Raw genomic sequence first — 67148 nt, forward strand, 5'->3', positions numbered from 1 at the left:
CTAAACTCAACCCAAACAAGTAAGGATTGGAATTTGTAGAGAGAGATTCAAAGTATTTCCCCTCGCTTCTTTTCTGTCCCATCTCTTCATTCTCCTTTGCTTGAGTTGGTCTATCCAATTAGGACAGAATAGTTTTAGGGCCTCTTTTATTCTTGCTTGAAAAGCAAGTAATGCTTTCATTTCCATGTTATCTTTTACTTGGACATTTCTCTTTCTTAAGCACATAGACCACAACAAAGGAAAGCATAAAGAGATATCAAGGATCTGCCATTTCTTAGTCAGAAGGTATAAAGTTATCAGCTAGAAAGTGGACAAGAGCAGCATCTTCATGCTTGTTATTCTTCTTCTTGAAACATAGCACAAGTGGACATTTAAGACTGTGGTTGCAAGAGTTAAAAAGACTACCATGCATCCCTCCTCCACTTTGTTAATTACCATACTAAATAGTAGTGCAACATACACTAAATAGTTAGGTATATATACCAAACTAGCCAATAAGTAGCAAGCAGTCAGGAGAGATGAGATCAACAATGAGCCCTCTTTCTAATGACATCAAATCCCATCTCTGAAGGATCTGTGGCTTGCACCTCATAGTGGACCCCATCAAGCACTCTCCTCAACCCTTGCTTTGAGGTGGCGTACAGTATCTTTGCCCTTATCCTTGATGCACTCGGAGACCTGGATGTAGAAAGAAAGAAAGAAAAAAAAGCTATCCACTTTATTAAGTTGGACCATTACTTTCTTTAAAGTGGAGTTAGTAGATAATTTCAAATGGGGTACTAAAGACAATAGCAAGAATGATTAAAGTTTGGCTCACATACATTATGATCAAAGTTTCTTTTTCATTTTCTTATCACTACTCCATTGAAAATGTTTATTTGTGATAAGGATCAAGACGTGATCATGCCTAGCTACCTCCACCAAGACTTTCTTTCTCAAATTTGCCACTGTTTTTCTTTTTTCACTTTTGGAAATCAGTTGGCTTTTGTTGAGTTTTTGACCAAAGTAACCCTCTTCCAAGACTTTTTTATAAACTTATTTATCAAATATGATCTAATTTATTATAGTCATAACAAAAACGTTAAACTGATCAGCATTTTTTTCTTCGACAAAAACGCTGATTAGTTCAGTATTTTTATCTAATCCTAAAACTCTGATTAGTTCAGCTTTTTTATTAATGTTACAGTGAATTAGACCTCATAAATAAATTTAAGGATAGTTCATTATGGTAAAAAATTTAAAAATGTGGCTATTTTGGTCAAAAACTGGGCTTTTCTCTTCCAAATTGTTGGACCAAATGGTTAGATATTTATTTATTAGGATTGCTAGATCCAAGAAGAAATGATAGAAATTTGAATTGATTTATCCAATCAGTCAGATCTAAGATTATCGTACTTGTTTACACGAAGTAAAAGTGGGTATGACATGCATGTAGAAAACTAAAGCCAATTCATCTGCAGAATGGCTTTACCTAATAAATTTTACATTCTTCTTTTCTGATGATAACTTTTAATCAAAATCAAAACCTTGGTTTCAAATTGCTCTCGACTAAAACTGATATGTTTCTTTCTGCCCAAACATTTCTTAACTCGGATCAAAATCAATAATCGAAACTTGATAACAAGTGTATAAAAAGTGTCTCTAATATAATATGAGATCTAAGGAGAGAGAGTGAGAGAGAATTAACCATGTAATGAAGAAGATCTTGCTCTTCTGGCAATTGTCTGCAGTGACGAAATCGAAGTCAAATACAGCGTAGCGGCAGTCATCATTCGGCAAGGAAGCAGCGAGTTCTTCGTATCCTTCACCTGGCCCTCCGACTTTATCCACCATCACAGCTTTGGATCGCTCGTCGATCTTGTAAACCACAAACCTATGCACCCGCTTCCACTTCATCTCCGTGAACCATTTCCTGCATTCTTCTCGTACACACATCCCCTCTGTCGCCTGCTCTCAACAGGAGAAAGGAAAACTCAAACGTATGGAAAGAGAAAACTCTCAAGTGTTCGATATCTTGCATTCGGTCTTACCATCTTGTATGCCATGGCCATGGTTGCAGTTTACTGGCCTTCGTGTTCTTCTTGGGCTTCTCTTGGGTTTGTGGCGATGGAGGGTGGTGTATTTGTTTATAAGAATGAGCTCTACAAATGCCCTTGTGCTTCCTCTAAATATAATCTTGCATTGGAGAGGGGGTAAGTGGGTTAAGACAGATATGATTGATATATCAATAGGGTCAACATTGGATGGTAGGATGGTTGTCTTGTATTCTTTTTTTTTTTCTCTCTATCTCTCTCTCTTGTCTTTATGATGGGACAAATGGATCTCTCTCAGATTAAAAAGAAAAGAAAACGAGCTGTGGTTTGGGTATAGTGATCAATTGCGGTACCAGGAAAACCCTTTGAGGGGTCTACTGGAAAGGGATCAAGATTGTTTTGTTGACATGCTAACTAAAATAGAGATTAAAGGGAAAGAGGAAAAGAGAGTACAAACCTATCGGCTTTGCAGCATCGACGTGCTAAAGCAAGGAACATAGTTATCCGTTAGGCTTTTAGACATTATAATTCAAGGGGATTTTTTTGCTTGTGTACACTTAAGAATTTCTAGTTTGCTTGTATTTTTCAATAAATATAAGGTTAAGTCTTAACAATGTAATAAAAAAGATAAAAATATCCTTAACTAAGAGATATGTATGAAAACTATAATGACATTTTTAGTTTTTTATGTCTAAGTTGTTCGTATTATAATGATTAATTAACTCTAAGGAAATATCACGGGCAACCACAAATCCGTTGTGCAAAATATAACATACACAAACTCTAAAACATTTTAAATAAGACTAATCCTAGAAAACATACCCACTTGTATATAATTAGTTAGAATAAAAAATTTATATATAACAGATCACAAAAGACTCTCTCACTGCAAATTTCTGTTGTTAATATACTAGCTCCATATGAGCCTTTTATAAGATAGCTCATCATCGGTTCTGCGCTCATCTTGCATTTTATGTGTGTCGAGCGCACTTTGCACCTCCTCGTCTCTGTATGGCTTATGCATTATCGCACATCTACTGTAGACTCTTAATATGCCCACTATGACCTTTGTTCACCATTTGAAAGACTAACCTTATATTTTTTATATGGATATTCAAAGTTTATATCATTCTACTAGTTAAATTAGGGTACACTCCTAATCCTATTAGGAGGCCTCTCACAATCTCCTAATTTAATTAAAAAAAAATTTCACTAGTTAAAACAAGCTTCCTACTCCATTGAAGAATTAAACACAGTTGAAATAGTATTCATTGTCAGACTAGAACATCTCATGAGGAAGCCTAATCCAATAATCTCTCCCTCCAACTCATGAGAAGGACTGCCCCTTGCTTAGTGATCTCTTGCCAAGTCAACATCATCTTTTGCATCGCGTACCTACTTTGACGAATCATCTTTTATCTAACAACATTATTTTTTTTACACTTGGCCTCTTCACGATCACCACATGATCTCAGTATTGACTCTCATATGTCATTGTCAACTAAGCTTTGTGCTCCAATTTCTTTACCTATCACCTTTTGGTCTCAAGAATTCGGTTATTTCATCACTTTAACTGCTCTTCATGAGTCACTGTGAATCTACTCGTCTAAACTCATATCAAATCCACACAGTATTTTCTTAAACCAGGACCCTTGCTCCCTCGAATGTAATCGAAGTTGAACACCAATACTATATGTCCAAGCTCAATAGTGTTACCATGCCTCCTCTAGAAAAGCTTGCATATCTTTCAGTCTCTGAATTGTTGCACCATACTCCGTCAAAGAATATTGTATGATTATTTGTGCGTGATCTTCCAAATAGAAAAGAAATAAAAAGCAAGACGCAAAGAATTACATAAAAAACCCTCTCAATAAGAAAAAAGAATAAATATAAAACAATAAATTTACTATACAAGATATAAAGTACACAAACTTTAAAGTATCCCGAGTAAATCTAATCTAAGAACACTCACTTGTACATAACCAACTAGTGTAAAAAACACTTATGCACGAGAGACTACGAGAGATTTTCTCTTTCTATATTTTTGTAGGCATTCAAAGTCTGTCTTTTTTCTAGTTAAATTAGGATACACTCTTAATCTCGTTGGGAGACATTTCACAATCTCCTAATTTAATATAAAAAGCTCTCAATGTCTCCTATTCCATCAAGAAAACCGATATAATGGAATTAGTATTTCTACTCAGACTAGAACTTTAAAGAAACCTTTTTTTTCACTCTATATCACGTTAACGATAATTATTACACTTTAGTTTTAGAATATAAGTAAACATAAAAATATTTATTCTTAAAATAACGACTTTATTTTAGGAATTAAAATATAGAAATACCTATTTCAGGATTGCCCTTATTTCTAAAATGAAATCCATTTTCCTATAAATTTCTTCTTTTACAATGTCTCCTTTTAAAATTTTTTTTTTCTAGTATCAAAAAAAGGAATATCGATCCAAATTGCTCATATAAGGATTAAGAAAAGTTAAAGAGTATCCAGTACTCAAACAGATGTGCATATAAGATAGAGATGATTAGAATGTGATGATTAAGAGGTCCCATGCAGTCTCGGATCCAACACCTTCACCCTCGTGCTCTCTCCTTCATTCTTTGCTTCAAAGGAAAGGGAGGTCGACCATTGATTTGAGGGAGAAAGAGAGCATGGGAAGGGACATATGTCCCCCATTCGCTGACAGTAAAATCTCAGCAAAAAAGAAAGAGGGTACCTTTTGAGAAGACGATCCAAACCACCATGGGTTTTATTATTATTATTATTATTATTATTATTATTATTATTATTATTATTATTATTATTCTCAATCCAATATCATTCTTTAGTTTAGCAGTGATATTTTTTTTTTCTAGTTTATTCTTTGCAACATGATCTCTCTCTAGTTTATCGAATTACAATATGTTAATCACTAATTCAGTTAACATATTATGCATGGATTAAGATGCCAACCCAGTTTTACTATTGTGTTAACAGTTTTTATTGTTGGGTCAATGAGATGACAAGGTGGCAATTTACCCGTAGAAAATAAGACTATTTAGATAGGGCCGTAGAAAAAGCTCACCTAGCTAAGTTTTTAGCTCAAAATTTTAATCAAGTTGAGCCGGCTCGATATATCATATATGAGATTTATATATAGCACATCTTGTTATATCATATGCTATAACCTAAACTGATTCGAACTAGCTCGATATTTCAGCAAGTCAGCCTGAACTTGTATTATTAAGCTCGTCTCGAGCTTGAGCTCGAGCTAAGCCAAGTTAAATTTATATTAATTTTGAGCCAAGTTTACACTCCTTTATTTAAGGTATTAAGTTTGATGGTTATCTATTCAATAATTCAAGTGTTCTGAGTTTCTAAAAGAGACCTAGTTTGGTCAAATACTCTAAATTATGCAGTGGCACTAAAGCCCAAAGAGAAGAGGAAGCAAATTCCAAGAAAGAAAAGCATTCATTTTCTTCATGGTGCTCTAATTCTTTACTTGTAATTATCCACATATTCCTATGCAATTGCTTGTGGCAAAGGTAGCATCTCACATGCAGTAGGGCTCGAAGTTAGTAATATATTATATAGAATTGATCAATAGATCAAATATATTATGGCTCATATCTTTTCCCAATTTCAAGCTTAATTCAATTGAAGTTTTTTTAAGGCTTAAATTAGACTAGTTTTATGGCTGAGTTTGACTTAGGTTTGAATAGAGCTAAGAACCGCTCGAGCTCAAATTAGGCTTAATTGGTTCAAGTTAGGCTTAGCCGAGTGCTTTTCTATTGAAAGAAGTAGGAGCTTAATAATATCCTAGTTAAATCGGTACCGTTAGAATTTAAACTTAGAAAATACTCACATAATATGATTCCTTTTAGTCATCTATGTATGATCCGATTAGCGATTACGGTAATCGCAATATTAGCCTTTGCCACTTCCAAGTGAAGCAAATTTAGATTATTACATTTGGAAGAAAGGTTGAAATATTGAAAATATCTATTACCAACCTACACAAAGTGATAGTTTTCATTTTAGTTGAGATAGTGCTCCACTGCACATAATATTTGCCATTATTTCCATGTAAAAAGTTAAGCAAGCATTAATTCCTTTATTATGGTCTAAGAACTTATTATAATAATATTTTTTAAATATCAAATATGGTACTAAATTCATTATTTTTTTATTTTTTATTATCATGATACTCACTTTAGAGCTAATTTTTATTCACTTTTCTTTATGAATTTGAATAAGTGAATACATAAAAATAAAGCACTCTTTGAGTTTTTTCAATTTCACCATTAATCTATCATTAATAACGTGTGAATTCCACTTAAATTTAGCTTAAATATAATAAAATATTCAAATGTCAAAATACATGATATTTTCTCAGTTGTCTTTTATCTTATCTTTAATAAATCCATTTCCTGTGAAAAGCTTGAATAAATTGAGTACTATGTCGTTATCCTACATAATAATAATAATAATAATAATAATAATAATAATTAAAGATGTATGTTTCAGCTTAGTGCGACGCTAGATGAGCTCTCAAGTCTCATGCCAACCGCAAGACAGATGGCACTCCACTCGAACTTGTGGCAGAGCAATGAACTGTATACGAGCGTACAGGAGGCCCAGCACTGCAGCAGCACGTCAATTGTTTGACAAAATGCCAAGGCGGACAAGTCTTTGCTGCCCCAACCAATGACACGCTGCCCTGTTGACGGAAAAAGAATCAAAAGGCGAGCATTAGCTAACAACAAGCAGTAGAAGCCTAAATCTAGCTATTGCTGATAGGAAATAAGGGGTGACAAGAAAACATGAGGACTTGCACGGCCCCTACGTTCCGTGTTCTTTATCGACGTTTGGACACATCGGTGGAGGAGAAAAAGTATCAAAGGGACTCGTAAAAGGTTACCCATTTCTGCTTGTCTGTACTGCCATATCTGCTTTGGAGATTTGAGCATCATCTTTGAGGTTTGCTTTATTCAGTTGTCTCTATGTGCCTAATGCAACTGTGTTTCACCGCGTCTCACAAGGCTTCAAGGTTTAGGCTAATCTTTTGTTTGCTTCTGTTGGCTTAGATGTGAATCTATGAAATATACTCCAGTAATTTAGTACATCCAATAGGTTATTCATATTGATATTTATCAGAGATGATTTAAAGTGATTATAGATGCAAAATAATCTTAGTACTCCTGAACAACATTGAGTAATTTAATTTTTTTGAGGAATTAAAAGCGAAATGCATTAGTCGAATAATAAATATATGAACGATAATAAAAGTAAAAGATTAGGGTATTTTGATAAACTTTTCTAGGTTAAATTGAACTCATTCATATAAACAAAATACTAGTGGAGATTTATTAATTTTTTTTCCAAACAATTATACGTAACCATATACATCTCCAATTATGTTTAGATACCCAGACAATGGATTAGATTAATTTTGGGCTCAATCCTCACCAAACTCGAATTGACATTCCATCCACATTTCTTCGACATATCATGACCTAACCTAAAAGTTTTTAGTAGTAACCCTACCAAATATTATAGACCAAATCATCACTCAACTTTGGTTGCTTTCCAGTTCTTGGATTTGGGTCCCTAATCCTCTGTAAGTAGTCCATATAATATAATATCTGGTTGGTGAAGGCGAATCTTCTTTCTGTCTTAACAAAAGGGCGTACTCCTATTCTTATTATATACATTTACTTATTTATTTATTTTGTGAGACACCTTATTTTAAACGTAGACATTGGTCGAGGGTTTTGAAAAAGATAGAAATGGTGTGAATATTAATTAATGATGAATTAGAGGGCAAAACGTGAATGTGCATATTATTTTTACATTTGCAAAACATTCCTAAGTTCAGGCCAATCAATGGACCCATATAGGTCTGCATGCTAAACAATGTATTCAAAGTAAGTTTGAAAATTATTAAGATGAGTAAGTGTATTTTATTGAAGGTCCAGGGACAAAGTTCATTGTTCAATCATTATTAAAAGTTTGATCTAGATAAGAGTCCACCCAAACCGTTGATTTATTACAGCGGATTGCATGGTGGGCTAGGAGGTGTGCATACAGATTGTTGGATCAATATGTGTAGACTATTCTAATTGAAGGGGGACAGGAAGATTAGCTCCCTGCATTCACATAGGAGCGGTTGAGCTTGTCCAGTCGATCGTTGTATCATGATCGTTAATTACAAGGATTGCTGCCTAATAGTCAGAAAAGATCCACTTTATCACATCCTCATGAGTCTTAGATAAGAGTTTATAATTTCTAGTATGATCTGCCCAAATTTGACCTTGTGATTGTGTCCAAAAACGAATAGGCCCAGCTTGCCCTCAGGACCACCATCCCACGCAATATTTGTCCAACAAATGAGGGCTTTCTCATCTAGGTTGGCGCTCGAAAAGTTAGGGCTAACGTTGGATTATCGGCTAGGATCTTTAAACTGCTGCTTCACCACGGCTACCTTAACGGTGGCTTTGGTAGTGACCTCAGTAGGGTTTGCCTAGATACCATTGAAGGCTTTCCAAACTTTCCAAAAGGATTGAGAAGCAAAGCACAAACTCTGACATAGAAAGACAGCAGCTAAGCTTAAGGAACTAGTCATCGAATTTTCTTGGAAGGTTTTTAATCCTAAAGCCAAACTGGTAGCTAAACTAGATAGCTCAAGCAAAGTTGCATTTTAGAAATAGGTGTTCAAGTGTTTTGACATGACAAGTGCAAAGGAGGTAGGTACCGCCCAAGCCGATAATCCTTCGGTTGAGGGTGGATATGATAGGTCCCCAATGAAACACTTCTAGAGAAAGATCTTGACCTGGGGAGCAGTGAAAGGGTTCTTCCGAATTGCCTTCTAGATCTTAACCAAGCCTGAGCTTGAGGAGCTACACTCCCAAAGATTGCACAAGACAGTCTTGTATACAGAGTTAGTAGTGAAAGTGCCAGTTCTTGTGGGATTCCAAACAAGGGTGTTTGATGACGATAGGAGTCTAAGCTTAAGAACACATTTGCGATATGAGCTGCTGTGACGGGAAGGAATATAGAACTGACTAGAGGCTATTCTGGCAGTTGTTTATGTAGTAAATCCTTGACAAGAGAGACCTCGAGAGGAAGGATGATCAATTCCCTAAAGATAGGTGGCAACCAAGGATCTTCCCTGATAGAGGTGGACGCCCCATTTGCAATAACCACCTTATAATTATAAGAGAAGACGCCTTTCAGATTTAGGATAGCATCTCATGTCCTAGTGGCTTTGGCTTTGGCTTTTGCTTTGGTTTGCCAGAAGGAATCATGTTGAAAATATATGGCCTTAATCCGTGGCTGACATGGAGTTGAGGTTTATATTGATCAGCATTCCTGAATGGTGTTCTTGAAGAGGAGGTCTATATTAATCAACCTCCAGGCTATGTGAAGAAAGGTGAAGCGCATAAAGTATGCAAGTTGAAGAAAATCTTGTATGGCTTAAAGCAAGCACCAAGGGCATGGTATAGTCGCATAGTTGGATATTTCTTGAAAAATGGATTCAAGAGGTGTCCATTTGAGCATACTCTTTGCATCAAAGAAGGTACACATGGTGAGTTTTTAATTACATGCATTTATGTTGATGATTTGATCTTCACTGGCACTTTGTTAGGAGAAGGTGATGGTTTCCAAGTGCACACCCTTCACATACTTGATTATGTTGATGAATATTTGGCATGCCTCGTACCATATGTTTTTTGCACATGTGAGAAAGATAGTTAAAACTCAAATAACCATACCGAAGATGCCAAAGCCATGACTCATCCTTTATGATGGTGTTGAAGCATGGAAAAACTTTACTTTGTATTTTCAAGGGAAACATATTGTTTGGTGTCATCTTCACTTTGGCTATAAGAATATTGTTCTTGTCTTTGATTTCGCATGAGTCTTCCTTGAAGAGAACATTATGACCCTTGGAAAGGAGTTATCTAACACTTAAAAGATTTTGCTTAAGATTTAGAACATAGAAGATATTAGTAATGCATTTGACACATTTCTTTGTTTTAACAAGAATGTCACCACTCCCTTGGACTGGTAGCTTGTTGTTATCACCAATGCGAACCTCACTTTTGATAGATTTATCTAAAGTGACAAAAGCATATCTGTTCCCTATCATGTGGTTACTACAACCACTATCAAAGTACCAAATATCATTAATAATATCTTCTTGTACATTACAAATAAGAAAGAGAGAACCATCATCCTTTTTTTGATCATTTTCTTGAGCATAGTTCGCATCTTTATTTTCCTCTTTAGCAATTTTTTTTCTACACATTCTTTTTATGTGGCCATATTTGCCACAATGATAACATTGGACGTCTGCATATCGTCTTCATCCTCTACCTCTACCTCTAGTTGAAGTAGATGAGAATGTATTATCATTTTTATTTTCTTAGTCTTTTCCTCCATTGTTTTTACCTCTCCCACGGCCAAAATGCCGCCCTCCTCTCCTTCTAGAACCTCCTCTCAATAAAACTTGAGATTGAAAGGCTTACTCTAAGGAAGGGGAATCAAATTGATTCATGCAATGTTCATGGGATTGGAGTGATCTCAATAAACTTTCAATGGAGATAGTAGATAAATCTTTAGATTCTTCAATAGCAACAACAATATGCTCATATTTTTTAGTTAAACTTCTAAGAATTTTTTCAACTACTCTTTGGTCTAAAATTTTCTCACCATTAGTCCTCAATAGATTAACAATAGAGATTACCCAATTGAAGTAGTCTTCAACTACTTCGGAGTCCTTCATGTGAAGCGTGTCAAATTCGACTCGAAGAGTTTGAAGCCACACCATCTTCACCTTCTCCTCTCCTTTGTAAAACACATTGAGTATATCCTACGCTTCTTTTGCCGTCGACACGGTGGGGATTCGTTTAAAGATTGCCTCGTCCAACGCTTGATAAATGAAAAACAATACCTTCTTGTCATTCTTGCAAGTCTCCTTTAACTCATTGAGTTATTGTAGGGTGAGTGTTTTCACGTTCTCTGGCTCAACATAGCCTTTCTCTACGATATCCCATAGATCTTGGGATCCATAGAGAACCTTTATTTGGACACTCCATTGATTGAAATTCTTTTCGGTGAAGCGAAAAAGTTGGGGTTGCAACAAGCTATTGGAAGCCATTGTATTGTAAGGAAAGCTAGCTTTGATATCACTTTGTTAGGAGAAGGTGATGGTAAACTCAAGAGAAGAAGATTATTCTCTTAACACAAGATGAAGTAGATAGAAAACTTTAAACTTTTTTTCATGTCCTTGCACAAGATAAGACCACATATATATAGTGGTTTACATAACTCTTAGATATACTATATGACTCTTAGTTATCATATATAACTCTTTGATTTCTATCATCTAGAGAATCCAAAGATTACTATTATTTAAAGATATAAAAAACACTAAGAGTCACCTCAAAACCAAAGCATTTTTCTTGAATTCTATACTAGCCAATTAATCTAATTGACTAGTCAAATGGGCTAGCTTAATATTCTAACAAGAGCTAGTAGTGAAAGCGCCAGTTCTTGTCGGCTTTTAAATAAGGGTGTTTGATGGCGATGGGAGTCCGAGCTTAAGAACATGTTCGTGATATGAGTTGCTGTGACAGGAGGGAATATAGAACTGACTAGGGGCTATTCTAGTAGTTGTTATATAGTAAATCCTTGATGAAAGAGATCCCAAGAGGAAGGATGATCGATTCTCTAAGATAGGTGGCAACCAAGGATCTTCCATGATAGAGGTGGACACCCCACTTGCAATAACCACCTTTAGTTACCAGAGAAGATGCCTTTCAGATTTAGGAAAGCATCCCATCTCCTAGTGGCTTTGGCTTTGGCTTGTTAGAAGGAATCGTGTTGAAAATACATGGCCTTAATTCATGGCTGCCATGGAGTTGAGGTTTGCAAAGGGTCTGCCAATTACAAAGATGCATTTTCCGTATCCCATCGTTAGCTCCCCACCATAAGTTGCTAGTGATCGATGCGACGAGGTTGAGCACTTGAGTTGGTAGTAGGAATGTCGCCATGAAGTAGTCTGAAATTTAACTAAAGGCAACCTTGATTAAGACCAATCGACCTGTTTGCAAAAGAAACTTTCCTTTTTAAAGAGAAAGCTTTTTCTAAAGCTTGTTTGTGATGAATTGGAACTCGTGCACTCTCTTCCTAGACATGAGGAGAGGGTTGTTGAGATAAAGGTCACCTTTGTCGAGGTTCTTGGCATGGAGCATGTCTTTGACCGCCAAGATGTTGGCTAAATTGACAAGTTTGTTCAAGTGAATGGCAGACTTGCTTAGGTTGATCTCCTAACTTGAGATTTTGCTATATGCCGTCAGAACAATGTTGATGCTATTTGCTTTTTTTTGCAGATGTGGCTTTGAAGATGAGGAGAACATTTGCAAACAATAGATGTGTGAAAGTTGGACTTTTAAGGGCTGGTCTTATGCCTTGGAGGTTTTCGCAAAGAGCTGCATTTTTGAATAACTGAGAGGATATTAGCTCTAAGGATGAAAGATAGGATGAGAGAGGGTATCTTTGCTTGAGCCCTCTTGTCGATTTGAAGAAACTTTCAACCCGTTTATTCACCTTCACAGCTAGCGTTGACATAGTGATGCATTCTTTGATAAGTTGTACAAAAGCATTCAGGAAGCCATGGAAGTTGGAGACAATCCATGACAAAGGGCCACTCCATCATGTCAAAGGCTTTCGAGAGATCATCTTTTAAAAGGAAAACATCTTCGTGGTTTTTAGAAACCTTAAGATATTGTAATGATGTATCAGATTCTCTAAATAAATGTCTTATTTGTTTAAACCATCATTTTTGCCCGAATTTGCTAATATGACGCATCTTTTGTTAGTTTTCATACAGTTCCTTTTGCTGTGAATAGCAATACTATTACTATTGAGATTCTAACTGGTTCAGATTATAAAAGATGGAATTAAGATGTTAAGTGTTTGCCTTGGTAATTACAAACATAGATTTGGCTTTGCGTGAAAGAAAGCCTTTTAAACATACTACTGATAGTTCTCATGAACAAATTGAATATTATGCAATATGAGAGAAATCAAATAGGTTAAGCATGATTACAATAAAAAGATCCATCTCTGAACATCGTATGAATGGTTTGCTTGTGACCAATAATGTCAAAGAATTATTTACCACTGTAGGAAATAAATACCTTATATCTGATAAAGCTAAAGCTAGGAAACTACTGAACGATTTGACAAGTATGAAATATGTAGATACCAATGGGGTTAAGGAGTATATTCTTAAGATGGTTCATGTTCAAACCAAACTTAGAGACTTTGCTATTGACATACATGATAACTTCTTAGTACATCATATCCTTATTTGTTTGCCTTCTGAATTTAGTCAAATTAAGAAAGCCTACAATACCCAAAATGAATCCTGGAGTGTGAATAAACTTATATCCAAATGTGTTTCAGAGGGAGAAAAATTAAAGAAAGAAAGAGTGAGACGGCTCCTTATGGGTATTACAATAGATATAAATATCATGCTCCTAAAAATACGAGAGACTTTAAGAAACATGGTACCGGTTTGACTCAAAATATGGGAGGTCCTAAAGTTGCCATTCGAAAAGAAATTAAGTTCTTTTGCAAGAAGAAAGGTCGTAAGAGAACTGGTTGTACTAAGTTCAAATCTTGGTTAGAGAAAAAAACAAACAAGAAGATAATTCTATTGTTTGTGTTTGCTTTGAATCCAATTTGATTGATGTACAATCAAATTGTTGGTGGATTGATAGTGGTGCTTCGTTCATGTTCCCATGACTTTATAAGGGTTCACAAGCAAATGGAAGTGAATTAGAACTTAGAGTTGCAAATAATGAAGAAGTCCATGCTGAGTTCATGGGAGATGTTAGTTTGAATTTAGATATAGGTTTTGTACTTGTTTTAAAGGACACATTCAATATCTCTTCTTTTCATAAGAATTTGATTTCCATCTTTCTGCTTGATAAAATTGGATATGGCTTTAATTTGGTAATGGTAAAGTTCAGTTGTCTTTAAATTCTCAAGTTATTGGAAACTGTATTTTATATGATGGTTTATATAAGATATTTTTTGCTTCCCTAGATGAATTTGATTCTCGAAAGATAGATAATTTTGTCTCAGAAAGATCTCTAATTAAAGAAAAGTCTTTCAACTTATGACATAAAAGTTTAGGTCATATCTCTAAAGAAAGAATTGAAACATTAATAAGAGATAATATTCTTCCAGCTCTTGAGTTTGAAGATTTAGACACTTGTGTTGATTGTATTAGAGGTAAGCTAGCCAAGATTAAAAAGAAAAAAGCTACTCGCAGTCACGACCTTTTAGAGATTATTTATACTGATATAAGTAGACCTTACTCACGTACTTTATGTGGTAATAAATATTTTATTGCATTTATTGATGACCTCTCTCATTATAGATATATTTATTTAATTGATGAAAATACTGAAGCTCTCGATAAATTTAAAATTTTTAAGAGAAACAACATGGGTAAGTCATCAAAATTGTTAGATCTGACCGTAGAGGTGAATATTATGGTAGACATTGTGATGTAGGGCATCATTCGGGATTGTTTGCCAAATACTTACAACTGTCTTTACTTTTGAGTTTAGGGCCCCCCTCCTAAACTCATTTAGGGACCCCTAAGTGGTTCACTAACCAAACATCTTTCTATCCTTTTTTTTATATTTAATTAAACTTTTTAAAAAATTAAGACTAAGAAATAAGACTAATTAATTTTGGGGCTTAGTCTCAAACCAAACAAGGCTTACAGGTTATGAGATTATTGCCTAATATATCATGCTAGGAAGTCTTGAACAGAATGGAGTGGCCAAAAAGCATAATTACACTCTTAAAGATATGATGAGGAGCATGATGTGTAGATCTAATTCACCCGTGTATTTTTGGGGTGAAGCTATGAAGACAACCTCATACATCCTAAATTGAGTTCTCAACAAATCTGTCCCTAAAACACTCTTTGAATTGTGGATGGCTAGAAAGCATAGTTTAAACCATTTTAGGGTTTGAAGTTTTCCTTTTGAGATAAGAATTTATAATCCTTCCGAGAAAAAGATTGATCCTAAAACTACTTGTTGCTATTTCATTGGTTACTCGAATCATTCGGAGAATATAGTTCTTATTGTCCTACACGTGGTACTAGAATTGTTGAATGTAAAATTATTGGAGCTTGATGTTGCTGATATAAATAACTCAATTTGCAAAAGAGAATCAAAGAGATAATTCTGTTATTATTCCACTGCCGAGACCTCATGATATTTATATTTGTTCTTCTGTGATTGATTCTCCTACTCATATGGTTAATCCTCATGTTCTTACTCCTATTCATATTCCTATTTCAAATGAGTTACCTAGACCATATGAGCTAATACTACAAGAAAATGTTAGAAGATGTAGTAGGCAAAGGAGATATGCAATTTTTTATGACTTCTATTCTAACCTTGATGAACATGATTATAATATGGGTTATGATATTGCTGATATAATTGATCCTTTTACATATCATGTTGTAGTCTCTAGTTATGAATCTAATTACTGGTTAGAAGCCATGCAAGATGAAAATATAGATTATGTCACAAAATGATGTGTGCGAGTTGGTAGAACTTCGTGATGGTTGTAAGCCTATTAGTTGCAAATAGATGTTATAACAAAACAAGATTCTAAAGGAAAAACTGAACGTTTTAAAGCTTGATTGGTTACTACAGGTGATAACCAAGTAGAAGACATTGATTATAACGAAACATTTTCATCTGTTTCTACCAAAGATTCCGTCAGAAGTATTATGGCCCTTATAACTCATTTTGACTTAGAATTTCATCAAATGGATATGTGAACAGCTTTTCTAAATGGTGATTTAACTGAGCAAGTTTATAAGTTGCAACTTGAGGGTTTTAAGGAGAAAGGAAAAGAGTATTTTGTATGCAAGCTTAAAAAGTCTATATATAGTCTCAAACAAGCATCTCGTCAATGATACTTTACCTTAAATTTGATACAGTAATCAACTCTTTGGGTTTTGTTGAAAATATAGTCAATCAATATATATATATCTAAGTCAATGAGAGCACATTTATTTTCCTTATTCTTTATATTAATGATATTTTACTTGCCAACAATGACTTAGTATTACTTTATGAGATTAAACATTTACTGTCGAAGACCTCTGATATGAATGACCTTAGAGATGCATCCTTTGTATCGGGTATTAAAATTCAAAGGAATATAACTCATGGATTGTTGGGTCTATCTCAAAAGGCATACATTAATTGTGTGATTAATAGATTTAATATGAAAAACTATTAGCTGAAGAAGTTCCTACTTCGAAAGGTGAAAATTTTGTAAAAGTCAATGTCTAAAGAATGAACTTGGGAAACAATCAATGAAGAGTGTACCTTATTCAAGTGCAATTGGTAGTCTAATCTATGCACAAGTTCGTACTACGCCTAGTATATCTTTTGTGGTGAATGTTCTTGGTAGATATCTCTTTAATCTAGGGTTGTAGCCAAGAAAATAATGAGATACTTATAGTGAACAAAAGATCACATTCTTATTTATAGGAGGGTTGAAAAAAAAAATCTTCAAGTGATTGGTTATTCATATTTGAATTTTGTTGGTTGTTTAGATGATTTACTTCAAAGTATATTTTCATGTTAGCTAGAGGAGTCATTTCATAGAGAAGTGCTAAACAAAATCTCAAGTTCATGAGGATATTGTGCTTGATGGATTAAATTTATTTATCTTTTAATTGATTCATACTTATCCTTTATGTAAACCTTAAGGCAAGTTTAGTTATGTCATATAAGTCCTTTAGACAAGTCTAGTTAAGTCGTGTAAGGCATTAAGGCAAGTCCAATTAAGTTATATAAATCTCTAAGACAAGTCCAATTAAGTTATGTAACCCTATAAGATAAGTCCTAGTTCGAGTAGTATAAGACTTCAAAGCTAATCCTAATATGACTTATAATACCCGATCTCTCTATATATTAAGGGTTAGCCTTCTTTGTTTAATCATCCAAGTATTGAGAAATTATAGAGTTTAGCTAAATTATTATCATATTTATTATTTCATCGTAGTCATTAGACTGTCTTTATTTTCGTAGGAGTACATCGTATCTCTAAAGCCATCTAAAGCACCCAAACCTTAGTCATCATCTTCCTCCACGAGCAACCCTGCCTTACGGCTATCCACCACCGCCTTTGGCTGACCACCACTCTCCGATGACCGACGCCACGTCGGATATATTTATTTTTGTTGCATTCTGACCTTCCCTCACTATTTTTATTTTTATAGATCTAACTTGTGGTAAACTCACAAGTTATTTTTTATTTCGAGGTGGGAATAAAAAGATAAAATATCATCTAATTTGTTATCCTTTTGTTCTAATGTGGGAATAAAGAGATAAACTCACAAGTTATCTTTTCATCTAACTTGTGGTACACTCACAAGTTCTGAGTTTACCACAAGTTAGATAAAGCCAAAGCCATTAGATCTATAACTTGTGAGTTTACCACCCATTAAGTTTTCTTATGTTCAAATCGGTCCATATCTAGTTTGTAACATTGATATTAGAGCTAACGTTCCTCAGATGAAGGTAAGCATGCGATCTAAAGCCAACCTAGGGGAGATCGCTGCTATAGAGGACCAAGAACTCATCTCCACACCAACTAAGTCTTCTTCAATGCTGCCACCACCATCACCACCACGAACAACCGATGATAAAGCCACCAGTGTGGGCGATGGCGATACGCAAATCCATAAAGAAGATACCCAAATACAAGAAGAGAGGGACGAAGAGCTACAAGAGAATCAAAAAGTTTCTCAAAGTCGTGACAACATCTATCCTAGCTAGACAGCATCACCTCGCACTACTAGCACTGCGGGCCATGCCAGAATTGACCCTTCCACGACCATTATCTTCAACTTGTGAGAGTAGAGAAGAGCTGGCCTAAACCCCAGCCAAAGCACCACTTCTACCCGTGAAGGAGTCCTTACCACCTCTACAACCTCCTGCCACTACCGTTGGCCACTATAGAATAGGCACCATCTCCACCTTCAACTAACAAAACTATGGTAACCACTCCTTAGCCCATGGTGGAGCTCCCTTTACTTAGGTAGACCTAGCTCACTGCAGTCACGATGCTGAAGAAGCCGCTAGCTATGACCCCGACGTCGTCTTCCCCACCCGTAGTCTAGGGCCGAAAACTTTAGTTTTCTATTAGGGGTGATTCAAACACTTTCAGTCCAAGTCACCATCTTCAGCACCTTCCATGGACCACCCACACCCAAACCGTGGCCTAAACTATATTCACTAAGACCTTTTCTCAAACTACCTAAGCCACCTATGACTAGAGCAAACTATGACTATGGCTTGAATAAGTGGGCTATAGAGCAGAATCTACCATGGGCCCTTATCCACGTGGCAGATGAAACCTACAAGGAGATCGATGATATGCAGTTTGAGAGCACCACCATGGACACCTTGAGGACAAGTTGGTAGGAAGTAAGGTAAATTGATGCGTACTAGATCACATCATGAGGATATTGTGTTTCATTGATCGAGTCTATTTATCTTTTAATTGATTCATGCTTATCTCTTATGTAAGCCTTTAAGATAAGTCTAGTTATGTCATGTAAGTCTTTAATAAAAATCTAGTTAAGTCATATAAGTCACTAAGGTAAGTCTAATTAAGTCATGTAAACCTCTAAAATATCCAATGACTGCTATTTCTGTCCTATTCTAACCTTCTTGCACTATTTTATTTTTATATTTTCACTTTTAACTTTAGAATCAATTGAAACTAAGCTATTAAATCTATAAGCTGTAAGGCTACACCAAAAAAATTTCATAATTTTTTTACGTCCAAATCGATCCAAATATGGTTTATAACATTCTTCTATTATGCATGCTAAAGTTATGATTTGTTATGAAGCTACAATAATGCTATTTGATTAAAAAAATTTATTTCAAGGCTTATGATAGTTGATTCTAAAAGAGATCATTTTGAAAACCGACAACGAAAGTAGTATAATTAGATATCACAATTTCAAATGCTATTTTCTTGCTACACTACCACATCTTGATCCATGTCGATAAAAGTTATTATCTTCATTAATCATGGATTATCCTATGTCAATTTGGATATAAAGATTGTCATGGTTTGCAAATAATAACTATATTTGATCAGATTATGACTAAAGTGTTGTCTCTTGATCCTGTTTTCTTATTGTGGCCATACTCATTTTTCTTTTGATGTTTAGCCGAAGATTTTATTTTATTTTATTCTTCTTTTTCAAATCAATACTAATACTACTACTATTATTTTTATAACTATAATTAACATCACCCCCAAGTGGGATAATGTTAGAATTTCATAAATTTAGATTTTTATTAATTAATTTACATATAGATTTGGAAAAAACAAATTTGATTTTTGAGAAATACGATTTAGCCATATGTCAATTAGGATATAAAGACTATCCTTGAGACTAAGAAATTATTATTAGACACAAATAGAGATCTATTTGAAGTTAAGGATCACCATTTTCTACCTAAACAAAAATAAATTGTCCACACCAATCGAATCTTCTTCAACGCTACCATCACCACCACGAACCACCAATGATAAGCCACTAGTGTGGGTGACAGCGATACATGAATCCATAAAGGAGATACGCGGATACAGGAAGAGAGCGATGAAGAGCTACAAGAGGATCAAAAAGTTTCTCAAAGCTGTGACAGCATCTATTCTAGCTAGACAGCATCACCTCGCACTGCCAGCAGTGCGGGCCACTCTAGAATTGACCCTCCCAGGACTATTATCTTTAACTTGCGAGAGCAAAGAAGAGCTAGCCTAAACCCCAGCCAAAGCACTACCTCTTGCCGTGAAGGAATCCTTACCACATCTATAACACCCCACCCCCCACCACCACTACCGTCAGCCACCGTAGAACAAGCACCACATCTCCACCTTCAACCATCCAAACTGCGACAACCACTCCTCGAGCCATGGTGGAGCTCCCTTCACCCATGTAGACCTAGTTCACCATAGTCGTGATGCTGGAGAAGCCACCAACTATGACTCCAGCGTTATTTTCGCCACTCGTAGTGGAAGCTAGGGCCGAAAACCCTAGTTTTCCATTAGGGGTTATTTAAACACTTCTAGTCCAAGCCACCACCTTTAGCACCTTACTTGGACCACCCGCACCCAAACCATGGCCTAAACTATATTCACTAAGACCTTGGCTCGAACTACTTAAGCCACCTATGACTAGGGCAAACTATGGCTATGGCTATGGTTTGAATAAGTGGGCCATAGAGCAAAACCCACTGTGGGCCATTTTCCACGTGGCAGACGAGACCTACATGAAGATCGATGACATGCAATTTAAGAACAACGAAAAGTATGGAAACCACTATGGAAATATTAAGGATAAGTTGGTCAGAAGCGTGGTAAGTTGATGTGAGCCGAATTACATCATGAGGACATTGTGCTTCATGGATTGAGTCTATTTATCTTTTGATTGATTTATGCTTATCTCTTATGTAAACTCTTAAGATAAGTTTAGTTATGACATATAAGTTCTTAATAAAAATATAGTTAAGTCATATAAGTTACTAAGGCAAGTTTAATTAAGTTATGTAAACCTCTAAGATATCCAAGAACTGCTCCAATATCGGATATTTCCATTTCTATCATATTTAAACCTTTTTGTATTATATTATTTTTATATTTTTACTCCAACCTCAGAATCACATGAAACTAAGGTTATCAGATCCATAAGTTGTAAGGCTACACCAAAAAAATATCATAATATTTTTACGTCCAGATCGATCCAAATATGGTGTAACACCCTAATAATTTTATTAAAAAGTGGGGGTGGGGAGGGGAGGGGGGAGGTACCCGCACATGCGCCGAGCTTGTACGTGCGTCCCAATACCCCTGCCACCTTGTCCTCTTCTTCTCCTTTTTCTTCTTCCTGTTCTCTTGCCATCCACGCAACATCCCCCAGCCTCCTCTATTTCTTCCCCTCACCGCAACCATCCAGCCCCCTATTTTCTTCTCCACCCCGCCATCTCTCTCTCCCTCTCCTCTCTCTCGTGTTGTTGACGCTGGAGACGAACCCCTAGAGTCGACGGCTGACGAAGCCAACCGCGCGACCCCTCGGTAAATCTTCCTTTTCTTTTTGTTCTCTTTCCTTCTTTCGTTGTGCCTTACCCCTCTTGGCCGTGTGGCTGCATAGTCAATGTTGTTGACCTCGATGGTGGCTGCGTCTCTCTCTCTCTCCCCTCGATTCCCTCATCTCTTTTCCTTCCCCTTCCCTCCGGCAAGCCACACCCCCCCCCCCCCCCCCCCCCCCCCCACTAAGGTGAGGGCCGCGAGCCGCCAACATCAATGGCTGGCTGCCGGCAGCGTGGGCCACCGGCAGCGCCGGCCCCTTCTCTCTCCCCCTTCTATCTCCTTCCCTCGGAAGGAGATGGTGTGGGGAAAGGGGGTGGGGGTTTGTTTAACCCCCACCCATCCCTTAGCCCACTAAGCCTGACTTTGGTGGGCTGCAGACCGTAGCCCACCAACCAAATCTTGGTGGGCTACGATTGGATTATAGCCCACAGCTAGCCTTGGTGGGCCGTGATTGGACCCCAGCCCACCTTAGCCAACCTTATGGGCTGTAGTCCAACTGCAGCCCACCAAGGCCCCCCTTGCCTATTGGGTTAAGCTTGAGCCCAACCCAATACCCAGCCTAGGCCCATTTGGGGTCATTTGGGCCCTATAACCCTATTTCTTTATTCCACCTGATTTATTAGCTTAACCACTCCCCTAAAATAATTTATTATTATCTAAGTAGTGTGAATTTTAGGATGACATAGAACTCACCCTAAAGGACCCTTGACTCATGTATATGCCTAAACATAAATTTTTTAATAAAAAAATTTATTCAATAAATCTGCTAACCTTACGTATGGTTTTACTTGTATGAATTAATAGGATCGACAGGAGGATTTTGGGATTCCAAAGGAGCCGGCTAGCTGAGGAAAACTAGAGTATTGTGGAGACCCATCCAGGTGAGTAGAGTTTATATAAGTTTAGAATAATGTAGTTACAGTTATTATACCTTCCATGACATTGTAGGAATGTTAGTATTAGTACGTGCATCTAGTGTACTATGATATATGTTTGACATGTGCAGTTATTGATAGTTTACTTATCATGATATAATGAGAATGTTAATGTTAGCATATGCATTAGTGTAACGACGCTCTACATGTATCATGTATAATAAACTCTTATATAAATATCTATTGTGAATATAGAATGTAACGATCATGATGATTATGACATGCCTTATACACTCACAGACATTGCACCACTTCTACCTATCATTAGTAGTCAGATTCTGGCAAGGCAATACCCCTAGGATTTAGGGTAAAATGTATCTTATATGACTATACTATTAGGGGTCTAAACCTAAGGTCGGGAGCCTGTGTGGCATTTAGGTTAGATAGTCAGAACTAGATTATAATGATAGAAAAACATGATTGTGAGGTGAGGATATATATCTAGCGGTATCCGACGACGCAGGGTTAGGACGTTTATTGATGAGTCGAGGGCTCCCGATTCTCCCGTAGAGGGCAATGATGATTTAGAGAGAGTGAGTTATGGGCTCACGACTAGGGTCCTTAGTCTAATGGCCACAAACAATCGGTCATATGTAGTGTCGCCATACATGTGTGGGTGGCATTACCGTTAGATGTGTATATATCCCCCTCAATGTATGAGATGATGGATGATTATGTGATAGATGATTTTCTTGAGAATATCTACCCTGTGTGGTGAATGGGTCGGTGAGCTATGATAAAACATGATTAATGTCTTGGTGAGCATGAGATAACTAAACTACTCATTTATTGCTATGCATGATATGTTAACACTATGATTGAGATTTGTATGAAGAAAAGATTTTATCAAGTTTTATATCTATGTGGACTTATCTTGATATGATTAGAAATTTGCATATTCTAGGATAGTGACGGGTAGTCTTTATTGGTTACATTGATTTAGTAACTCATGGTAAGTCATTTAAACAAGTGTATTGTTATTGCTAGCAACTATAGGCATGCATTGGATATGCACTGTGATTTCATTGTTTTAGATTGTATGGATTCTACTCGTTGTGCTGTGTGCTCACCACCTTTTAGTGACATCATTTCAGAGCTAGGGGACGCAGCTGCGGGTAGCGACGAGTAGCTGCCTTTTTATTTTAGTTATGTCTATGTCTATTAGTTATATTGAATCCCTATGAGGGCATTATGATTGATGTTGTATTTTAGACTTTAGAGTTGCATTTTGGATGTGTATCATGAAGGCTTGTTGTGGCATGTGGAACTTGTATCCAAACTCTTATTGTTGAGTTTATTTATGGTATGGACCTATATTGCTATGTGCCTTGTGAATACCTATTACTGATAGGTCATGTGATGCACCGCGTGGGAGAATTTACTCACGCGGTTTACACGTGTATTTGGAGGTTTGGATGTTTCATATGGTTTATAACATTTTTTTACTATGCATGCTGAAGTTATGATTTGTTTTGAAGCTGTGACACATACTATTTGATTAAAAATTTTATTTTAGGGCTTATGATAGTTGATTCTATCTCTAAATCATTTACAATTTATTATGATAATAAATCTACTATATTCTTCTTAAAGAACAAGAAGAACTGTCATGCATCAAAACACATTGGAGTGAAGTATCTATCAATTAGAGATTGGATAAAAGTAACAATATAACAATTGAACAAGTTGGCAAAGAATCAATGTTAGCTGATTCTTTGACGAAAAGAATTAGACCCATGACTTTTAAGATCCTGGTTAATAATATGGGTATTTTAGGATTTTTGATGTACTTAATTAAGTGAGAGGTTATTTTATTACTGACTTAGTATTAACATAGTTTCATTTTATCATTACTATATTTGTGAAATATTTATTTTGGATGTTTCATGTTAGTAATATTGTTGATATCATTTAGTATTATATGTGCACATCAAATTATGGCATTAGATATGAAAAATCGTAAGATATGATGTCTAACTTAAGTATGGCTTTATTGTCAATGGTGTATGCCTTAACTGACATTATTATAAAAATCGCAATATATGTTTAGAGTCATACTAGCTTATTAGTGAAACTGATAATTTCTCAAGTTTATTGTTGTAGTATGTTGTGAAAAAGATCATCTTGAAAACCGACAATGAAAGTAGTATAATTAAATATCACAATTTCAAATGTTATTTTCTTGCTACACTACACATCTTAATCCATGTCAATAAAACTTACTATCTTCATAATCATAGATTATCCTATGTCAATTAGGATATAAAGACTGTTATGGTTTGTGGATAATAACTATATTTAATCAGATTGTGACTAAAGTGCTGTCTCTTGATCATGTTTTCTTATTATGGCTACACTTTTTGTTTTTCTTTTGATGTTCAGCCAAAGATTTTATTTTATTTTATTCTTCTTTTTCAAATCAATACTAATACTAATGTTATTATTTTCATAAGTATAATTAACGTCACCCAAGTGGGAGATGTTAGAATTTCATAAATTTAGGTTTTCATTAATTAATTTAAATATAGATTTGAAAAACCGGGCTAAACAAATTTGATTTTTGAGATATACGATTTAGCCATATTATTAAGTGATATCTAATTAAGCTTATGTGCACTTATTATTCTATGATGTGGTTGGGCAGCCTAATGTAGATTTTATTAGATCCAATGCAAGTTTATTATGAGTGGGCTCGTTGGTTTATTATATATATAAAGACTAGCTCCCATATCCACTCCATAATTCTAATTTGCTTTCCCCATTTAATCCCTTAGTCAAAGAAAACAGAGATGAACCATATATGTATGATTCTTATTTTAATCTATATTCTAGATTTTGTACATAAATCAGTCCAGATTTTATTCAACACTAATTTGTTAAGCGTATAAAAAAAATGTTCACCATATTAGCAATTCTTAGTTAATAAATGATTCTATTATATATATCTGCATAACATCTATGTGAACTAGAAGCCATCTAGTCAGATCTTTTACAATTTAATTGTATTTAATTTTTTAATTTAGTATATAAAATTAAGTACATATATTTTTAATAGTCAATATATATTTTATTATAATAGAGCACATATAATTCCATATGCAATGCACACTAGAATCTACTCGTATAAATAAGTTTGCACCTCACTTCTCAGGCATGTGTTTTTTTGTAACGTAAAAAAAAGGAAAATTGCACCGTTTAAAGACTCTCTCTCTCTCTCTCTCTCTCTCTCTCTCTCTCTCTCTCTCTCTCATCTAAGATGTTTGTAACTCACTTTTCAGTGTGTAGATGGATAGAAGAGGTATGAGCACCACAAACCCTTAAGTGGACTGCAAATCCCCTGCTTCCTCCAAAGAAACCCCATGGTCCTAACCTCTAAGATGGAGTAAATCCTGAGCCACAACCTCCGGGATCTGGTGATCCCTTGGAAGGATTCGCAGTTAATCTCCTATCTTAATTAACTGCGAATCCTTTTGGGAACGCTGTTACGAAGGGCTTGGCTCCCACTCACTCCCCTCTAGTTCTTCTGGGGCTAAGCAAAGCATAACTATTGCTTCCTAGGCCCAACTATTTAAGTTTCAAAATCCACTTTGGGTCGAGACTCCAGTTTCCACAGCATCTGAAGCTCCATCTTGCAACAACTCTTGCCGTCTTCCTCGAGCTTGGTTGAACGTGACCCCGAGCGACTCAGGATCAGTCAAACCGAACGATGATTTAGTTGAGGCAAATCAATGGAAGAGCAGGGTGACTTTTGTGAACTCCGGCACCACTAAAAACCGTTGGTAGGTTCTATTTTCTATCAAACAGAAAAGGGAAATAATATATGAACAGCTTAAATACTTGTACGTTGGACATACAAGGTTTTTATTTAGAGAAAAAGTAACAACTCGATAGTGTCTTAGTTAAATTGATGCAGCTAAAATTCAAACTAAGAGATACTCATATAATATAAGCCTCTTTAACTATTTGAATACTATCCCACTGGCCAGGATAAATAAAAAACCTTTATATTGGTTGCATATTCATATAGCGTGACAGAATGGCAGTGACACAGTCAATAATGTCTTCGTTTTTTTTCCTTTTTTTCTTTCAGAAAAGTGAAGAAGAACCCTAGCTAGAATTTCATTAAGCACATGAAATTAAGTACAAAGAAAAACGAGTCAATTACAAAAAGCAAATTTGTGAAATTGCACATTTATCCATGCGATAAGATACTTTGGTTTGTCAAGATAGAATTGCAGCCATCTGTGCTATAATGTTGCGATGTCCAATTTGAAGCCCAAAGTAGCTGTAGCAGTTCACTTGGAAGACTTCATTATTTCTCTCCTATATTTTCCACGAAATTAGAGCAAAAAGCATATCAAAGCCCAGCCATATTGCTTTCTTACATTGCATTTTAGCCGATCACCCTAGAAATCTTTAACACGCACAGGTCTCTCCAGAATATCAGGTCTCCTGAAACAAGATGATATGATCTGTCTGGTGTATGGGCAATCATTAAATATATACTATATCGTGAAGGATAATCCTTTTGCCAATGTACTGGAATAACTAATAGTCAACCTGGCCAACCATAGAAGAATAGACTCAGAGAGGCACATTTTGAGTTCCCATGACTTGGGAAAATCTGGGCCGTGCTTCCCCATGCACATGTCACAAAGAAACCAACTAGGAAAGGCAGACAGAAAAGAACATCACAGCATCTAGTTTCCAAAGGGTGTCTTTAAGAATTGTTCAAATATGCTATTGTCTAGACATGAAGAACTGCTCAGGAAATGCAAGCAGAACAGCCAAAACAATGGCAGAGTCAAAAGGAACATAAAACTTCTGGTAATGATCTCACTATGGCCAGTCATAGAATCCTTATAGTATGATACATAGAGGAACTTATCGTCCATCATAGTCAAAGTTGTTGATGCAATGAATAACAATAATATCTGCATTATGGACCTGCAAGAACAGAAGTGGTGTTGTCACTGATTGCTTAAAGCCAATAATGACATAATTGAGTATTCGGCTGTATAATAGCTGAGAATCAAATAGAACAAAAATGTTTAATGTGAAGCTTGAAATGATGGCAAAGAATAAAACGTAGCTGGCTCGCTACTACAACACTGAGAAAAACAATATAAATAGACTACAGAGAAAAAGAAAAGAAAAGAAAGCTGTTATCCCTTAACTCAAGTTAGGATTTCAGTTAGAGAGAAAAATAATACTGATAGATTTCTCCACTGAGTGTTACAAGGATTGCCAAGTAATTCAATCAACACAATCCACAATCATTGTGCATTCGTTGTTAAAAGACAAGATATATGCAGCCTTATCCTCCTCAATAACAAATAGGTTGTTCGCATTGCCTGAAACCATGTCACTACAGCACATAGTGGCAAACATTAAGTGAAGCCTCTATGATGCAAATTTACAGTTGTTAACAAGACAAAAGACCTCACTTCCATTTTTTTACCCTCTGGGTCATGAATACAGCAGGATCAAGATTTCTCGATGATACAATGAAAACTGAGCTGCTTCTGTTTCTAACTCTTTCCTCAACAACAGAGAACTGAATAAGCTCAGGATAAACCAAAAATCAAGCTAAAAAGGAAATGTTCCCAGAGAATTACAGTTGGCTTGATCCATGCACGGACAAAATAATAACCTGAAAGGGTGCAATCTTACCACTGAAAACCAGCAGGAAGGAGCAGCACTTTGTTTACTTATCACCTTCATCTTCTGGTTTATTTTCCTCTTTCTTTTGCTGGGAATAGAGCAAGCATTAAGAAGTCAACAAATGGCGTCATACCAAAACTACATATACAACAAGAATGCCATTATGGACAGAGTTAAATGAGGAAAGCAAAAAATCAGATCAACTTTGCGTTAAAACTTAAAGGAAACAAATCTTGGGAATGAAGCCTTGAATGTGCCTTGAGAATCACAAAAACTCATCACAAGATGTAGCAAGAGAAAGTCCTTTTCTGATCTCGTGATGAGCATATGGTAATCCTAATACATACTGAATGGCCACAGACGTGCTAAAAGTACCAAACTTATTTCAATATTTTAAGATAAAGTTTGTAGTCTAGCTCAATATATATACACCACAAACTTTATGTTAAAACTTGGTCCTCACTTTTTAGCCATTGAGTACCCCTTGAGATCTAAAAACCTCAACCCAAGATGGAAAGAAATTGAAAATTAAATTCTCTCCATCTTGAAATTTGGTCTTTCACAATCCCCAAACTACAATCAAGAATTTTTTAACATAAAATTGGCAGTCCAAGTATATATAGATTATACAACACATATAGAAGCCTCTCTAAAACTTTTATATTAAGTAGGAAAACACGCTTCTAAAGTTTTGATGTCTACACTATAAACAATTAAACATTATTATTAATAATTGTCACATTTTTATCAAGGATGTATCACAATAAGCCTGGAAGATGTCCTATTGAGACTACTACACCACAAATATTCTGGTAGAAACATGCTGCAAATGGAACACTTAGGAAGATAATACTTTCAGAAGATGGAGATAGAATTAAATGAGGCTGTACACAAAGAATCATATGACTTTTACAGATGTCGCAGCATGTTGGCACAAAGGTACTACTCTTTCCCAACTTCTTATGACACACATACCTGTAGTACTTCGAACAACACACATAAAACATGTTTTTTCTAGACTGGTCAGAATGATCCATCTATCAGCCAACATGGATCAATTTTGACCAATTTTTAAAAACCATGAAACCAATATATTGTTGGCTGCCCATTGGCACATTTGCTTTCCCTAAGCAAAATCACAAATGAGGTGTTACATTCTCAATTACCTTGGTATCACTTGGAACTTGGAAGAATTTGCAATTAAGCACCTCATATTTAGTAAATTGCACTAAAAGCTAAAGAAATAAGTTGTGAATTAATGAGACACGAACTCAGGTATACCTTAACAATGGAACGTCAAGTTAATTAGCTCACTAATCATACAATTGTGCTAATCTAGTTATTAAAATAACTAATCAAACTTAAATAAGATTGTCTTGAAGAAAAATTACTATTGATGATCTTTAGGGTCCAAATTGTGTCATCGCAGAACTAGACAGTAAGTTCTACCTTTCAGTGAGATAAACAATACCAAAAAGATGACTAAACACCACGAGATCAAGTGAAGATTTATGAAAGATTTAGTGTCACCAAATTTTACCATCGAAAAAATAAGCTTTGTCCTCGAGACTAAGAAATTATTATTAGACACAAATAGAGATCTATTTGAAGTTAAGGATCACCATTTTCTACCTAAACAAAAATAAGTTGTCCTTTAAGGCTTTAAGCTGAGTAAATGTCATTAAAGATCACGAATTTGTGTTTCTACCCCACATTGTTCACAAAATTTTGGTCCTAATCGAATTATTTGGGATTCAAAAGTGAAAGAAATCATTTTATCTGATTTATTTTAGACAAAATTAAATCTTCTAGACAACACCATATGTGATATTTCCTCTAGCCATGGATTAATAAAACCCAAAAGGACCATAGTTTTAGCAAATCTCGATATGGATCAGCCGAACACTTTCTCTCTCCACCAAGAAGCCTATTCACGGCAGATATGGTGATGGACATCCAATGTGCTCCTCTGACAGTACATCCAACAACACTGAACTCTGGCAACCTACGATGAGCCATTTTTCTTTCTTAGTTTTTTTTTCCTTTTCTCTCTCTCCTTGCAGCCTTGTTCTCTCTCTATATATATCCTCTCCTCTTTGCTGCCCTTTTCATTGTCTTCTCTCTCCTTTTAATATGTTTCTGCAACAGTCATTTTGTTGCAGCAACAAAGAGGAGAGAAAAAGGAAGAGAGAGAGACAAGAGGGAGCCTACCTAATACTATAGTAGCAACTAGCAACAATAGAAAGGGAGTGATTAGAGAGAGAGGGAGATGTCGCCAAGATACAAGAAACCATACCGATACAGAAAAAATAAGGAGATACCTAGATCCACCCTCAAGAAGAAAAGATAGTGCTTCTAGGAATCTCTTTATCTGCCTCCAAGTATCATTTTCATTTTAACATGGCTAGATAAATAAAAAAGATAGAAGATAACGCACCAAACCGTGGGAGAAAAAAAGATCAAACCAATGGAGAGAAGGATCAGCTGACCCCTGTTCAGATTGGCCACACCCGATCTAGATCCCAGTTAGTCAACTAGGATCAGGTTAGATCGGCTAATCCCAATTGGGATGGTCGGTTTGGGTCAATCAAGCCATATCCATAACGGATTTGACCTGAATCTGACCCTAGGACATCAATAATTTATGTCCCCAATTAATTGTGTAAAGACTGAAAGCCTATAAATGTATTGATGGATGAGAGAAATGTAAAGATTGAAGAGAGCTATGGTTGAGAGAGCTAACAATTTGTTGAAAGAGGGAAGTGTTAATTGTGAACAACTCTTCATAAATGCTTATAAAGCTCTCAATTCACGAGAAAGAGAGTAAAAAAGTTGATGGATGGAAATAAGAAAAAGATTAAAAAAAAATTAGATGATGAAACGTGAGTTAATTATTTGATTTGATTGGAAATTAGAAAAAAAATCGGCATTAGCTCACAAGAAAACCATTCTAATGAAATATTTTAAAAGAAAATAACTAAAGAATCTAAAGATGATTGATGGAAACAAAAAAGAATGTTAAGAAAAAAATGAGCTTCACAAGCATTATGTTTGTTACATGATAAAAAAATGACCTCGTAAAATAATTTAGGTTTATCATTCTAATAGATCCATTTCAAATTAATAAAACCCGTTTTTATCCTCACGCAACCTGTCCCAGTTGACACAAGCCGGCATGCACCCATGCCGATCAATAGGGGTTGGCATAGGTAGGTGTCGTGCCACCGTCAACATGGCAAGTGCTAGCCAACACAAGGCGTGCCAACTGGCATGACCGTTATTAATTTGCATAATAATTTAACAAGACAAGCCCTAAGATTCTAATTAAAGCCTTCTTTGTTCATATCCACTCTTCTAGAACCCACCTTGACATAAAATTCAGCAACAAGATCCCTCTAAAAGAAAGTTTCTCAAGGAGCTTTCGTTGTTTCTTTTTCTCTCAGTTCTTCTCTCTGGCTATAGAGAAAAACTATCATATTATTGTGTGAAACAATACAAAGCCTAGCCTTATACAAAATCACCACATATCGAAATAAATAAATAAAATATAACATAATAACTCTAATACTTTCCCTCTCCACGAACTCAAGATGGATCATAAACCGAGAGTTTGCTAACTAGATACTCAAAATGTGAAAGTGGAAGAGACTTTGTGAAGAAGTCAACAATTTACTCATTACCGAGGCGATGGAGAGAAATATGCCAGCTTGGTACTCCTAATGAGTGTAGCTTATACAACTTCAATGTGCTTTGTCATCTCATGAAAAATAGAATTTTCAGTAAGTTTTTTAGCACTATCATTGTCTACAATGAAAAGGAGTTGGGAGGGGCAATAGAACACCCATATCATTAAGGAAGCGCTGGAGCAAAACAATCTCCTTAGTCACCGCACACATAACACGATACTCTAACTCAGCACTGACCAAAAACACCACATTTTGTTTCTTTTAAAATTTTTTTTTTATTGTGCTAGGAAATTAGATTCTCCCAGAAAAATGTAAAAGCTAGTAGTAGACTTCCGATCAAACTTATCATTAGTTTCGTCTGCATTGGAATAAGGCCGTAGAACCAAAGAGAAATCTTTCTTTCCTTTCTTTGCCCCCACTCTCCTCTCCAACTTTAGCCGCCCTTATACTCGTCCTAAACCCTTCTCCTCTTTCTCTCTCTCTATTTCTCATCAATCTCTACTTTAGAAGCTATCGAAAGCAAAGAAGTATCAGAAGAATCCTCGCCGGGTCTCGGATCGCTCGATCTCACGTTATTCTTCCCCTCCTCTCCAAGAGAAACAATCGTCTCTCGAGCTCTTCTCCCGCTGCAGCCATGAAGGAGACCTTCGTTGACGAGTAGTTGCCTCCACCGCCTCCTACAAGAGCTCGCAAATCACAAGGTCTTTTAAAGTTTGGAGTCTTCACGCTATCGCATGCGCCATTGGAGCCACCAGCTACGTCAGCTACACATACTATCTAGATGAATCGGATGAGAATACAAGCACTTTTTGGAAGAGTTCCAAATATGCAGTAGCGGAAGATGCATCTGGTTTTGAAAAATTTTGGGCCATGCTTTGTTCAGCAGCTATGAAAGTCCCTATTAAGACCATTGAGCTATATCTGGATATTAGGAGCAATCTTGAAGAACAAGCGCGGGGCTTTACTGAACCATCATCAGACTAGATTCTTCCAGATCTACATCCTCAAGCACAACATGTCTTCACTCTTGTTCTCGACCTCAATGAAACTTGTGTGCTCTGACTGGCACCGTGAGAGAGGCTGGAGGACGTTTAGTTTATGCTTTCCTAGAACATCTTGCAAAGTTTTACGAAATTGTAGTGTATTTTGATAAGCTAAATGTGTACGTTAATCCTGTTGTCGAGAGGTTGGATCAGAAAGGTTGCATTCGCTATAGGCTGTCAAGAGCTGCAACAAAATATGAGAATGGCAAATATTTTCAGGACCTATTAAAGCTGAACAGGGACCCTTCAAGAATTTTATATGTTACTGGTCATGCTACAAAGACAAGTCTTCAACTTGAAAACTGTGTGCCAGTCAAGCCTTGGAAGCTTGAAAATGAAGATACTGCTTTGATACCATGAAACAATACAAAGCCTAACTCTAGATTGAGTTTAGAGAGAAGATTGGAAGAGAGAAGAAGATTTGGTAAAACAATATATTGCTTGAGATGATATAGAGGGACTTGGCCCTATTTATACAAAGTCACCATATATCTAACTAAAATAGTAAATAAATAAAATATAACATAATAACTCTATTATTATGCATTGGTACACTTGCCTTCTCTCAGCAAAACAATTTATGAGGTCTCATATTCTCAATTGCCTCGGATTCACTTGGAAGTATTTGCAATTAAGCACCTCATAATTGGAAAGTTACACTAAAACTCACAATCTTAATTTCTGAACAATGAGACAATCCCTTGGTTGATTACAACTTAACCATGAAAAGTTAACTAGATCATTAATGATATGATTAGATCTAATCTAGTCAATAACACAAGTAACCAAACTTAATGGAACATGAATGCCTTGAAGAAACATGACTATATTTGAATTCTTTTTAAGATAAAGCAGCCTCCTTGGGATCCAAATAGTGTGATTGCAAAACTAGAGGAAGGCACTTGATTTTTTTAGAAACAAACGATGGTTGCAACACCAAGTGAATGAGTTGATGCCACTAGATACTAAGATTTATCAAGGGTTCAGGTCACTGCTTTCTACCACCAAAGTTCTGCGTCAAAACCCGACAATTGTCATTACTTAATAGACAACAATAGAGATCTATATGAACTTAAAAGGTCAACACATTCTACCAAACATAAAAATAACTTTCATCCTCAAACTGAGTGAATGTTATTAGAGATCATGTAGAGATTTATTTTAAGTTAAGGGTCATTACATGTAATCTGGTAAAAATGAATGGAGTACAGCTTGGGAAGTTTACATATGATGGAAAGCTGATCTAAAGCATGACTTAGAAAACAAAGAAAAGCTTGTTTACCAAATAACTAGTAGCAGTTAGAACTTAGAAGTAAATCTGATTATAAAACAAAAGCTGTTGACTTTAAGGTCACAAAAGAAGAGTAGAAGGGAGAAAATTTTAATAATAAGCACTTAAAAAGAAGAATCTGTCCAACAAGATAAATTAAACAAGTCTCCTCTTTTTCTGGAGCATATTAATATCTTGAATTACAACTCACCTGCAAAGATGCCAGCAAATCTTTTACAGAAGGGTCATTCGGATCAACACCTGGAAGCTGTAGAGTATAGAATTATTTATCTGTGCTAAAGCAGCTAGGATGCCAAAACACTACCAATTATAGCTATCAGCAGGTTAAAGTATAAATCTTACCGAATTTAGGATAGATGAAACAAATGACTGATCCTCCAGCACCTTACTCATGTCAGACTGAGTTGCATCCTGAACGGACATTTGAAGAGCTATGTCCAGCAAGTAACAAATACTAAATCAGAACATCAAGACATGTATAGATAATGCAAGCGTAATTTGCTAAAACAAGACTTGTTTTGTCCTTGGATGCATATATCACATTACAGCTATCAGTTCACTCCATTTAGGTTTTCTTGCAGATCAAGTAAATAATTTAACTTTACAAAAAAAGAGATACTAATATAATATCTACTATATTTTAGCAGTCTGATTTAGGATCAAGGAACCCATCTTGGTATCTGCCATTAACTGTTTGTGATAATTGCAATTGATATAAACCTTCAAGTACCTGTTGAGCATGTTTTAAGATTGGTTATAACTTATAGGGGCTCACTAAGAAACGTGAATTAGACACTGCAAGCAGATATACGTTCCATAGTTCCACTCTTTCAATGAGTCTCTCCTCCAAATGTGACAGACAGAAAAATGATCCAGTTTCAGCTTTGACTTATTTAGTCTATAACATGAAGCAATTCCCAATGTCCACATTTATAACGTTTATCTTTATGAACTTTATTTTCTTCTCGAGTTTGTGTATTTTCCTCTAGCTATAGCTTACATACAAGTTTTATGGTCTGCTTATTATTAGTTTTTCTGGAGAAAGTCAACAGATTACTACTAACTCAAACCAGGCAAAGCAAGCAACACATATCACCTACAGTTCCAAACTACTCTTTGAATGAACTGTTCTTCCAATACCATGAATAAAAGAAAATGGAAAGAGATATGAAATTTGGCTTCACCTTAATGATTCATTGCAGTTCAGTAGCTTGCTACAATTCTAGTGACATAACTTCAATGGTTACTTATTCTATGAAAATGCTTACAGATTGTTATATGGTTTAGTGTAATATTAGCTGTCCTAAAGAAGATAAATAACATCAATTCACAACAAATGACCCAAAAATATTCTATTTGAGTGAGATTACTCCTTTGCGTTGGTGCATTATGTGGTCCCCTTAGAACATGTCTAAACCATCTTAATTAGTTCTCGTGTAATTTATCCTCATGGGTTCTACCGATGAATTTTGTCTAATATCATAGTTCCTTATTCTATCCTTTCTGGTAACACCACATATCCACTGTAACATCCTCATTTTGGCCAACTCAACCTTTGGATACGTTGTTTCTAGTTGCCCTATGTTCTAATCATAAAGAGATTAATCTTGTAGTCAAAGTTTTGACTATTTTAAGTATGCCGCTAATTTTTTTTTTACGTATCTAATTTACTTCAAAACTTAAAATGAGACTAGTTATCTTTTAAAACCACTGGCTAGTGCAACAATTTTCAAATATATTATATGGGAATTTTGAAATTGTCAAAAGAAATTTGCCAAATCCCAAGAAAAAAATCTCCATATAAATCGTTTTTTGGTTCAGCAATTTCCATATAAATTGCTGAAATTGCTGAACCGAAAAGCAATTTATATGAAAAAAATTTCCTGAGACAACAATCTTTTTAGCGGTTTTAATATTTCCATATAAGTTGCTGACTGGGTCAGTGACTTATATTTGAAAAATTGTTATCCAGTCAACATTTTCAAACTGCACCAGTCTCGTATTAAGCTTTGAAGTGTCCTAGACGCGTAAAAGATAGTTCGGCAGGGTTAGGTTGGTCAAAAACTCAGATCTTGTAGTCATCCTATCAAGCTTTCTTGTAGCTCTTACTTAGATCTTCTAAATATGGAAAAGTTACCAGAATTTTATCATGTAGTATCTGGCTTTTTACACAGCAAATTGGATTTAAACAATAGTAAGATCAAATCAATCTTAAATAGCAGTGTTTTGTTATTGCTTCATTGTTCTTGGTAGAAATCATTGCATTAGATAGAGGAGCTTGAGATAAAAGGTTCAGTTGTTCACTAGATTATAATCGGTTGCAGAATCTTAAACCTTGAACAGTGATAAAGTCAAAGAATTGCATGCTAAAAATAAAAAGGTTGTTACTTCATCAGGCAACAAGCAAGCTCCATTAATTTCTGAATGATGTCAGAAGAGAATAATTTGCATGTTTCACATGAATTTAATTCTCAGATTTTTTTTATGGGTCTCAAACAGTGGACTGCTACACTAACAAACGGTTCTTTAAAAAGGCAGATACTTGACATTCTTAATTCTTATCTAACAAACTCAGTACTCAGTATCTTATGCCACACAAGAGATCTGAGAATATTGTCCTTAACATAAAACATATCAACCTCTTTATATGATGTACAGGCAAACAATGATATGAGAAGACAATAACCATGTTCTCCTATTTTACTTTTATTTAATCATTTGAATTGCTTTCAGTCAATCATAGATGGTAGCAACTACCACATCTAATATTAGACTAAATAAGAAAAACTATAAGATCCTTTATAAAAAGTGGAAACCTTGTGAGATTAGAAGAGAAAAAAATGGATCCAGATACTTATAAAGAAAACAGCAATTATGGGATTTAACCTTTTGAGGAGTTGCATGCTGGGAACCTAAAGCCCCACAGTCTGAACTACCCTATGCTTTGCTTAATTCCAAGAAAAATCAAGGGCTAAGAGAGTTGAGGAGTATAGGCCAATTAACCTGATTATTTGTAGCTCCAATATTTTTATGGGTCTTGAAAACAAAGTGTTGTAATTGATAAGTTGACCGGAGGAGCTAAACGTGCTTTCACTAAAAACATGTATAGTTTAGACTTTGGACTATGAGGCTAGTGCTCATGAGTCATGCAGATCTGTTTAATGCTAAGAAGAAGAAGGGGGTTCTATGCATAAGCTTGACTAGTAACTATTTCAAATGCAAAAAGAGTCTCATGCAGGGAGATCTTTTAACTCTCTTTCTTATCTGTTGGTCGCTAATGGTTTGAAGAGAATGATAGATTGGGAAAAATATCAGGGCCTTCTAACTGGATTAAGCATTGATGCTGTAAATGGGGTAGGGGAGGTTGGGGAGAAGGAAGTTGTGTTTCTCAAGTTCATTCTTTATTCTTCTGAAACTATTTGGGCTGAAAATAAACTTCCATAAAAGTTCTCTTGTCTATCTTAGAAGTGTTGATCGGGAGAGGCAGATATATATTAATTTAATAAACCGTTATGCAAACCGGATCAGATTGGATTGCATCATAAGAATATTGGGTTCGATAGATCAAACTTATTTATTTCTTAATTGATTCATATTTATATAAGCCCTTAAGACAAGTCTAGTTAAGTTATGTAAGCCACTAAATCAAGTTTAATAAAATCATGTAAGCCACTAAGACAAATCTTAGTTTAAATCGTATAAACCTTTAGGATTAAATCTGAGTAGAACTCATTGTTTTTGACCTTTATATATAGATAGACTGAGCTTATTAGTTTATTAATTCAAGTATATCCTAAGAATTAATTAAATTTAGTTATTTTCTTATTATCGTATTTACCATTTTTATCGTAACCGTTAGATCGTCTTTATCTTCATAGGAGTAGATGGTAACCGTAGAACCCTTCTAGCCACTACTTTCCTCCAGTAGCCACTATACGGCCGTCCACCACCACCCTTGGCTGTCAGACACCCCCCGACGACCGTCGTAAGGTCCGATATTTACTGTTTTGCCCCATTCTGGTCTTACTTTACTGATTTAATTATATCTTTTCATATAAATATCTGATTAATGTAAAACCAGAGCAATTAAAACTCTTATGTCGTGAGGCTATTGCCACCTAAATTTTTATAATTTTCTAATGTAAAGATCATTCCATATCTAATAAACTATAAGTTGAAAAATCTCCCTATAAATTATATTGGATTATCTCTTCACAATAGCAAGCTTAGGAATCAAGATGAGATGCCTCATGTTTGGGAAGGTAAATCATTGTCCTTGAGTAGCAGGATCACTTTGCTTAACTCTATTCTAAGTTAGATACCTCTAAATTACCGGTCATCCTTTCCTTAAAAGAGTTGATTAGTTAAGAAGTAGGTTATAACCTTGCCAGGAATTGAGTTTGTAAAGAAAGGAATTCGGGGGCATGGGGATTAATTTTGTTAAAAGGTGGTGGACGCTGCTATCTTCAAAAAATCAAATATGTGCTCAAATTGTTTGTGGCAGATTTATAGGAGGGTCACAATAGAAGACTTCAGGTTACAAATTTCTAACAGGATTTCCGTGCTCCAAAGGGTAGTGCTACAAGCTGAACCACTTTTCAGAGCTGGTCTCTTGAGAAAGGTGGGTGATGGAAAAAGAATTAGCTTATGGACTAATATATGGGTTGGTGAATCTCCTCTAGCAACTATGTTTCATTATCTTTTTTCTATTACTTGGGATGAAAAGTTTATGTTTCTGAAGTTTGGACTGGTTCCTGGGTGGTATCTCACTTTTAGAAGATTTTTAAATGAATATTTGAGCAAGAGCAGGAGATGTTAAAGTTCATTAACGAGATCAGTTATCCTATTTCTGGTGACACTAATCATATTTAGTGGATATTTAATCCTAAGGAGATTTATACTGTGAAATCCTTATGTTATTTTGCAGGATAATTCCTAGCTTGTGGAAGATGCAAATTACTTGGAAAACAAAAGCCTTTCTCTAGCTTGCTTGCAATAATAGGATCCTTGCCCAGGGACAACCTAATCCAAAAAAAAAAAAAAAAAAAAAAGAGCTGGGTGTGTGATCCTAAATGTGTGTTCTGCAATAAGGATGAATTAGTTACTTATTTTTTCTGAAATGTAAGATGGCCAAAGAAGTGTTGCTATGAGATAAGGTATATTAGGGGAAATTTAATACTCCCAGTTCTGTCGAGGACTTCTGAATCACTGATAAGTGCAAAAGAATGAAGGAGATGAAAGCTTGGTGGAGAATGTGGATAGCTAGTTTTTAGTGTATCAGGATTGATAGAAATAAAAGAATCTTTCAGCTCAGCAAAGTGACAAAAGATTGGAAGAGTCTATCCATCAGATTTTAATACTGTCTATTTGCTGGGCAAGATTTAAATGTAAGGAGGCTCAGAAGAAGGCCAAGTTGCAGATTCACGGCGACAAGAAGAGACGAGTTGTGCATGCCCTAGCTTCCTGATGTCTGTGACTGTGCTGATGTATTTTTGTTTGGATGATATGTTTGTGTATCAAGGGGTGTTCTGCTGATATCGTAAGAACTTTAGAAGGTAGTCTTTGGTTGTGTTCTGTTGCGATGGTTTGAACTTTTGGTGTGTTTTGGACTCCTTATTTGTATCTGTTTGTCCTGACAGATGCAGGGTTGTATGTTTTGTTTCAAAATGAAACTGGGCCTGTGGCCTTCAAAACATTTAACCTAGCAATCCAGAGAAACATGATATATACATTGTAAGAAAAGTTTAATTTTGTTTGTTCGAATGTCATCATCATGGATCAGACAACAAAAGAAACATGGACCAAAAGAAGATATGGAGAATCCCAAAATAAACACAGTATGGAGACGATATTATCATGCACCTGTCTGATAGTAATACGGTCATTGTGCATCTATCATAGAGATGATATCAAGTTATCAACACTAACTTTCCTATAATACAAACAAAATGAAGATGCCACTAATTATAAATTAAGTGCAGATGTACCATGCTGTGATCCTATTAAAATCCCATGAAATATAGAACTAACCAAATGCCAAATCTTGGTCATTCCCAGTAGCATCTGACATATCACTGTCTGCTATTGCTCCACTTCCAGACTTGGTATTATCCACTGACATTGCAAGAGCTTGCTCTAACAAAGCAGCCTCATCGTCCTGTGACAATCAAAATCACGCATTTTAGTATATCCTAATCTGATCAAAACACTGGAAGCAAGCCAACAAATAATACAGACATTCCATCATGTAACTCAATCAACACAAGCTCATCTTATTATTCACGAAAATCCTGAAAAGATATTGTCTGTTAACCCCAAAACCAACAATAACAACAACAACAACACAGATTAATGATTGGTCTTACCAGTAAAGACAGAAGAAGAAACAAGTGTATCTGTAAAACATTAGGTTAGCATTCTTTAAAGATAAGTTGTAAGACCATCATTTAAGATGAAATGGATATTTAGTGTCCCGAGGATATCCAAAAGTGTCCAATGAGTGTCCTAATTAATTTTACACTTTTTTTAAATATCCAATACTTCTTCGAAGTGTCTAAAACATGTCCAGGGATGGTGGGTAAGTGTCAGTGTCCAACAAGTGTCGAACACAAACATGGCATGCTATTAAATTGTCGTGTAATACGGGAGTCTAGTGCTCGTGCATTCAAACATACAAAATTCTATTCAAACAAATGGCATATTCCGCTGACCCATCCAAGTGCATCCCCTCAAACCATTCAAATGGCTAGAGGGATTCGTCAATCCATTCAAACACCTGCCATACCCATTTGAATGTCCGACATAGTTTTGAGTCTGAATTAGAATATAAGAGTTTCTTTTGGTTTAGGGTTTGTTTCGTATTCTAATTTAATTAGTACAATTGGGAGACTATATATGATGTTTTGCCTCTATATTAGGATGATTATTCTCATGAAAACCCTAGTTTGCTTGGAAAGCTTGACTAATCTTAGGTGTGTTTCTTCCTGTGATCACCCTTTGATCTGTACTCTTTGTGATCATCGAGTGGTAAATGAGGAGTCATTTTGCATCTTGTTGGTTCATCTAGAGTGGTGATCCTGTATTTTGTCACTTCATCAACAACTATCCATCTTCCCTTGAAGTTTTGGTATAATTGTTCTTCCTAGTTCTAATTTGATCTCAATTTTGAGTCGCATGGGAGCTTTAGTGAGGTTGAAATCAACGATAGCCGTGCCATAGGCACGGACCATGCCGACCGGCACGTACTGCGGCATTTGCCGTCCGTGCCATCAGAGGAAAGAAAAAAAAAAGATACCCACCTTCGCCTTCGCCTCTGCCGACGCTCGAGCACGTCGGGTGCCCTAGCCCAAGGGAGGAGAGACCGAGAGAGAGAGAGAGCGATAAGTTATCGGTTAAAACTTAAGTTGCGGATCCGAATCCTCTCTCTCTCTCTCTCTCGGGCTAGGGCACCCGACTCGCTCGAGTGACGGCGATCGGCAACGGGTAGCTTACGCTGCCGACACAGCCATCCATGGTTGAAATAATTTAGTTAATCTTGAATTAGCTTGACCTGAGTTTCATTCTAGATTAATTAAACTCAATCTTGAGCTTATCAAATTCAAATTGTTCAATCATGGAGCAAAGTAGTAATACATATATATATTCAAGCCTTATTGATACAATCTCTGTTCAAGATCATCTTGAAATGTATTTCGAGCTTTAGAATATCAATCAATTCTTGGCCTCTTTACACTCAACTTGATTGAGCCTAATATTGAGTTGCCTTTGGACCAAGCTCAAACGGCTCAATTATTTTGACCACACTGATTGTGAAAAGACTTTGATGCATTTGAAGACAAATCTATACTTGAATCTATGTGTGATGTATCAATGCCATTATAGATCGGCACAATACATGCTTCCTCGTGCCACTTTATACATGCTTCCAAAGTTCTAAGAAATTTTGTTTACACATAGCTTTTTAAAATTATACACTTACAAAAAGTACCATATGCAGCCAACAAAGATAAAGCACAGCGGATTCTCTCCAGTTGTCAACCTCTCATTTAAGGGAGGTCTCTGAAGAATTAATTTATAGTCCCTTAGATCAGGAAGGCTGCTGCATCTTGGAACTCTAGATGGTCTATTAGTAGAAGTAAAAAAATCAACTTAAGTTTCCCATTACCATTCAATTGTTGGACAACAATGTTTATCTCAAGCATCACCAATAATTTGCATACCAACTCCCAAGCAAAGAGCATAGTTTAATGCATAATTAAAATAGCAAACCTTCTTTAGGCCTTCAAATATGTCGTAGTTACGAATGACTTACGATTATCTAACTACACATGATGAAAAATACGAGAAGTATTTCTATAAGTTACTTTGCCTAGTAGCTCTCTGAGCCCCCTTTTTTGTTTTAGTAATGAAGCTCCACATAGTTTTAAAAGGAGGTTACATAAGAGGTGGGGTAAACCGTAACCGCCTCATTGCATATGCATGCCCGCATATGCACCGCAAATTCTCTACACTAGTATGACAATAATTGAAAGAGACATGAGCGAGTTTCCTAAAAGCATACGTTCGCACCAAGGGTAATCATAAAGTACTCAATTTTTTGCAATTTTGCATTTTTATAATTTTTTAGCTAAAAGTATTCAAAGTGAGGTTCCATGATGTATGCTTATAGCACCATCCCAATTGCAAAATCTAAGATAGTGTTGAATACAAAGATAGACGCATAAAGAAAGTTAGACTAATGAGTGGTGTCACCTAATGATTAGAGGCTTAAAGCAAGCCAACTAAGATGGAGAAGTAGCTCTACTGTATTATATGATCACCACATACCTCTTAAGCTTATAGATTGAGCATTAGACCATAACATTTCATGGATCAGAATATATTCCAAGTAGTTAGGATTAAAAGTATCTTTGTTGTCAGTTTGTCATTATTTGTATAAAAATTTATGCACCTCTTACTAAATTTTCTACTATTTATAAACACAAACAGATAAACTAAATGACAAAAAAGAAATTAGTTACTTGCCTAGATGTTCAGCTTATAATTTTATAGAAATAGAAAATTATAGATTTGTTGAAGGAAATCTAAATTATACAGGTTTAGGGTCATATAGGAAAGGAAAACCAATCTAAAGGGAGCAGTCATTTGAAGTACTCTAGATTAAAAATACATAATTACGAACTATAATATAGGTCTAGACCTACTGAGTACTTGGAACATCAAGACAATTTTCTAGTACACAAATCAGTAATAAGAAAACACACATTTTTTTCAAAAGTATCATCATACCGTCAATTGATGCTTCTTATCATCAGCAGAAAGAGATGAACCCTGGTCTGCTTCAGCCATAGCAGCATCCCGGGAACTTGAAGCCTCTTCTCCTTTTTCTTGTTTAGCAGCCTCTTCTGCAGCTTTTTTTGCAGCAGCCTCCTGCCTTGCTCTCTCCTCTTCCATTGACACTCTAAGTGCAAGTGCCAATTCAGGATCTACATTAGGATCCACGCCAAAATCAAATCCAGACATGCCGCCAGCTGCGGCAGCAGCAGCTGCAGCAGCAAAACTACTTCCTCCTTCACCATCTCCTGTAAAGATTGGTGTGCTGCATCATAATAAATAAAATGATTTATCTGGACAGGCCATGTGTATCAAGTGCTAAAATGGAGTTGAAAACCATGTATACTTGCCTAATGAGAACATCAGATACAGCATTTGACCCAGGAGGAACATGCACTATGTGACTGCTGTCATTATTGTTTACAGCAGTAATAAGAGCCTCCAGTTTCTCAGGTTTCCCATCATCAGATTCTCCAAAATCAACAATATCAAGAGCGACACTGTTCTTCTTCAACTTTCTTCCAATAGCCTCCAGCATCTTCTTATCATATTTAATTGGACTGTACACAAAAGTTGGAAATAAAATTACAAATTCACACCACAATCTAAGTGTTGAAGAACATTTCAAGAATAGAGTACCTTCCTACAAAAACTATGATCCTTTGTTGTTGCTTCTTGTTTTGCCGGTGTTTAAGAGCTAATTGAGCAACTTGGATTGCAGCAGTCAAGTTTGCCTCACCCCCAACTTCCAATCCTGGAATCGGAAAAGTGAACCCCTGTTCAATTTAGGATTATCTTTTTTCCTATTCTAAATTAGGGAATACTATTCTAGATAAGAAAATAAATGTCAAATTATCTCCATTGTAGATCAAGAAAAAAGTATTCAAATTATTCCAAACATAAGCCTAATTATAATTTTACCCCTAAAGCAATTTAAAAAATGATTTCTCCTCTCTCCTACCATGCACCTATCTTATTGTAAACATCAAAATTTTCCCTTCTAATTTCCCACCCAATTTTCCCTCTCAACTTTTGCACCTATCTCCTCCATCCTACCACCCATGTATCCCATTGCATACTTACAAGTATATATTACATACATACAACAAATGTGAACACTTCATTTTAAATTTATATATCAAATCAATGGCATTTTAGTTAATATTCACTTCTTATTTGTCCTTTACCTCAAATTTGTCATATAAAAATATTTATTACACACTTATTTTAGATTACAAGTAAACATTAGAATACTTTACTATAGATAGGAGGTACAATTTTTGGAATAAGAATCTAGAATAGCTATAATTTCCCTTAATCTCAAGGTGAACTAGGTTTAATAATATTAGCATGCATGATATACTGGTGACTTAATTCAGTGATTGTCAAATGATAACAAAGATGACTCTATGAACTCTAGCTTTAACACAAGAATCCAACACACTTATTGTAGAAAATCAACCTCAAAAACTAACAAAATCAAAACACTAACAACTCGATAGAGACCAAATAATTTTTAAAATTTCAAATAAATACTCTCATGAGCTTCATCCATTATGATAGGCTAAAGGGAATTTCAATATCACCAACTACAAGATCCCTTTAAAATAATAACAAATCCTCCATATTATCTCACTTAGGGAGTAACTAAAGAATTCACCATACACTTCTCACAATATATCACTCTCTAATCCTAAATCGTCTTTCTATTTGTCTTGTGTTGCAAACATAAAGTTGATTAAACTCCTCACTTAGTGCACCATGAATATAATGGCATCTGTCAAGCACTCCATTCCATACGAGGGATAAGAAATCAAGTAAATTCATGTAAACTTAATAAAATGCTCTTCCTTTATTCCTAAAAAAATATCTTTCTTAGTGCACTTCGTCTTTTTATTTAAATGCAAGTTGTGAAATCATAGTTCCACAATTGTGGTCAGCTTCTCCTAAAGGGAATTAAAATTTCCATAAGGCAAGTGCTATGCTTTTATTAAGATAGACCTGCATAGTACTCATTCTATAGAGTTTCAAGAGTCCTCTTTATCAAACCTCAACTCAAGATTATTTGAAGATTCCCCACTCAGACAGGCCCATCTTACAGGCACCAGCCACTAAGCCCATTTAAGTGTTTAAGGCATGCAGCATCAATCTCAGTTTAGCTATATCAAATTAGCTCGTAGGGTTCTTGAGTTCCATCTTCTAAGGTACACAGCAATCAGGAATTTGAGAGCTATTAAAGGTGAGCTCTTCATGGTCTTGACAAATAATAGTTTGTTTATCCCTTTTGCTTTTAATCACCGTTCCTAATTCCGCTGCCATTTTTCACAAGATGTTGAGCCAGCAAGTAATGCCCCAATGTAAAATTCTGTCGAGGTCGTTGCGATCTAACCGGAAAATCATACCATGCATGCAGGCCAGGATCTTTCCAAGATCACTAGTTGGCGTGACCAAAACACGGACCCCTTTACCCCCCATAGTCAGCACACCGACTGTATTCTCCGGATTCGACTGCCACATTGCCACAAACCACATCATCCATCAGCAGCAGAAAGCATCGCATAGCAGAAAACCCTAGGAATCTAGATTTAAGCAAGTGAATTGTCACTCTACCTGCGTTTTAGCGCCGCAGATGAGATTGACGGCGTCGGATTGAGCCTGGAATCGGGACGGCGAGTAGTCTCCGTTCCGCATCCATTCCGAATTATCGATGCAGATCATGGTGGCCTGCGAAAACGGATCAAAAGTGCGAAAGTTGAAGCTTTCGGAAGAAATCCAAGGTTGCAAGGAAATCTTGGAGAGAGATGGAGAACACGAAGAGAAAGGGAAGGATGCGAGACCTCGAGAACCATTGCGACGAAATCGCGATGAGATCAGTTCAAAGAGAGGAGAAAATAAGAGGAGCTTCGGTGGAGTATGGCAAGGTTTCGTGCAACTTAAAACAAATGTAAACGAGAAGATATGAGATGATTGGATCAAGATCCAATACCCGATTAGTTATTGGATTTTTGGATTTAACTTAGTTCTACATCAATTCGATCCAAAACCATATGTAGCAGGAATTTTTATTTTGTTTACCAAAAGGAGAAAAATGTATTAGTTTAGTTCCACAGTGTAACCCGGCGCCATTTGTGTCGGCGATCAAAATTTGTAGCACAGATAGTCAGGGAAGGATCGATCCCAACTACATCCAAAACTCATGTTTCTACTTTGGTTGATTGACCAGTCGACTGCCTCTATAGTTGGATTTAGCTAGAGTTGATATTAGGACTTAGGATTAGAAATAGCCCGAAACTGATTGGAGGATCTAGATCAACTGAAATGTAGAGATTTATTCGTCAAAGCTTAGAGCAAGAGGTTGGATCACCTATCCAATAGAGACTTTTAGGCCTCGTTTAGTTTGAGACTAAGCTTTAAACTTGATTAATTAATTTTATTTTTTAGTCTTGATTTGAATGTCTCAAACTAATTTAAGGTAATTTAGTGTTTGGTTGTGAACTAGTTGAAGAGTGTATTTATTATTTATAATGTGATATGAAAAAGTGAAAAAAGTGTTGGTTATGAAGGGAAATTGATGAGATATAAATTTAATAGACAAAATTACCCTTCTCATATAATGATATTAGTTATTATTATAATTTATGAATAATACGTGGTGTTTATAATAGTTATTTGAGGGCTTAAGTATAATTTTCAAATTATTTACGTGCTTAAGTGTAATTTGTAGGCTTAAATAGATATGGGAGATATATTTGTAGGCTTAAATAAATATGGGAGATATATTTGCAAGTTTGAAATGAATAATTGGTGTCTATAATAGTCATTTACGGGCTTAAATATAATATTTGAATTATTTACAAGCTTATATGGTGTCTATGATAACAATTTGCTAATTTAAATGAATATGAGAGATATATTTATTACTTTGCATCTTTTATATAAGCCGCAAATCAAGTCTCTAAACTGAACACACTAAGAGCGGTTAAGCCTACATATCCAGTTTGCAAACTGAATATGTCTTGCAATTAAACCCGCAAATAGAACACAATGCTTGCGAGTAAGCCCGCACCTCCATTTTCTTTCAGAGAGAGGAGAGAGGAGAGAGATGATGAGATTAAATATGATTTGATAAGTCTCAGTATATGCACTTATTATTATTTTTTTTTTGCAGACTTCACATTCTAAGCCAGCAAATAATCTGACTAAGCCCGCAAATATATAACGTATAAGCCTGCAAATGTCAGAGTAGTGACTCATCATGATTTTTTTAATTTTTTTTAAATAAAACATTACGTGATATTTATTACACAATTGTTGGATGTGTACAGTTAATTTATAATAACGATTTTCTTCTGTACATTTGTAATTTTATATTTAAGCCTGCAAAACAACGTTTGCTAGCTTCTTTTGTAAGCTAGTTAATTAGCCTTTTGCTGCCTTGTAAACTCGCAACTCGGCTAATTTAGTTAATAAGCCTAAAAAACAATGTTTTTACATTGACGAGTTACTTTTATTTTATAGAATTTTTTATTAAGCATATATTAAACAATATTTTTAGTTTATCTACTCAAATTATTTACATTATTTTCCTGTAATTTTTATTTTATTTCTAGGGTTCTCATTACATGAGAACATAATATTTACAATATAAATATTTGAGTATTTTGAAACAGAGAGTAGAGAGATGAGAAAAGAGACGAGATAAAATTGACAAGACATTATACTTAAGTCACGTCAATGGTAAAATTGGAATCAAATTACAAGAGTAATAAAATTTATATATTTTTATTTGATTATTTATTAAGGACTGAATTTGATTAAGGAAAATAAAGTTATTTTAGTGTTTGGTTGCTAAACTGATTTGGTGACATGAACTGAGAGTTTGCTATCCGATCATGCTTGGATGTAGGAAAACAGTCCACACAGTCGGAGGAACATAATCTTAAAAAATTCTATCATAGATAGAAAATTATGAAATTAGTGGTATCGATATATAACTTCCTAATCTACATTTTTAGTATTCATATCCTTTGTAGATTCTGACTACACTTGGGACAAAAATACGCAAAAGTAGGGTGAAGGTGCAAGTGGCGAGTGATGGTCATAATGGGGTAAGAGAGATGATAATAGTGATGGATTGGGTGGCACGTGGTATTGAGGGGATAAGGATGAGGCGGGAGAAGTTGGTCAAAATCCCAAGGAGGAGAGAGGAACCGACAGTCGAGGGAGATTAGAGGTAGCCAGTGTCGAGATGGCACATGACTAGGGCATGAATGAAGAGAAAGTAGAATTAGGGTAGAGGAAGGGAAGGGATAGAACATTAATATTTATTCATAATAATGCTTTAGGTTGCCATCCATATCTTAAGAGGCTAACCTAACAATGCTAAATGATAAATAATAACCTTAGAAACAATGAATTCTCGTCGACCGCATTCAAACAAGGTCGAGCGTGTTCGAACGTGCAATTCACGTTCATAGTCGATGCGGACATTCACACGCAGGCGTTCGAACGAGGTCGAGCGCACTCGAACGCGCAATTCATGTTCATTGTCGATGCGGACATTCACATGTAGGCGTTCGAATGAGGTCGAGCGCGTTCGAACGCACAAATTGCATTGGGCGTTCGAACGCGACCCCTCTCATTCAAACGCGACATACATAATTCTTAACTTTCTGAAGAAAACAACTAGAACAAAATAAGAATAAATCTCTCTATGCTTCCCCTCACTTTGTCCTCAAAGTGCAAATTTAGGATAATGGTCCATCAATGTTGCCTAGGAATCCCATGTGGCTTGCTCCGACCCAGCTTAACAACACCTCTTTGACTATTTGTTCTTCACTTCTGACCTTTCTTCATGCTAGGACATTTTCTGGAGTGAGCTCAACTGCCTCCGATTCAGGCTCGGGTAGTTCTGCCACAACTTGCTCAACTGGACCAACTCAGGCTCTCAAGTTAGATACATAGAAGATTGAGTGAACTCGGGACGATTCGAGTAGATCCAGCTTATATGCAACTGCTACCATATTCCCTAAAGTCTGAAATGGACCAAAAAAGCGATGTGTTAACTTTTAGTTCTAAATAGTTTGTACCGAGATTTGTCGGTACGGTTGAAGTTGAATATAGACCCAATCGCCAACTTCATAGCTTCTTTCCTAGTGTTTGCGGTCATGCGATTGCTTCATTCAGTTTTGTATTGCTGCTAGGTAAAGCTTGAGCCGCTTGAGTACTTCATCCCAATCTACTAGCACCTCATCTATGTCGGTTTGATCAGGTGCGCTTGGTTGGTCATAGGATCACAATGTTAGGGGCGCCCGCCCAAGGACAGCCTCGAAAGGGGTCATCCTAATAGCAGTGTGGTGAGTCGTGTTGTATGAGTACTTCGCCTAGGGTATGTAAGCTAGCCATCTCTTTGATTGCTCCCCGAGAAGCATCGCAAATATTGCTCGAGGTAGCGATTAACGACTTCGGATTGCCCATCGATTTGTGGATACGTCGAGCTCATTTTCAGTTCAGTATCTTACTGTTTGAAGTACTCTTGCCAAAAGTGACTCATAAAGATTGGATCACAGTCTAAAACTATTGACTTCGATATTCCATGCAGCTAGGCTATTTCCTTCACAAAATTTTCTACTACATTCTTTGCAGTGTACGAGTGTGCTAGAGCTGAAAAGTGCGCACTCTTTGTCAACCGGTCGACCACCACCATTATCACCGTATGTCCTCTAACCTAGGGAAGGCTTTCAATGAAGTCCATCGTCACATTTTTCCAAATTTGCTCCGGAATGGATAGGGGTTGCAGTAGCCCCGTCGGTTTTGTTGAGTCCGTCTTGGCACGTTGACAAATTTCACATGCTCGAATATAGGACAGCACTTCTTTTCTCACCCTGCCCATACACAATTTTATGTCAACCTTTTATAGGTTCTGAAGGTTCCCTCATGCCTCGCCATAGGAGTGTTGTGAAAGTGGCGAATCAAAGTCACTCGCAGTTCGGGTTTGGCCGGTACTCATACTTGCCCTCGATCTAGTAGTAGACCATCTTTCACCTCTAAGAGCAACTCCAACCCGGTTGAGCTCCAATGGGGCTCTAAAACTAGCTCCAAATTTGGAGCTAGCAATAGTGGGGCTCCAAATTTGGAGCCCCACTATGAAAATGGAGCCCGGCTCTATTTGTCATTTCAACCTTTTGAAATACCAAAATTGTCCAATAATTATTACATTCAATAATTTTAATTTCATTTGTATCTTTTATTAAATAATTTACTTAGTTAAACTGAGTATATAATTAGTTTTACTAAACTATTAGAAAGGTCTCATCGAGACCTTTAAAATGAGTCTAATATTAAATTATTTTTGAGTTAATTTAAATTTAAATTTTTTTATTATTTATAAAAATGAGTCTAATAAATTATGTATCCTAAAATATAATTACTCAAAATTATTCCCAATATAAATATTAAATATTAAAATACATTAGATATGAAATACGTCAAACATAAAATAGATTAAAAATGAAACCGGAATCGAAATTGGTGGCTACGGAACTGGAACCGGTGGCTGCGGAACCGGAATCGGTTGCTACGGAGATGACTTACTAGAATATTAAACATCTATTGTTTTTATTATGTTTGGTTAATTTCTGCTTATTTTATGTAATGTAATTTTGATATTTTTAGTTAATGACATGTAATGCTTATTTCGATGTTTATTTCGTGTAATATAATTTCGATGCATTTAATTAAAAAATTAGTAATTTAAAATTATTTCTAAAACTATTAAAAATTAGTCTTATTTTAAAGATCTCAATGAGAGTTTTCTAACCATATATTTTTTATTAAAAAATAATAATGCTAAGATGACATATTAAGTAATTTAAAATAACTAATATAATAATATATATTATATTATTATTTTAATATATCTGGAGCCCGGTGCATTAGAGTGCACCGGGCTCTTGCTCCATTTTTGGCTCCATATTTGGAGCCCAAAGGCTCCAAATATAGAGCCACGGTTGGAGATGCTCTAAGCCGGGATAGCTATATGGTTCTTCCTCTACCTTCTTTATGAGTTCTCTCATCTCTAGATCTTTCATACATGCAGCTATAATCTCTAAAAAAAAAAGGAAAGACTAGGATAGAAATCATGGCCATGTTATCGCGATAACGCATCGGTGACCCGATTTTCAGTTCCCTTATTATACACAAATTCGTAGCCGTAGCCCAACAACTTTGTTACCCACGGTTGCTGTGACGTAGTGTGAATGCATTGCCCAAGAAAGTAAGGAAGACTTCGCTGGTCCCTATGCAACACAAATCGTCGACCGATGAGATATGGTCTCCATTTAGTAACGACATGGATAATGGCTAGCATCTCTCACTCATATGTAGATATCATCTAGTTCTTCATCGACAACGCCTTGCTCATTACACCACCGGCCTCCCTTCTTGCATGAGAACAACCCCAATTCCAGATCCTAACATGTTGCATTTCACTATAAAAGGTTTGGTAAAAGCAAGTAACACCAACACCAAAGCTATGATCATTGCTTTCTTCAATTCTTCAAAGGCTTTCGTTGCTGCCTTGGTCCACTGAAGCTCTCCCTTCTTCAGTAGTGATGTCATGATGCGAACCGGGTCAGATTGGATCACATCAAGAGGAGATTAGACTCAATGGATTGAGTCTAGTTATCTTATTTGTTTATTTGGTTTAGTTAGAAGGTTAAGATTTTATTTAATTAGCTAAATCCAGCTCTGCGCAGTTTTGGGAAAATATTCTCATAAGATTCTACAGACGTCTGAATAATATCAAATCAGTGGGATAAGATCACCAACCTCCAGATCTACAATTTTGGTATTCATGACTTCTCCAGATTCGGAATCTATCTATGACGAAATGAAGGATTAATCTGAGAAAGATAAAGAAGGCTGATTTAGTTAGTTAGCTAGCTTTATCTTGTTGTTTGAATTTCAAATAAATCGGATAATCCGCATGTGGATCCGATCTACTATAGACTTTTACTCCTATAAATAGGAGTGGACATGTATTGATAATTTTATGTAATTGAATTTAGAGAAATCTAAATTTAGCCAGTTATTATTCTTGTCCTTATCTTTTTTACATTAATCGTTAGATTGTTTTATCTTCATAGGAGTAGATCATAACCGTAGATCCCCTTCAAGCATCCAAACCCTAGCCACCTCCTATCTCCAGTAGCCACCCTACTACACAGCCATCCACCACCACCCTTGGCCGTCCACCACCCTCCGACGACTGCCACAACGTCGGATATTACCCATTCTGCCCTCCTTGACGTATCTCCACTATTTTATTTTTATCTTTTCATCCCGACTTCCGATTTAGGTGAAACCAAAGATATTAGAAACCTAACTCACACACCTAAATTTTTATAACAATCCAATGGATGGATCATTCCAAATCTGGTCCGTAACATGTCAATGGGGCAGCGATCTTATCATAGTTGTCAATCCAAGGAAGCTCCGTAATTCTTTCCTTGTCTTTGGGATCTTCCATTGCACCATGTTTTGCACCTTAGAGGGATCGACTTCCACTCCTGCTGCTAATATGATGTAGCCGAGATACTCCACTTTCGACTGGCCCCATAAATATTTGGACTTCTTCACCTTCAGCTCATTGTCCTTCAAAATATGCAATACTTCACAAAGGTGAACGAGATGCTCCCTCTATGAACGACTGTACACAAAGATGTCGCCGAAGAAGACAAGCACAAACTGCCTCAATAGCACTCTAAAGATGTCATTCCTCAAACCTTGAAAGGTGGAGAGAGCATTAGTGAGTCCAAAAAGCATAACCTTGAACTTATAATGCTCGTCATGTATGCGAATGCAGTATTGTGCACATCTTCGGGCCTCACGCAGATTTGGTGGTAGCTGGCTCGCAAGTCTAACTTGCTAAAGTAAATGGCCCCTGAGAGCTCATCAAAGAGTTCTTCAATGACAAGGATAGGATACCTATCCTTCATTGTGATGGCATTGAGTGCATAGTAATCCACACAAAATTACCATGTTCTGTCCTTCTTTTACACTAGGAGTACTAGTGATGAGTACAAGCTCCGACTAGGTTGGATGATTCCATTGTCTATCATCTCCTTGACAAGCCTTGTGATCTCCTCCTTTTGCACAAATGGGCGATAAGGTCACATGTTAGCCGGTTTCGCTCCAAGAGTAATCTCAATGCGATGGTCTTGGGGTCGAGTCGACGGCATGCCGTGTGGCTCTTTAAACACCTCGCTGAATTCCTTTAGTAAAGCAGACAAATCAGCAGGTACTTCTTCTTCCTTTGTATGGTCTACTTGACTTTGGATTAATTGCATTAGAAGTCCATGGCATCCGACCTTTGGCAGTCCCACCACCACCTGAAGTTGGGCTCCAAGTCACGATCGAATTTTGTCTAACCGCACTCGTTTGTCACTTTATTTGAAGTCCATCCACATTTTTAAGAAGTCAAAGGTCATCGGGCCCAAACTTTGCATCCATCAAGTCCCTAATATAATGTCAGCTCATCGTAAGGTCAAGGGGTGAAGATCTAAGGTGAAGGAATTGCATGAAGCTTCAAAAGAACCCCTCGACATATACTGTTCGCCCAGAGCATTGTGCCATCTCCCAAAGCTACATCAAATCCAAAGGTAGCATCTATAGTCATTTCTATCTTCTTGACCACACGCTCATCCATGAAGTTGTGGATGCACCTAGTGTCGATGAGGATCCTCACTATTTGATTCTTCGCGATGCCATCGACCCGAAGAGTCCTAGGTGTATTAGTGTCGGTGTAGGCATGCATAGATATCTCGGCATGAGCCTCCTCTCTACTCTCCAAGGGTTCCTGGTCTTCCGCCAAGTCTTCTAGTTCATCTTCCTCCACATCCTCTGTCAAAACCAGAATAAAAAAATAATAATAATAAAATAAAATAAAATAAAATAAAATAAATATAGGGGTGGAGAGAGGAGGGTGCACGTGCTCTGCACGTGCAGCCCCTCCCCTCTCCCTCTCCAGCACGCGTCGAGGCTGATAAGGGGGGGATTTCATCTAATCCGAATCAGATTAGATTTAATCCTCTTCTAATCTATAAATTAGCCCTAATCCTCTCTCTCTTCAACCCCCAGCCCTCTTCTCTCTCTCCTTCCTCCCTTCTTTCGCTTCTTCCTCACCGTCGGAGTCGTTGTCGTGGAATCGACCAGCCGGAGCGTCGCCGGAGGAAATTGGAACCACCACACTCCTCCCCGGTGAGCCCTCTCTCATCCTTCTAGTTTAATTTAAAATTAAATAGGTAAATCCGAAATACCTAATTTATGGAATTCGGCCTCGTCGGCAAATCTGGCCGGCCGGCGGCTTCGAGTAGCAACCGCATCGTCACCGGAGACTTCGTGCTCCGAGCCTGGTGTCGGAGATGTCTTCTATAGGGCCCTCGTGGCTCTGATCGGCGTTGGATTCCACGTCGGCTGTCGGTGATGAGTCTTTCACCTTGTGAGGACGATAAAGGAAGGGTGAGAGGGAGAGGAGAGGTTGAAGGTGGTCGTGAAGGGGTCGCCGGCGAGAGGTCGCTGGTGGTCACCCTCTCCCTCAGTCATCTTCTCGTGTCGGTCGCGAGGGGGGAAGAAAAGGGTTGGCTGGGCTCGGGTGAAACCCGAGCCAACCACCTTTTCCTTTTTAAGTCGGGTTCGGTTCGGGTTTGGATTTTGGATCCACAAACCCGAACCGAACCACTTAAGTTGGTGGGCTGCGGGTTAGCCCGGCCCAATTCAATTAATTCGGCTGGGCCTCGGCCCAATCCGATTTGGTTGATTTCTTTTGGATTGGGCCGGGCCAACAGCCCAGCCCAATCCAATGGGTAATTTTAAACCCATTTTAGTTATTTTTGGTTTTTAAAATTTTAAAAATATTGTTATTATTCAAATTAAAAATTTGAATATTATTTATTATTTAAGGTGGTGAATTCTAGTACGTGAGCTAGAGATTTGAGGTTTCGGTTGTCTTGCCTAGACTTAGGTGAGTGCGTTCACTCACATGTTTATTTTATTGTATTTCGTATTTTTGTCAGAAAATATAAATTTTCTGTGTGCAAATTATTTATTTCACCCTTATGTGTAAAAAATTAAATTGTTGCAATTTCTATGTGCAAGTCTATTTATTTCATCCGTACGTGCGAAAATTTAATTGTTTTATTTTCTGTGTGCATTTAATTATTATATTCAGTGCATCACCATACTTCGTACTAATATTAAAATTTGTGAAAAGAAAAATGAGACTAGTATTGATACGACTTAGAGAACAGTCTCGATATAAATCGTTTGCGATTTTCCGTGGTGACTCAAGTCTATCTAGAAGTCCATGGGAAAGTCCTAAATTAGATCACTGCGGTGACTTTCTTAGGTGACTCTGGCGGGGTTAGGGAACAGTCCTAGGAAGAATGAGATGCATGGCCGGTCATGATTCCTATTTTGGGTCGTGACATCCTCTGCTTCGTCCAACACTATCACCGTGATCGCCAATTAGGCATATTTGTATTCGGGAGTGAATTGCTCATCACAATAAAAGCACAGCCCTTTAGCTCTGCTTTCTTCAACTTGGGCTAGGGTAAGTCTCCCTATAGTAGTTCGGGGAGGTCTCCTCACCTCTGGTTGTGGCTGTAGAGGCAATCTTTCACCGATTGTCCTCGGTGGAGCTGCTGACACATGATTTGTGGTTATGGTTTGCCGAGGCACTTCTCTAAACTCCGTGGTGCTCTAGCCCACTTTTGCTGCTAACTAAAGCTCCCAAAGCTTCTCTTCCATCAATTGAGTTGTTGCAAAAGCCTCAAGCAATGTTATTGGTCGAGCAACCGTCACTTCGGCTTGAATGTCCCACCTAAGACCACTAATAAATGTGCTCTTGAGTTGGGAATCCGAAAAAGTCCGCACTCGATTGCTAACACGTTGAACTCCTCTTGATATGCTCTCATTGTAGTCCTTTGGGTTAGCTTGGTAAGAACAGCTTGGAAATCTTCATAACTAGAGGGTCCAAATTGAAAACAAATAGCATCAGCGAACTCCTCCCACGTTTGATAGGGCTGGGTTTGATTCGTGCCCTGGTACCATTAGATGCCGATGTCTTTGAGATGAAAGGATGCTTACAACACATTTTGTGCATTAGGTGTTCTTTGGTACTCGAAGAATTACTTCGCTCGATAAACCCAATCGAATGGATCTCCTCTACTGAAGGGCGAGAAGTTGAGGCGAACAGTCCCTGCATGGACTCCACGTTCTTCTTGTCAATTGGGCCTTCTTTTTCTTGTGTTTAATCCAGCATCTCTAGGATGGTGTCAAGAGGTTGCTGGTTCTCCGTAATCCGCCCACTCGTCATTATCATTGTGGAGAGTTGGATCCGTTGCTCGGTCGCGGTGAAAAATCGACGGTGGTATGTTGCGCCTTTTAGCTAGCGTAGGCAGCAAGGGCCTTATGGCGTGACCACCCATGGGGTCTTCATAATCTTCCTCCAGCCTAGTATGGAATAGTGGAGGATGTGTCCCTTGGCAAAAATGTGGTTCCATAGGTGGCGCAGCTCAGGCTCGAGTAGGGAACTTAGTCACCGCCGTACCCCTTGGTGTGCCTAAGAGGACTTGAGTCATGGCTTACATTGATACTTGCATGACTCATTGTGTCTCCATCATGTCTGCGAACATCTCGATCAGATTTGAGTTGACCGTGGAAGTCGTTGGAGAAGTTTTGATCGATGAGTTTGGGTTGGCCTTCGTCTAATAATCGCCGTGGCCTCTCCCTTAGTGGAGGTGCCTTCATTGGGTCTTGATGCTATAGATTTGGTTGTTAAGTGATGTCCGAGGAACGGTGGCTCTGATACCACTTGATATGAACTGAGCGTCTGCTACTCGATCAGGCTCGGATGTAGGAAAATAGTCTATGTAGTCGGAGAAAAATAATCTTAAACTATTCTACCGTAGACAAAAAATTACAAAACTTATGGTGGCCGATCTGTAACTTTCTAATCTATATTTTTGGTATTCATGCCCTTCGCAGATTATGATTGAACTTGAGACAAAAATATGCAAAAGTGGGGTGAAGGTGGAGGTGGCGGGTGATAGTGATGATGGGGTAAGAGAGATGATAATAGTTGTGGATTGGGTGGCATGTGGTGTTGATGGGATAAGAATGAGGGAGAAGTTGGTCGAGATCCCAAGAAGGAGGGAGCACATGACTAGAGCTTGAATGAACAGTGAGAAGAATTAGGGTAGAGAGGAAGGGAATGGATAGAATATTAATATTTATTCATAATAATCCTGTAGGTTGCCATCCATATCTTGAGAGGCTAACCTAATAAGCCAAAATGACAAATAATAACTCTAGAAACAATGAATTCTCACCGACCACGGCGAACGCACAAATTGTGTTCTCTGTTGATTCGAATGCGACCCCTCCGCGTTTGAACGCGACATACAAAATTTTTATTTTTTTTTAAAGAAAATAATTAGAACAAAATAAGAATAGATCCCCCTAGATTGTATCCATGCTTAAGATGACTTAGGGATCTCTAAAGCAGTTTAGGGACTTTCGCTAAGCCCAAAACAAACGGAGGCTTAGGAATTACTACTCTCATCACCCTTTTATAAATCCATGTGAGTTTAGTGTGAGAAGAGCTATATTAATGTCCGATTGCTTAAACCACTATTGAGGATGATCCGGTTAACATTAGAAGGAGTTGAACCATTTGTTGGTTGGTGCTTACCAAAGGGAAACGCTCCTCTTTGCAAAGATAGTTAATAATAGCATAGTCCATGTTCAAAATGTTATTTAAACACTATAGTATTTGAGTGTCAAGAGGATTTATTGTAAGTAGGTTATGTTTCTATTACTTAATGAAATAGGATCTATCAGCTTTAAGCAGGTCCATAGTTTTTTGCTCCCTATACAAGAGTTGCTCCACCTTAAAAAAACGTGTTATCATGTGTTTCAGTGCTTCTTTTCCAATTCATATTAGGTTTCATTGTATACGTCATTAGTCCGATCCTTTGTAGAAACTACCCGTAATAACGAACTTGCAAAATTCATAGAAAGCAAGGCCTCGCCCAACGAGTGGCGGATCAACCCAAAGTCATCATTCCTTTTGGTTCGCACAACCAAAAATTTGCTACTCTTGCTCAAATTTTCTTTTAGCGAATTGAAATCGGTTTCATAGTTAGAGGAAAATAAGGATTTCCATCTCGTACAGTTTGGGTTTTCAAATTTTGATTTTTAATTAGTTTTTCTCAACCTCGTAGGATCTGGTTTTTGTTAAACAGAGTTGGAGTAGGTTTGTGACTTTGACTTTGATTTTCCATATCCTTAAACCTAATAAAATTGTGCTACATAGAGGAAGAGTAGCTCGAGGAGAAAGAAGAAGGAAAAGAGAAGAAGAGAAGAGAAAGAGAAAGAGAAGGGGAGGGAAGTAGAAATGCATACATAAGTCAGCTAGGAGGGTACCGACTGCTATTGGCCGGCCAACAGCAGACGGCTCGGCTTCGGTGAGCCAAGCCCAAGGGGGAGAGAGGGAGAGAGAGAGAGAGAGAAAGGAGAGAAGAGAGAAAAAGGGAGAGGAGGAGAAGGCTTACCAATGGTTCGATGAGGTGGCGTCGATGGGTTCCAAGCGACAGCGAACCTAAATGCTTTGTGCAAACATAAACCTAGATTGGCTAAAAGAAAAATAATCAAAAAGCTAATGTCTATATTGAGACATGTTTGTGGTGCTTCCTAAGATAGATATAGTGATTTGCATCATATGGCTTAAATAGTCTAGCATAGAAAGAGCATTTTGGAAATATTTTTAAAACCCTAGTTTTATTGTTTTTGGGCAGATTTCATGGATTTCTTATTTTTGACTCTTTGATTGAATTTTGATTTTTCATTAACATATCTTATGTCTTGATAGATTTTTTTCTTTTTTTATAACTAGATATTGAAGCTCATTCTTTGTTATCTTTTTTTTATGGTGTGTTTTCGTTTTTAGTGTTTTACTTTTAGAAAATAAATAAATTAAAAAACTAAAAAAAACTATACTTGGAGTTGAAACATGGATTTGGAGTCGCATTGCATATGTTTTTTATTTTGATTATCGTACTCCCCGATATATCGCATATTATTCTTTAGTGAGGCTTGTCATATTTTGACTTTTGCTTATGGATTGATAATATAACCATACATAACGTGCATGTTAATTCTATGTTTCACTTAATGATCCTTTATGTCTAAATGCTTGCATATGCCACACTTTGACTAGTCGAGATTAATCTATAGCCCAAGTTCATTTGTATGAAAGTAAAATTTAATATAAAAAAGGGGGCTACCTTACATAATAGGTGTGAAAGCCGTATTGAGCATTCAAGAAAACCTTGTCTCATTAAAGCTTTAAAAAGCAAAGAAGCCAGCTAAAATTCGAAAGAAAAAGATAAAAGGTAAGATATTTCTAATAAAATTTTCTAATAAATATTACATCCTGAGCTGTGTTTAATTCAAATTTAGTCCAATCTTACATGGCTTCAAATTAGAGAGAGAGAGAAGAAGAAAGAGGAGGGAGCATGTAATACCCAAACTCTAAACATGTGTATGGCACGAGCCCAAACTACACGTGTAAGGTATTTGGCAACTTAGTTATTTGCCGACAATCAAATAAACATATATCAATACTGTAATTTTATCCATAACATCTAAACTAAGAATAATTCATGTCTGACTATCAATAACATACAGATAATCCTAATAGGGCATCACACAGGCCATAACAAGTACAAAGTCACATGTTGATAGAAAAAACAAAGATAAAGACACACTCTAAAATATCAACTAATACATCATATAACATAATGCATCTAGCGTATAAATGCATACCGACCATAACTATGCTACGTTATCAAATACAACCATATAAGATATAAATTGACCACTCGATAATAAGGTATATCAGATGACAATAAAGCCATATATATTTCTCAACATCTTAGTCATCAATATTATCTCTAAATAATATCATAATACTAGACCACTACATAGTCAACATCCGATATCCGATCTCAAATCCAGCCCGAAGGGTCAAAACATACCCTACCAACTGTTAAGGGTATCTCAATCATATAATCATACCATGCCAACCTTTAAGGGTATCTCAATCATATAATTATATCTTGCTAACCTTTAAAGGTACCTCAATCATATAATCATACCCTGCCAATTGTTAAAGGTATCATCATTATCCAAACCCGGGTACCCAACTAGCTAATAGATATCACATTACGATAACTCACCACATATGCTCTAACGAACGGCATATGCCCTAATGTCTACTACGCACACAAACTACTTACCTCGGACGTAATGCCTCAAAGTCGCAACTATGTCGAGCGATCAATCAACTCTAGGCACACCCTAACCCTCACACCCACTTAGGTATCCTCATACTTTCTTCCAACTATCATATCCATGAGAACTCATGCATTTTCTTCTAAATGATAGATCATATATATTTATTCAGTAATATAATAAGTCATGCAACTCAAAAATTTTGGTAGTAAGAAAGTCAAGAAAATATGATGCAATACAATCTCTAATCATATATCTATTACATACATACTTATGCTAGTCTATTACATACATACTCATAATAGAGATTATCTCAATATAAAAATGTGATAATATAGTCATTTTCAATTATCTCTAGAGATCACTAGCATACTCACATCCCAGATCAGTCTAATTAAATGAATGATAAAATATACTTAACTGAAATCACTTTTAGATAAGATTATATAATCATGCTAGAGGCCAAAACATGTATATACATAATTATATAATAGATCCTAAGGAAGCCTAATCAAATGAATGATAAAATATACTTAAGTAAAATCACTTTTAGATAAGATTATATAATCATGCTGGAGGCCAAAACATGTATATACATAATTATATAATAGATTCTAAGAAAAGCGTTTAGGGGATGAGACTACTCACAACAACTATAATTACCAAGTAACCACTCATTCACGTTTGCTACAACAACGATCAGTCCTCGATAGAAGGGTCCACGAGGTCTTGAATAGGGGGGACGAAATCTAAAATTATTTATAACAGATAATGTCAGTTTTTCCACTAATTAAAATTAACCCAACTAAAAGATAATTTCCCATTATAATCATATATTATTAATTCTTATATTTGTTTTGTTATTTATTAACCATAATTATATTACCTAATAATTTTTTTAAGACATAATCTTCTGCCAGAAAATAAGGATAAATTAATGCAAGTAATTACATATAAATATATGTACATAGCTCTAATAATTATTATACTTAGCTAGGATTAATATAGTAATTATATTGCATGTATTTTGTTCATCATGATATAATTAGATTTATTTATTAATCATAATATAATTAGATTTAATTTATAGAAATTAATACTTTAAATTAACTACAATAATTACTAACTAATAACATAATTTAAATAATTCTTAAAAATAACGAAAACTATTTTTACATAGTGCTGTTCTCTGCCCAACACTCTACTACTAAAGGTGCTGGGTTGAGCCTAGCACGCATGTGCAGCAGGTACAGGATGCTGGGTTAAGCCCAGCACCACTATAGTCAAGGGCAGTATGCACAAGGAGAGAAAAAGAAAAGGGGGGGCGACTGGGCCACAAGGGAGGGGAACGACCACTGGTGACCATAAAGTGGCCGATATCTCGGTCCTCCGGCGGCTGCGAGAAAAACAATGAGAGAGGGAGAGCTAAAGAGAGAGAGAAGATAAGGAAGAAGAGAGGGAGAGAGAGAGAGAGGCTCATTGATGGGTAGAAGGGCTGACAGTGGCTTTTCCTAACAGTTGGAGGTTGCTGCGGAACTAGAGGGGGAGAGAGAGAGAGAGAATGAGAGAGAATGAGATGAGGAGAATAAGAAAATTAGATAAAGAGAGAGGCTAGGGTGGTTGCGTGGCGAAGGTGAAGTGGGCGATGGGCTTAGTCCCACTTCCATGCGTGGCCATGACGCCAGGTGAGGAGGGCTCAGTGGAGGTGCGTGGCACCTCCATTGTTGCCACAACATGCAAGGCATGTTAGGCACGAGGCCAGCCACAACGTGGCCGATTGCGTCATGCCCAGCTACAAAATTCTTTTTTTTATTATTTTTACTACTTGGGTTATTATAGAGGAGGCTCATTAGCATTAATAGCACGGCGTGTGGAAGCAACAAGGGTAGTTCGAGGTGGTCGACATCAACATATTGAGAGGGAGAGAGAGTTCGAGGTGAGGTGGGGAAGAACGATATATATATGTAGAGAGAGAGTGCCGATGGCAGTCACAACATTAATGGCCGGGAGGTTGGGGGGGGGGGGGGCAAATATTTGCCCAATGAAGATAATGGCACGACGACATGGCTGACCATGATGTGCTCAAATATTTTCTTATTTTAATTTTTTTGAAAGGTTGCGTTGTTACACAAACGCCACAATCTGAGAGCAGCAAAACTTCAAGGTGTTTGAATGCCCAATCCAAGAGTAGCCTTTGTTGAAGCGTTCGAATGCCCCTCCAACACTGTTTGAACATTGCAATTCGAGAGCACCTTTCATCTAAGGACGTTCGAATGCCATCTAATAGCATTCGAATGCCAAAACCCGAAAGTGCATATTTGGAATTTGAGGAAGCATTCGATATCCCCTCAAGGCCATTCCAATGCTCGACACTGATGTCACCTCGTATTAAGGTTATTTTAAGTTATTTTCAATTTTGGGTAGCCTTAAAAATTATGGAAGATAGCTTTTTCAAAATTATTGAAGATTGTTGTCATTTTTCCTATCTTCTTTCTCCTCTAGCCTCCTCTAGCCTCCTCTACCTTATCTCTCTCAATCTTCTTCTCTCTCGATCTCTCGATCTAGGTGGTCGTCCACTCTAAATTCGACGTCCTCCCTTCCTTCTCATCTGACATACCTTCCTAGACCCATAAATCTGGCCCTTCCCTCCTCCTCTTTCCCTCTCACATCTCTAGTCCACCATTAACATCTTCACCATACCAAAGCTCTAACCGTGTCCATCTTCATCACTTATTACAATCCAACCATGAGAGTTGAGTTAGTTAGGTTAAGTCGAGTTGAGTCTAGTTAATTGATTTTGCTTATTGTCTTTAAAGTTAAATCAAAGGGAATTCATGCATATAAGCTCAATAGGGTGAATTTGGTCTAGCCTGCTATGACTCTACTTCTATAAATATGAGTGGTCATGAGTTATTTATCATCATGGATTGAATATCAAATTAAATTAATTTTATTATCTTTCTTTTACATTTAATCGTAACTATTTATTTTTCTAGGAGTAGATCTAATCTAGAACCATACTCCTTTCTACAAACCCTAGTTGCTATCTACCTCCACGAGCCACCCACCCTTGGGACCGACCTCTTCCATCCTACGGTCTCAGCCACCCTCCGACGACCACTGCAATGTCGACTCTGTCCCATTTCAATCTTTCTCCATTATTTCATTAATATCTTTTCATTCGATCTCGAAATCACTTTATTTTAAAATCATTAAATCTAGGACCCTGAGATTTACTAACCATAAAATTTTAGAATTTTTCGACTAATGGATCGTTTCAGATCTAGTTTGTAACATCATCACCATCCATCCACCAACCTAACCCACCTTAACCTAGATCATATCATAGATAAAAGGTATGAAACGCTTAAAGCCTGAAGTAAATAAATAAAAAATTTATTAAGAATATCATATATTTTATTTTTATTATTATTCACACTATACCATTTGGATATTTATCATTCAACATTTGCAATTTATTCTAACAACACCTAATGAAGTAGAAAATATTTATTATTTCTTTTGAAAAAAATGAAGATATATACCTAAGGTACCTCTCTTTTAACTTGAATAAAATCTAGTTCTGCGTATATTTTTACCTTACTATCTATGTGTATAAAGGTGATTTGCAACTATAATCATTTTAACTCATAATCTATATGGTAACTAAAACTGAACAAAAGTAACATGCAACAAGACATTTTTGAGGCAACAAAAATAACTACATGGTAGGGTGTGAACAATAACAAAATTAAAAGATAAAATATTTTTAATAAAATTTCCTAATAAATATTACATCCTGATCCAGGTTCAAACTTAGTTCAATCTTACAGGGCTTCAAATGATGCTATGTTTCTGATATTCTCTTCATACATTTTTTATACTTTTCTTCGAGAGCAAGTTTATTTGCTTAGATTATATCTTTCTGTTTTTATGTCATTGTGGCTTCTCATTATGTTGGCTTACTTATATATAATAATATATATACAGTGTATCTTGAGTTTTTCTCTTCTTCTTTCTATTTCTTAATTTTGGCGAAGGGTGGAAATTTTGTATATTGTACCTATAAACTATTAGTCATTATTTTATGGAACATACCACGATCTTTCGGGACATTACTTTTAATTAAAATTGACCCATTAGTCTCAAAATGTTAGCCCTGCATTTTATTATGTTAATAACATTATTGGTCAATATATACTTATATAAGAGAAAATACAATGGGCCAGAATACCATGACTCTTGCTATTTTATTTTGGTCAATAAATATTTAGTGTTACTTAATACGTAAGCCAATTAAAGCTGTCCTCACATCAATTTTCTCCATATGACTTTCTTCTCTTTAGTTGGATACCGAGAAGATATAAATACATATTACAGCATACTATATGTCCATCCTTTTTTCTCTTTCTAGGTCCATTCTTTTTGTGTTGGTGTGCCCAAAAAAAAAAAGAAAACAGAAATGGCTGAAGCTATGATAGGATATGGCCCGTCTGAAGCCATAAAGAGGGTCAGTGATCTAATCCAGTACTTCTTAAGGAAGAAACACGAGTATCAAGCATTCAAAGATGAGCTCCAGAAGCTCGAGGCTGACATGGTTATCACCAGCGTCGTCTTGCATGAAATCAAGAAGACGAAGCATGAAAACCGGGGGGTCTACGAGTGGCTGCAACGCCTTAATAGAGTTTTACAGGAGGCCATGAGACTGCTCGACAATATCTACAGCCGCGAAGGTTATATCAGAAGGAAGAACGAGCTAGACGAGGTGGTGAAGAGGTTTGACACCATCGCTAGATGGGGAGGAGGTTATTCTCCTCGCATTAATATTAATGAATTCTCGTCCGCAGTCCAACGCTTTTGAGCATATTATCTCGTGTAATGCCAAAGATTGGATCTTAGCTAGTTTTACATAAAGACAATTAATTCTCAAACAAGCATCATATAACGTCTATTATTCTACTGGACGTCGTATGTACAGGCATGCATGCATCTAGTATATGTAGAACCTCCATTACCATCCAGCCTATAGCTTGTACAACTTTTAAAGATGTGAATAATGTGTCATGGTGTGTGTCCCATATTCGATCGTTAGCAAAATTTTGTGGCAGCACTTATCTCTCATCTAACTCCTTTGGAACAAGTGTTTGGTTTCAAATTTATCTCTTTGATGAGTTGCGTCAAAGATTGAGTTTCTTCAACTTCGTTAGGAGCTTTTGCACATTAGTGATTCCATGAGGTATTACATATTATTAAATCCTTAGCTTCAAGTTTTGGCCGATTTTTATTGTCTATCTTTCTGGCCTTTATCATCGGATTTGTGTTTGGATTCATTGATCGTATCCTTTTGTTTTGACGACTATGATGGAATTATTGTCATAACATGTTTCTAGCCAGTATCATCTAGGTCATTTTTTTCTTTTCGTTTTGGATTTTTTTGCTTATGCATTTTTTTTTGTTTGATTTATGTTGATTTCAGTTTTTTTAATATTCAGAAAATAAATAAAAAATTGCATAATTAAAAATAGTAAAAACGGTTAGAGTTGTGTATTGTTGAGATACTTCTTCCATATTTGTGACATATTGCATACTTTTCTCATGCGATGTTAATACTTCTCTCGAGTTTCTATATATTACTTTTTTATGAAAAGGATCGATCAAGTTGTAATAGATTTCGATCATATTAGATTGATTTAGCTTTATTTTATTATTTTAAATTTTAAATAAATTGGATAATCCGTAAGTAGATTCGATTTGCTAGAGATTTTACTCCTATAAATAGAGGTGGACATGTGTTGATACTGAGTTTGGATGATCGGAAGAAATCTAAATATAGCTAGTTATTATTTTCGTCATTTTGTTAGATCACTTTATTTTCCTAAGAGTAGATCATAGCCATAGAAACATTCCAATCTTTCAAATCCTAGCCACCTCCTACTTCCAGCAGCCACCCTACAATACAGCCATCCACCACCACCCTTAGCCGTCCGCCACCCTTCGACGACCACCGGAATGTCAGATTTTACCGTATTGTCCACTCTGACCTATCTCCACTATTTTATTTTTTACTTTCCATCCCGACCTCCTATTTAGATGAAACTAAAGCCACTAGAACCAAAACTCACGAGGATACTTCCACCTAAATTTTCATAATTTTTTTAACGTCCGAATTAGTCCAAATCTAGTTCATAATATTGGTATTAGAGTCGACGTTCTTCGAAAAATGGTTAACATGCGTTCCAAGGCCAACGAGGAGGGATCGACTATGGAGGACCACGATCTCATCTCCGTTCATATGGGAGTTGATTTGGCACCCCCTATAACCCCAACAATTATCGACAATGAGCCATCGGCGGGGACAAAAGTTTTTTTTTATGGCATTTTTAGTCGAGTCGAAGGAGAACGTGAAGGAGATCCAAACTGCCCTCAAGGACTCAATCCAAGCCTTGACGGAGGACTTACTAGCCACCCTCCATAGACCTGCGCTGCCAGCACCATTAGCCACGCCAAAAATAGCCCAACCATGGCCACCAACTTCAAATTGTGAAGGAGGTGGAGAGGAGACCTAACTGTCGGTGAG

General features: G+C 36.5%; 2 protein-coding genes and 1 pseudogene across 2 annotated transcripts; 1 reads left to right on the forward strand and 2 right to left on the reverse strand.

Moving 5' to 3' along the window:
- Positions 1-308: 308 nt before the first annotated feature.
- On the reverse strand, positions 309-2242 carry LOC140761774 (actin-depolymerizing factor 5). The gene is made up of 3 exons (XM_073099245.1): positions 2031-2242; positions 1688-1947; positions 309-678 (listed from the first exon to the last, which is right to left on the reverse strand). Exons 1-3 carry the CDS (start codon positions 2049-2051, stop codon positions 525-527), a joined length of 435 nt encoding a protein of 144 aa, XP_072955346.1. The 5' UTR covers positions 2052-2242; the 3' UTR covers positions 309-524.
- Positions 2243-26294: 24052 nt separating this feature from the next.
- Positions 26295-46170, reverse strand: LOC140761211 (26S proteasome non-ATPase regulatory subunit 4 homolog). The gene is made up of 11 exons (XM_073098454.1): positions 46054-46170; positions 45827-45940; positions 45619-45724; positions 43856-43970; positions 43567-43776; positions 43172-43481; positions 39914-40040; positions 34226-34314; positions 34074-34130; positions 27873-27951; positions 26295-27146 (listed from the first exon to the last, which is right to left on the reverse strand). Exons 1-10 carry the CDS (start codon positions 46063-46065, stop codon positions 27907-27909), a joined length of 1185 nt encoding a protein of 394 aa, XP_072954555.1. The 5' UTR covers positions 46066-46170; the 3' UTR covers positions 26295-27146; positions 27873-27906.
- LOC140760877 (mitochondrial import inner membrane translocase subunit TIM50-like) lies at positions 28779-34042 on the forward strand (annotated as a pseudogene).
- Positions 46171-67148: the final 20978 nt, after the last annotated feature.

This window comes from Typha angustifolia, chromosome 6, assembly GCF_048772165.1.
Source record: "Typha angustifolia cultivar Huaian chromosome 6, ASM4877216v1, whole genome shotgun sequence".
NCBI classification, from domain to species: domain Eukaryota; kingdom Viridiplantae; phylum Streptophyta; class Magnoliopsida; order Poales; family Typhaceae; genus Typha; species Typha angustifolia.

Bases quoted from the DNA above. Each gene is read 5' to 3' on its own strand.
- LOC140761774 (XM_073099245.1), bottom strand. From the start codon at position 2,051: ATGGCCATGGCATACAAGATG. The intron at 1,948-2,030 runs GTAAGACCGAAT...TGTTGAGAGCAG, and splicing joins TGGCCATGGCATACAAGATG to GCGACAGAGGGGATGTGTGT. The intron at 679-1,687 runs GTTAATTCTCTC...TTCTACATCCAG, and splicing joins AAGATCTTCTTCATTACATG to GTCTCCGAGTGCATCAAGGA.
- LOC140761211 (XM_073098454.1), bottom strand. The intron at 45,725-45,826 runs GTAGAGTGACAA...GCAATGTGGCAG, and splicing joins TCTGCGGCGCTAAAACGCAG to TCGAATCCGGAGAATACAGT. The intron at 43,777-43,855 runs GTACTCTATTCT...TTTTGTGTACAG, and splicing joins ATCATAGTTTTTGTAGGAAG to TCCAATTAAATATGATAAGA.